Genomic DNA, 72,089 nt, shown 5'->3' with positions numbered 1-72,089 from the left:
AGGCGCGCTATTTTAAAAATTACTTTCCTAAACTCGGGTATGCATTTCATATGACCCAAATCCAAATCTCAACAACGTTAAATAAAATGTGTCGTGGATAGCGGGTGCATTTCATGTGAAGTGGTTCAAAGACATATTTTAGATGACGTTGAATCTTCCTAAAATTAATTAAAGCGGTTAATAAGTTAAAAATTGCACCATAGGTTAAACATGTATTAAAATCAGATAATAGACCAATTATGATAGTTTAAGTGACCGTGCTAGAACCACGAAATCCGGGGGTGCCTAACACCTTCCCTTGGGTTAACAGAATTCCTTATTCAGAATTTTTGGTTCACAGACTTCAAAAGGAAAGTCGATTTTTTCTCGATTTGGGATTTTAAAATAAACCGGTGACTTGGGACACCAGAAAATAAACCATTCCAAGTGGTGACTTAGAATAATAAATAAATAAATAAAATAATCATATTTCGAATAATGTCACTTAAATTGAAAAAACTCCCTTGTACTACCTTCGGGTGCATAAAAAGGAGGTGTGACATGGATTAGGAGTTGAGTCTTATTTGCTATGTGGTAATTGTTGAGTACGACTTATAGGCATGGTGACGAGTATCTATACGTTAATGTCTAGCATGATCGTGAGTCTTTATATTGTGATTATCATGACTTCGTTGTATCTTTCATGCCTTGGCGATGGTTTCTAATTGTTGTATAAAGTTTGTGGAAAGAATTGTGACCTATGAACATTGAGGAGCATTGACTCAAGTTGTATGACGAATTGTGAAAGTATAAGTGACAATTGAACTTTTAGAGCATTGGCTCGAGGTGTGAAGGTATAAGTAATAATTGAACCTCTAGAGCATTGACTCGAGTTGTGAAGTGAATTGTGAAGTAAAAGTGAAAAAAGAGAAGAGATCATTATGTTGTCATACTTGCCGGACTATTGTTGATTTATTTGTTATCTCCCTTGCCAGGATGTGGATGTTATTGATGTTGTTCCCTTGCTAGGATTTAATTGTTGACTTGTTGCTCCTTTGCCGGGATTCTTATTGCAAATTTCCTTTATTTCCTTGCCCTATTGCTTGTGATTGTTGTTTGGGTGAGGAAGAGAGTTAAAGCACGAATGGTGGTGCTGTGCGTTGTTTGTATTATTGTGAAAAAAGAGTGTAAAGCACGAAGGGTGGTGTCGTACCGCACGATGTACCATTCCGTGCCTATTATATTGATTTTATGGTGAGGAAAGAGTGTAAAGTACGAAGGGTGGTGCCGTATCGCACGATGTACCATTCCGTGTCTATTGTATTGATTCTTATGGTGAGGACGAGAGTAAAATCACGAAGGGTAGTGCCGTGCACTTGTCCTTGGTTTCCCTGATTCTTGCTGATAATTGAGTTATGTTGTCCTTTACGTTTATTTACTAATTTTCTGTTGTTATTTGATTTTATTTCGAGGTTATAGATTCCCTTACCATATTTGCCTTGTGATTATTATTTGGAAGAGGAAAAGTGTAAAGCACGAAGGGTGATGTCGTGTATTGTTTTGGTGAGAGAGTGTTAAAGCACGAAGGGTGATGTCGTGTATTGTTTTGGTGAGAGAGAGTAAAAGCACGAAGGGTGATGCCGTGCATTTGTCTTTGATTTCCTAATTTTTATTGATAACTATGTTATGATTTCTCTACTAAATTATTGGTTTCCTGTTGATACTTGTTGTACCCCGCAGTATGATTTCCCCTTCCTATTTTTAATTAAACTGTGGTGATCCTCATATTTATTTGTTGCTCTTCTGTTACTATTCGATGTTTCCCCACAGTATGTTTTCCCCCTCCCATACTTGACTGTATATGACTGTTTCTCTGTACTTCTTTTCTATTGTATATAGTTAAATTGCACTGGTTTATTTGGTAGTCTGGTCCTAGCCTCGTCACCACTTCGCCGAGGTTAGGCTAGGCACTTACCAGCACATGGGGTCGGTTGTGCTGATACTATACTCTGCACTCTTTTATGCAGACCCCAGTGTTGTAAACTTCGGACCACAGTATGATTGCTGATTCTTGCTCATCAGGTGACCCCAGGTAGTCCTGCAGGCGTCCGTAGGCCTTGGTGTCTCCTTCTATCTACTATTCCTATTTCTTTCTTGCATTTCCAGAGACAGTGTTGTATTTATTTCTTTCAGACCTTTAATTGTATTCCCTTGCCGGAATTTCTACCATTATTTGTCTACTCCCTTGCCCCTTTGTTTGTGATTGTTGTTTAGGTAAGGAAGAGTGTAAAGTGCGAAGGGTGATGCCGTGCATTGTTTGCTATTGTGAGAAAAGAGTGTAAAGTACGAAGGGTGATGCTGTGCATTATTTGCTATTGTGAGGAAAGAGTGTAAAGCACTAAGGGTGATGCCGTACCGCACGATGTACCGTTCCGTGCCGATTTTATTGATTATATGGTGAGGAAAGAGAGTAAACCACGAAGGGTGATGTCGTGCATATTTTTATTATATGATTGTTTTGGTAAGGACGAGAGTAAAAGCACGAAGAGTGATGCCGCACATTTGTTGATTTATGATTCCTTGTTGATATCCGAGTTATGTTGTTTCTTTCATTACGTGTTGTTATTTGCTTTACTTCAAGGTTATAGATTTCCCTTACCCTATTTGCCTTGTGATTGTTGTTTGGGTGAGGAAGAGCGTAAATCACGAAGGGTGATGCCGTGTATTGTTTTAGTGAGAATGAGAGTAAAAGCACGAAGGGTGATGCCGTGCAAATTGTTGACTTTTGATTCTTGTGATATTCTGGCTTTGCTGCTTCTTTTTGTTATTGAGGATTTCTATTTGAAACTGTTATCTCCCCACAATATGTTTCCCCCTCCCACATAGACTGGTTATTTCTGTATCTCTTTTCTGTTGTATATATATATGTATATGAATTGGATAGGTCTATTTGGAGTCTGGTCCTAGCCTCGTCACTACTTTGCCGAGGTTAGGCTGGACACTTGCCAGTACATGGGGTCGGTTGTGTTGTTACTACACTCTATGCTCTTTATCACAGATCCAGGTCTTGGACAACAGCAGTAGCGCGGGAGCCAGCCTTCAGTCCATTGACACCGAGGTAGCCTTGCAGGCGTCCGCATGCCCGACGTCTCCTCTAGCTTATGTTCATTCTGTTATCTCATATATTTCGAGACAAACAGTGTTATATTTCTTTCAAACGGTTGTATTTAGTACTCTTAGTAGTTCGTGAGTGATATGACACCAGTTCTTGGGTAGAGGCATATGTTGACTTTCGCATTATTATTCAGCTTATTTAATTTAGGTCTTCCGCTTATTTATTTAATTCCGCTGTTTTCATGCTATCATTGAATTTTTTTAAAAGAAATAATTGTTAATGAAGTAAGCAGTTAAGGATTGGCTTGCCTAGCTCACATTAGTAGGCGCCATCACGACTCCCGAGGGTGGGAAATCCGGGTTGTTACAAGTTGGTATCAGAGCTCTAGATTACATGGGTCTCACAGTTCACAAACAAACTTAGTATAGTCTGAGGGATCGGTATAGAGACGTCTATATTTATCCTAGAGGCTACAGAGTTAGGAAAAGTTTCACTTCTATTCTTCCCTGTCGTGCAATTTTGTTCTCTCAATGTTAAATTGAAACCTCTACTCTTGTCCTTTCGCGAATGGCGAGGTCATGTACCGTTTCTTCAGCCGAGCAGCAGCACAGACCGATGATAGATCAGCTACGTCTTCGGAGGCTTTGTGGAGGTTGGATAAGTTTTACCAAACTCTTCACTACTATATTCAACGGTGTATCTACTGAGGATCCCTAGGATTATCTAGACAGCTGTCATGAGGTTCTCAGGAACATGTGGATCGTGGAGACCAATGTGGTCGATTTTGCTACCTTTCGCTTGTCTGGATCCGCCAAGACCTGTTGGAGAGATTATTGATTGGCTACACCATTTAGGTCATCAGCTTTGACTTCAGAACAATTCACACAGCTATTTCTGGAGAAGTTTCTCCCCATCACTCAGTGAGAGGCCTATCAGAGGCAGTTTGAGTGTCTCTAGTAGGGTTCTATGACTGTTACTCAGTACGAGATCAAATTCATCAACTTGGCTCTTCATGCTCTTATCATGCTTCCCACTGAGAGAGAGAGAGCGAGGAGGTTCATTAAGGGACTCGTCCAGCCCGCTCAGTTAGCTAGAGGTGGCGGTGGCGGTATTAGAGGTGTAGGTGGAGATGCTAGAGGTGGAGGTAGAGGTATTAGAGGTGCAGGTGGCGGTATTAGAGGTGAAAGTGGAGATGCTAGAGGTGGAGGTAGATGTATTAAAGGTGTAGGTATTGTTCCAGTTTGTAGTAGAGAAGCTTCGGTTTATTTTGCGCCACATCTGGTCATGCCTAATGGTTCTTTGAGTGCCCTTATTTATGTATCTACACCGGTGGGTGATTCTATTGTGGTGGATCGTGTTCGTTGATCAAGTATAGTTGTGATTGGAGGTCTTGAGACTCGTGTAGATTTGCTTCTTTTGGACATGGTTGATTTCGTTGTCATATTGGGGATGGACTGGTTATCATCTTACCACGCTATCTTGGACTGTCATGGTAAGACTGTGATCTCAGCCTTACCGGGTTTACCTTGTTTAGTGTGGAGAGGGACTCCTGGTCATTCTACCCGTAGTGTTATCTTCTATGTGAAGGCTCGACGTATGGTCGAGAAGGTTTTTTATCCTATTTGGCTTATGTTCGTGATTCTAGTGCGGAGATTCCTTCTATTGAATTTGTGCCTGTTGTCCATGAGTTCGCTGAGGTATTTCTTTCAGACCTATCGGGTATGTCACCCGATAGGGATATTGACTTTTGCATTGATTTGGCTCCGAGAACTCAGCTCATTTCTATCCCGCTGTATCGTACGGCCCCGCCTGAGTTGAAGGAACAGTTGCAAGACTTGCTTGAGAAGGGTTTTATTAGACCCAGTGTTTCGCATTGGGGTGCACTGGTGTTGTTTGTTAAGAAGAAGGATGGGTCGATTGAGAATGTGTATTGATTACCGGCAGTTGAACAAGGTTACAATCAAGAATAAGTATCCATTGCCGAGAATTGATGATTTTTTTGATCAGATTCAGGGTGCCAAAGCATTTTCGAAGATTGACTTGAGATCTGGATACCCTCAGTTGAGGATTAGGGCATCCGATGTCCCTAAGACAGCTTTCCACACTCGGTACGGGCATTATGAGTTCTTGGTGATTTCATTCGGGTTTACAAATACCCCATCAGCTTTTATGGATTTAATGAACTGAGTGTTCATGCTTTATCTGGATTCGTTCGTGATAGTCTTCATTGATGATATTTTGATTTATTCCTGCAGCCGGGAGGAGCACGAGCATCATCTTAGAGTGGTTTTTCAGACCTTGAGGGATAGTCAGTTATAAGCTAAAATCTCAAAGTGAGTTCTGGTTGAGTTCAGTTGCATTTCTGGGTCATGTTGTATCAGCAGAGGGTATTCAGGTTGATCCGAAGAAGATTGAGGCAGTTAAGGACTGGCCTAGACCAGCATCAGCTACAGAGATTCGGAGTTTCTTGGGATTGGTAGGCTACTATCGTCGGTTTGTAGATGGATTTTCATCTATCGCAACCCCGATGACTAGGCTGACCTAGAAGGGTGCCCCGTTCATATGGTCGGATGAGTGTGAGGTGAGCTTTTAGAAGCTCAAGATAGTTTTGACTACGACACCGGTGTTGGTTTTGCCCACAGGTTTAAGGCCTTATACAGTTTATTGTGATGCATCTCATATTGGGCTTGGTGCAGTGTTGATGCAGATTGGCAAGGCCATTGCCTATGCTTCGCAGTAGTTGAAGATTCATGAGAAGAACTATCCGGTTCATAATTTGGAGTTGGCAACCATTGTTCACGCATTGAAGATTTGGAGGCATTATCTGTATGGCGTGGCATGTGAGGTGTTCATGGATCACAAGAGTCTTCAGCATTTGTTCAAGCAAAAAGAGTTGAATTTGAGGTAGAAGAGGTGGTTGGTGTTGTTGAAGGATTATGATATCACTATCTTATATCATCCGGGAAAGGCCAATGTGGTGGCCGATGCTTTGAGTAGGAAGTCAGCCAGTATGGGCAATCTTGCTTATATTCCGGTCGGTGAGAGACCACTTGCTTTGGATGTTTAGGCTTTGGCCAATCAGTTTGTGAGGTTGGATATTTCCGAGCCTAGTCATGTGTTGGCTTGCACAGTCGCTCGTTCTTCATTATTGGAGCGTATCCGAGATCGGCAATATGATGATCCCTATTTGTGTGTCCTTAGAGATACAGTGCAGCGCGGAGGTGCCAAGCATGTTACCTTAGATGATGATGGAACTTTGAGATTGCAGGGTCGAGTTTGTGTGCCTAATGTGGATGGGCTCCGAGAGTTGATTTTAGAGGAGGCCCATAGCTCCCGGTACTCTATTCATCCGGGCGCGACAAAGATGTATCAGGATTTGCGGCAACATTATTGGTGGCGTAGAATGAAGAAGGATATCGTTGCATATGTGGCTCGGTGTTTGAATTGTCAGCAGGTTAAGTACGATCATCAGAGGCCCGGTGGTTCATTTTAGAGAATTGAGCTTCCCGAGTGGAAGTGGGAGCGAATAACTATGGATTTCGTTGTTGGACTCCCATAAACTCGCAGGAAGTTCGATGCAGTGTGGGTTATTGTTGATAGGCTGACCAAGTTAGCGCATTTCATTCCTGTGGTAGTCTCATATTCTTCTGAGAGGTTAGCTAAGATCTATATCCAATAGATTGTTCGCCTTCATGGTGTGCCTGTGTCTATAATTTCGGACCGAGGTACGCAGTTTACCTCATGTTTCTGGAGGGAAGTTTAGCGAGAGTTGGGCACACAGGTTGAGTTGAGCACATCGTTTCATCCTCAGACGGACGGGCAGTCTAAGCACACTATTCAGATTTTGGAGGATATGCTCTGAGCTTGTGTTATTGACTTTGGAGGCTTGTGGGATCAGTTTCCGCCTTTAGCAGAGTTTGCCTACAACAATAGCTACCAGTCAAGTATTCAGATGGCTCCGTATGAGGCTTTGTATGGTAGGCGATGTCGGTCTCCGGTTGGATGGTTTGAGCTAGGAGAGGCTCGGTTGTTGGGTATGGATCTGGTTCAGGATGCCTTGGACAAGGTAAGGATCATTCAGGATAGGTTTCATACAGCTCAGTCCAGGAAAAAGAGTTATGCTGACCGCAAGGTTTGTGACTTGGCATTCATGGTCGGTGAGCGAGTATTGCTTCGAGTGTCACCTATGAAGGGCGTGATGAGATTTGGGAAGAAGGGCAAGCTTAGCCCTAGGTTCATTGGCCCGTTTGAGATTCTGGATCGAGTGGGAGAGGTGGCTTATAAACTTGCATTGCCGTCGAGCTTATCAGCCGTGCATCCAATGTTTCATGTGTCCATGCTTCGGAAGTATCACGGTGATCCATCCCACGTGTTAGATTTCAGTACTGTCTAGTTGGACAAGGACTTGTCTTATAAGGAGGACCCGGTAGCTATTCTAGACCGGCAGGTTTGTCAGTTGAGATCGAAGAGTTTTCCTTCTGTCCGTGTTCAGTGGAGAGATCAGCCCGCTGAGGCATCGACCTGGGAGTCCGAGTCCGATATGCGGAGCCATTATCCCCATCTTTTTTCCGACTCAAGTACTTCCTTCTTATGTCCGTTCGGGGACGAACGATTGTTTTAGAGGTAGACAATGTGATGACCCAAAAGCCTCCTTATTACCCTACCTTGATTTACGTGCGTGGTCCGGACCTATATTTGGAAAGCCTTCTATATGAAAATATGAGAAATAGAAATCTTTAGAGTTAAAAATGTGATTATGGTTGACTTTGGTCAACATTTTGAGCAAATGGACCCGGATCTGTGTTCCGACAATCCCGGGAGGTCCGCGGTAAAATATGGGACTTGGGCGTATGTCCGGAGATGAATTCCGAGGTCCCAAGCCTTAGAAATCAATTTTTGAAAGAAATTATTTTACTGAATTATCTAAGAAATGAAGAAAAGAATTAATGTTTGAAACCATTATTATCGGGCCCGTATTTTGGTTTTGGAGCTCGGTACAATATAGTATTTGAAAGATAACTGTGAAATTTGGTGAAAACGGAGTTTATTTGACGTGAGTTGGACTTCCGGTTGAAGAGTTATGAACTTTGAGAGTTCTTAATGAAAATGTTGAGTTTTGAGGTTTAATTCATGATTTTACATGTTATTTTGATGATGTGATCGCACGAGTAGGTCCATATGATATTTTTGAGTTAGTATGCACACTTGGTTTGGAGTTCCGATGGCTTGAGTGAGTTTCGGGTAGGTCCTGGGATGTCTTTGGATTAAAAACATGGATGTTGCAGGTTTAGAGAAGTGCAAACCTCTGAACCTGCAGTGCTGACCGTAGTAGTTTTTGTGTTGTCCGCACTGGTGACTGTGCGGCCGCAGTTGATTTTGTGCGGTCCTCACAGATTCATTGGTCCGATTTCGGAAGCTCATATCTTTTGATATACAAGGAACTTGAGGATGATTCAACAACGAAAGTGGCAGATCGTTGAATCTAGTTGTCAGAAAAATATTATAATAGGCATTTGGACATTTGTAGAGAAAGTTATGGCCAAAATAGTAACACCTGTCACTGCAGAACACAAATAGTGTTGTGCGGCCGTAGTTAATTTTGTGCGGTCCGCACAGGGCACCTAAAAATAGTATATTTGGACGGGATTTTCAGTTATTTTTCATTTTTCAAAACCCCCAAAACATAAGAGGCGATTTTTCAAACAACCTTTCTTCTCCAAAACGTTGGTAAGTGATTTCTAACTTATTTTCTTCACTCCTTAACATCTTTTAACATGATTTCAACTCAAAATCAATGATTTTCATGGGGGAAATTGGTTTTTTGGGTAGAACCTCGGTTTTTCAAAAATTGGGGATTTGGACTTCGATTTGAGGTTTGATTTCAAAACAAATTATATATTTGAGTTCGTGGGGGAATGAGTAATCGGGTTTTGGTTCGAACCTCGGGTTTTGACCATGTGGTCCTGTGAGCGATTTTTGACTTTTGGGTAAAACTTTGGAAAATTCATTTTCATGTATTCAAATTAATTCATTTAGTGTTTATTGATGTAATTAAGTAACTTGTGACTAGATACGAGAGAATTGGTAGTGGAATCAATGGGTAAAGCTATAATTGAATCGTGAATTGTGTTCGTGGCATCGAGGCAAGTGTTTGGTCTAACCTTAGCTAGAGGGATTATGAGTTGAGTCTTATTTGCTATGTGGTAATTGTTGAGTACGACGTATAGGCATGATTATGAGTATCTATATGTTGGTGTCTAGCATACCCGTGAGTCTTTATATTGTGATTATCATAACTTCGTTGTATCTTTCATGCCTTGGCGATGGTTTCTAATTGTTGTATAAAGTTTGTTGAAAGAATTGTGACCTATGAACATTGAGGAGCGTTGGCTCAAGTTGTATAACGAATTGTGAAAGTATAAGTGACAATTGAACTTTTAGAGCATTGGCTCGAGGTGTGAAGGTATAAGTGACAATTGAACCTCTAGAGCATTGACTCGAGTTGTGAAGTGAATTGTGAAGTAAAAGTGAGAAAGAGAATAGATCATGATGTTGTCACCCTTGCCGAGCTATTGGTGATTTATTTGTTATCTCCCTTGCTGGGATATGGATGTTGTTCCCTTGCCGACATTTAATTGTTGACTTGTCCCTTGCCGGGATTCTTATTGCAAATTTCCTTTATTTCCTTGCCCTATTGCTTGTGATTGTTGTTTGGGTGAGGAAGAGAGTTAAAACACGAAGGGTGATGCCGTGCCGCATGATGTACCATTCCGTGCCTATTATATTGATTTCATGGTGAGGAAAGAGTGTAAAGCACGAAGGGTGATGCCATGCCGCACGATATACCATTTTGTGCCTATTGTATTGATTTTTATGGTGAGGACGAGAGTAAAAACACGAAGGGTGGTGCCGTGCACTTGTCCTTGATTTCCCTGATTCTTGTTGATAATTGAGTTATGTTGTCCTTTACGTTTATTTACTGATTTTTTCTTGTTATTTGATTTTATTTCGAGGTTATAGATTCCCTTACCCTATTTGCCTTGTGATTGTTGTTTGGGTGAGGAAGAGCGTAAAGCACGAAGGGTGATGCCGTGTATTGTTTTGGTGAGAGAGTGTTAACACACGAAGGGTGATGCCGTGTATTGTTTTGGTGAGAGAGAGTAAAAGCACGAAGGGTGATGCCATGCACTTGTCTTTGATTTCTTAATTTTTATTGATAACTGTGTTATGGTTTCTCTACACTAAATTGCTGGTTTCCTATTGATACTTGTTGTACCCCGCAACATGATTTCCCCTTCCTATTTTCAATTAAACTGTGGTGATCCTCATATTTATTTGTTGCTCTTCTGTTACTATTCGATGTTTCCCTGCAGTATGTTTTTCCCCTCCCATACTTGACTGTATATGACTGTTTCTTTTTGTACTTCTTTTCTGCTGTATATAGTTAAATTGCACAGGTTTATTTGGTAGTCTGGTCCTAGCCTCATCACTACTTCGCCGAGGTTAGGCTAGGCACTTACCAGCATATGGGGTCGGTTGTGCTGATACTACACTCTGCACTCTTTTGTGCAGACCCCAATATTGTAGACTTCGGACCGCAGTGGGATTGCTGATTCTTGCTCATCAGGTGATCCGAGGTAGTCGTGCAGGCATCCGTAGGCCTTGGCGTCTCCTTCTATTTACTATTCCTGTTTCTTTCATGCATTTCGAGAGACTGTGTTGTATTTATTTCTTTCAGCCCTTTAATTATAGTATTCTTAGACCGTCTGTGAAACTGTGACACCAGTTTTGGGTAGTTGAGACTCAAACAGTTGTATTGGATTCATGTTCAGCTAGCTTATTGCTTTTTCTTCCGCTTATGTTAAAATCCACTGTTTAAATGTTATTACTTCGCAATTGTTAATGAATATAAAATGGGTAAAAAAAGGTAAATTGTTCACATAATTGGTTTGCCTAGCTCACATTAGTAGGCGTCATCACGACTTTCGAGGGTGAAAAATCCGGATCGTGACATCTTGATACTCAGATGTATATTCAGATTCAGATGTCGTAATCTTAATACATATCCTGATATTCAGATTCAGATGTCTTAATCTTACAAAAAAAATAAAAAATAAATGAGGCATAATTGAGCGAAAATAACGATAAGACCCTTAAATTAGAATTTAGCACTATGACGATACGATTTAAGTTTTGATCTACGGACCACTGACTCTATGAATAATATGGTCAACCAACTTTAAAATTTTGTTAATTGGCTAATGATACGTAAATATGTAACTACCTAATTAATAAAATTGATCAAACATTGGTACGTCCAATCTCTCTATCTAATGTTTAATGTTAGTAATCGGATAGACTATAATAAACATTCTGTTTCAGTTATATGCTGATTAAGATTAATATTATCCTTTGTCTTTTATTGAATGGAAACATATCAATTAATTCGTAACCAAAAGAGAAACAAATTTATAATCTCTAATATAACATGCTCATCAATGAATCCTTTTCAATAATAACTAATAGAACAATGAATATGCAGCACACCTAATTAATTTCCAAAATATAAACCTCTTTAAAGATTTTCTAGTAGGGAATTTGGATGGTCCCTATAATCAAGGGCAGAGCTAGAGTACGGGTTCGACCGAACTCAATAACTTTGGTTCGATCCATGTATTTATTTTAAAAAATTCATTAAATATATATAAATTGTTAATTAGAATCAAAGAACATAAAATAATTCAAATCCTGAACTTATAAGCTTGAAATTCTGGCTCCGCCACTAGCTATAATATTGTATTCAAAGAGACGAATTTTAAAGAAAATAACCAATTGAGGAGAATTGATTAAAACAAAGTAAGCCAAATTTACTCGTAGCCATTTGGACAATATTTTATTGAAGTTTGAAAAGAAATATTTTGCAGCTGAAATTGAAAAGGAAATTAAAATTATTTTTTAACATTATTTTTTTTCATTTTTTGACATATATGTACTTTGAAAAGATTAAATAATACTATTATTGTACGTGAAATAATATTCTCTTTCACTTAAAATACTTCTCAAACAGATTTTTTTAATATTAAGTTATTAACCAATATTGTAAATTAAATTTTGTGAATTATTAAACTCAAATCAATATAAATAAATATTGAATACGTATATTATTTATGGGCGCCTACTGTACCGAGTGTTCACATCAACCTTGGAACCTACGAAGCAAAAAGGCTAAAAATATAAACAAACTTTTTAGAAAATAAATAATAATTACGCCAAAGGGATATACTCCACTGTATAACAAAAGCAGAGTCAAAATATGATTATGTAAGAGTGCCTGCATAAGCTCCCACTGCAACTACTACTGCTATAAATAGCACACATAAATCGTTTCTTGGAAAACTCAAACGTGTTCAATCCTTATCCTTCTTCTTTTTTCTCCTCTTTTTTTTCAAGAATCGAATTGGGGTATTTGTTAAAACAACCAAAGATTGGATTTTTTTTCATTCTGTGTAAGAATTTTTGGGTTTTGATCTGAGAGGAAAAGATGGAGGGTGTTGATTATTTGGCTGATGAGAGGAGAAAAGCTGAGTTTGATGTGAATGAGATGAAGATTGTTTGGGCTGGTTCTCGCCATAATTTTGGATTAGCAGATCGTATCTCCAAGCTTGTTGCTAATGATCCTGTAATTCCCCTTTTCCTTTTTTTTCCCTCAATTTTTTTTATTTCTTGTTTGACCCCTTTTTTGTTGGATAATCTTTATGGATATGGCTGTCGGTGGATATGAATCACTGTTTTTATTTCTTTAGAACTGATGATTGCAGTATTTCTTTTTTTTTTGTTTGTTTGTTTATATGGGTGTTTGATGCTTTGTTTTCTTGTTTTTTGTGAATGGAGATAGTGATGATGGGGAGAATCCTTTATTGTGCTCATTCAGTGTGTTTTAAGAGAAAAAGATTTGATTTTGATAAGTTTTAAGGAGCCAGTAATGAATAGCGGAAGCAGGATTATCACCAAGGGATTCAAAAAGTAAACACCCAAAGAAGCTAATGGTATTCAATATCTAATATATATACATGAAAAAAAAGTTCAAGCTTATATATACAGTGTAATTTTCGGCCAAGGGAACCCCTTCCGCCCACCTAGCTCCGCCCGTGCCAATAATGTGTTTTATTTAACTGATATAAACTGACCAACTTCTGGATTGAACTTTGATCAAATTTTATTCACTTGATGTTAATGAGTAATCGTTTGGTGCGAGAACCGCTCTGAAGTTCTGAGGAAAAGAAAAATGTTACTGATGGAGTAGGTGCATTAGAATTTTTTGGTAGGATTAAATTTTTGGTCAAATGCTAACATGGATTTGAACTTTAGGATGATTTAGTTAGTCGGTAAAAGGTTTTTGCTTTAGAACTTGCTCACACAACCGTTTATCATAGTTTTCTCTTTTTTCTTTTAGATATTAGAATGTAGAACCCATGTCACTCCATGGTTTTGGAGATCTTGGTCGTGCGAGCTGTCTAATGCATTCTGTTTTTAGTTTTGAAAAGCTAGGATTCTGATGCTGAAAAGCTACCTTTTTCTATAAGAAAGGGGAGAAGTTTTTTCTTCTTTCATAAGGTGAAAAAGTTACTTTTTTTGTGCCAGCCAAAGAAGCTGTCTTTTGTTGCTCATTTAAATGTGATTTGTTTTAAACTTTAAAGTTTCCATTTTGATACATTTTAACGGACCACTGGTGCGTGTGATTCAGCTAGTGAACGTTTGGGTTTGAAATTTTGAAATGACTTGGTTTTGGAAGTAAAGAGCAGGAGGAATTACGTCGTTTGGCGCATGTCATTTATTGGGGTGGGGTGGGGGTGGGGGGAGGTGGGGGAGGGAGTTTTTGAAGGAAGGTGTTGTCCTGTTTGACTACGTTATCTGTTTCTGCCCTTTTTCTACTTTTCATGTCACTAATCTTTACCGAGTGTCATTGTGGGATATAGGGCTTCAGTAAGGAAGGCAGGACTATGCTTCCTAGGAAAGAGCTATTTAAGAACACGCTAAGGAAGGCGGCATATGCATGGAAACGGATCATTGAACTTCGTCTTTCTGGTATGACTTTGTTCTCGCTTTTTAATCCTTTTCATATGTGTTCTGCCAAAAAAGAGGTGTCTTATTAAGTGTTTGATGATTACCTTGAATTTTCGTTTCCTGCAGAAGAAGAAGCAGCTAAGTTAAGGCATTTTGTAGATGAGCCTGCTTTTACCGATCTTCATTGGGTAACATCTTGTTTGACTTTTGCTTTTGCCTATGCTAAATTCTTGCTATGCTACTGCTTGCATTAAGTGTATATACATGCATAATTTGCTTGACGATTATTAGAAAGAAACACTAATTTTAAAGTCGTTGCTCTAGTTTTTTCCCCTTTCTATTTTCAATTGCTTCAAGTCCTAGGATTGTGGCTCACCTGCCCCCATTTTTCTCCGTTAGGGAATGTTTATACCAGCCATAAAAGGGCAGGGCACAGATGAACAGCAGAAAAAGTGGTTGCCGTTGGCCTATAAGATGCAAATAATTGGGTGCTACGCTCAAACTGAACTTGGACATGGGTCCAATGTGCAAGGCCTTGAAACCACTGCCACATTTGATCCTCAAACAGATGAATTTGTCATTCATAGTCCTACATTGACGTCAAGCAAGGTGAGAATTGTTCAATACTTGTCTTTCTGTATTCTTTTTGCGAAACAGTTCTCCATTTTTAACATTTTGAGGAGTGATACTCAAAAGTATATGATACACTGTTATGCAAGACATGCCTCCTATATAAACATCGTTGGCGTGCTGCTAGTTTTTTTATTCAGTTCAATGTGCTATTCTGAAATGGCTGTATTAGCTTTATTTTGCTGACCGATTATAATATTCTTATTTCATTAAGAGTTAGTAAATTTTCCTGATCTCTGGCTTTTTGCCATTTCGAATAGTGGTGGCCTGGTGGATTGGGTAAAGTCTCTACCCATGCTGTTGTGTACGCTCGTCTTATAACAAATGGTAAAGACTATGGGATTAATGGTAAGTCAATGATTCTCATGTCACAAGATGGTGTAGTGCATTTTAAATTTTCAGGAAAGTTGCACTTACATTTTATTGACTAATTCATATTTAGGTTTTATTGTCCAACTACGAAGCTTGGAGGACCACAAACCTCTTCCAGGTGTTACTGTTGGAGACATTGGAATGAAATTTGGAAACGGGGCATACAATACTATGGATAATGGGGTATTAAGATTTGATCATGTGCGCATTCCAAGAGATCAAATGCTGATGAGGTTTGTTGTGTACCTTTTTCTGGTTTTCAAGTTTCAGCTTCTTGTGTTTAAGTAGTCTTAGATATTGCAATTCTGGTAGGGTTTAGCAGGAGCTAGAAAAATAAGCTTTAACTGTTAGGATAGTTTGGAATTTCTGGCCTATAATTAAGTGAAATGATAGTTACTGTTTAAAACATTACTAGGCTGAATCCCGTTAATACATGAGCAGAATAACTGCTGTTGCCGAACCAAAAACCCAAATCCCTTTTCTGTATCAATGATTTTGATATCATAGTTTTTGGCTCATTATCGTATTATAGTACGTGGTAGTTATTATATTTGCTCCTAAACTTTCAGGGTTTCACAAGTTACAAGGGAAGGAAAATATGTCCAATCTGATGTTCCCCGACAACTCCTTTATGGGACAATGGTATATGTTCGTCAAACAATTGTAGCAGATGCTTCCAGTGCTTTGTCTCGGGCTGTGTGTATTGCAACCAGATATAGTGCCGTTCGTAGACAATTTGGTTCTCAGAATGGTGGACAAGAAATTCAGGTAATCTTGGAAGCAAATCCTGTCAGTAGTAAAGTAGGATGGTCATTTGTAATGGCAGGGTTCTGATCTTTCACTCATATGCATGCCATTTTCTAGCATACTCATCTTGGTGGGGCTCTTGCAATTATAATTATTAAACTATGGGCCATATAAACTGATTGAAAGACTAGAGAGGAAATACTTATCTTTCGTATATACTCCCTCCCTATGTTGCTCGGACTCTCCGAAAATGTCGCCGGGTGCGTGTCGGATTCTCCAAAAGCAGTGTATTTTTGGAGAATCCGACACGGGTGCAGCGGTATTTTGGAGAGTCCGTGCAACATAGATTCATACCAAACAACTTTCCGTATCAATGCCACTAATGTCGGCCAGCGCAAATCCAGCATCTGTACCAAGGGCAATCTCTTGTCTCATAGTATTTTGAGTGGAGAGAATGAGTTTTGGCGTCTGCATGTTTGTTAATAAAGGGGATGGGTGGAATGACGTGCACTTTTCTCTTTCCATTATCCATGTTGAATTAGCCATTAATCCCTTACAAAAATCCCCAATACCCAACCTATGTTGGATAAATGCCCAAAGATAGAGATTTATGCTCAATTACCTCGGTGATATCTTCAAAAAATTTAACTGGTAAGGGAAGGGGGAATCTGATTATAGTATTCTGTGGTGACAAGAGGGGTTGCTCTGAAGGTAAGCAACCTCCACTTCCAACCAAGAGGTTGCGAGTTCGAGTCTCCCCAAGAGCAAGGTGGTAAGTTCTTGTAGGGAAGGATGCCGGGGGTCTATTTGGAAACAGCCTCTCTACCCCAGGGTAGGGGTAAGGTCTGCGTATACACTACCCTCCCCAGACCCCACTAAGTGGGATTATACTGGGTGGTTGTTGTTGTTGTGGTAGATATCAACAAGATCCTGTAGCAATTTAAAGCGGACTGTGATTCGTAAAGCGAGCATAAGATTTTTCTGGGAACTTTTTATGTAATGATCAATAATTAAAAGTATGCACATCTTTGGGCTGACTTGTATCATTAAACAAGTGATATTTATACCAAAACATCTCCCGGCAGAGCCAATTGCTGTACTCCAACATTTTCTGACTTTGCGGACGACAAAATTTGCAATACTAGGAATCTTATGGCTTTAAATAATTTATGTTCATTAACTTTATGAAAGAAAATAAATTTATGTTCATTAAACCTCTGTGACTCAGAAAAAGAACTTTTATGCTAACTGACTTTGATAGTATTTTTTTGGCGCATCAAGACTACAAAATCTTATTGCTACTTGTATCGTCGTATTTAGCACAAGTGTTCATAGATTTATGTTTTTCCCAGTCGAGTAGTATTGTCGGGTGACTCCACATAGTCATCGTTTATCAGCTTGAGAGTTGTGATTAATGCTCTTACTGCATGCTTTTATGCAGGTGATTGACTATAAAACTCAGCAAAGCAGGCTCTTCCCCTTGTTGGCTTCTGCATATGCCTTCAGATTTGTTGGGGAGTGGCTGAAATGGTTGTACACTGATGTGACCCAAAGACTGCAAGCAAATGATTTCTCAACATTGCCTGAGGCGCACGCATGTACGGCGGGATTGAAGTCTTTGACAACCACTGCCACTGCTGTAAGTAGTGACAACAACTTTGATTGTCCACCTACCTTGCACTTTACAATCTTTGATTGACGCCGTCATCCTTGCCTGGGGCTTTTGGGTCATTGTCCAAGTCTTTTACATAAATTATGTATAAGGGATATGTTAGTTTCTGTTAAGAGTGACATTTTATAATATACATGTGCAGAGTACATAATCAGAAAAATATATGGCTGAACACATCTTTAAGTTTTGCCTGCCATACAGTTTTTGTTCGTACTTGTGGGCATTGAAATCTAATGTTTGGCTGATTAAGATGCTGTGATGATTGAACTTATCAAAAAAAAAAGATGCTGTGATGATTGAGCTGTCCGCTATAATGTAGTCTCCTAAACAATCTTCATTTGTATTGGGATAAGAGACTAGCAAGCGTGTCTTCTTCAATTGGATTGGACTGGCTTATTTAATAGTAGTTAATGTTCTCTTGAATGTACCTTGGGAAATTTTATTTTGGACCTGATCTTTTCTTCAGATTCAAGAAAAACTGTTGCTTGTGTAAGAAAAAGAAAGAAAAGAACTTTTCTCTAATTGTTTCCTTGAATCCATTGTCATGCCATTCAACATAACATGCTGCCTCGTTGCAATTTTATTCCAGGATGGAATTGAAGAATGCCGAAAGTTATGTGGAGGTCATGGATATCTATGTAGCAGTGGGCTTCCAGAGTTATTTGCCGTTTATGTACCTGCCTGTACATACGAAGGAGATAACACTGTGCTTCTACTACAGGTAAACTAATTGTTTTATGAAGGTTGACATGCCAGTTCTAAGTTCTTGTTTCCCTTCCACTCATCCAAGGAGAAGACTAAGATTTTGGTTGTTTCCTTCTTTGTGTTTCCAATTTTTTTAAGTGCGTTCTTAAAGGGATTGTGTGGACTTGGAGATTCCTTTCACAACTGGTTCAGTGGTGGTCATTTAAGCCTGTCAATGATATTTAGTTATCAAGCATAGGAATTCGTTTTTTATATAAATTCTCTATGCTTCAGTTTGTCATTTAACACTTCGGGTTAATCTTTTGTTGTTAAAATAAGAGAACTATCAAATGAGAAGTATTAAGGAATATCTGCAAAATGTGAATTCTTACATAAAGAGTTCTCTTGAACCTCCGGATGTCCCTCTTTATCAAGATCTTTTAGAAGTTATAGATATTCTAAAATTTAGTTTATCAATGGTTGGAACTCAAAAGTGCAGACTCTGAATCAAGGTACATTTTGTCGCTTCGCGAAAAACAGAGATCATTTGGTAACTGAGAGGAGACTAGGATAACTTTTTGGGATAGAGGAAGTAGATAAGTGAGTTGTATAGAAGGTTAATTTTCCTAAATTCCTTATTTAAAAAAAAGGTCAATTTTCCTAAAATTGATGGATGAATTAAAATGTCTGTAGGTTCGGTGGTTGAGCAATTTTTTCCTGTAGGGTAAATTCGTGGGGATTAGTTGTTGCATCAATATGGTGATTCTGTTGGTGGTGTTTTTCCCTATTGCTCTCCCAAAAGCAAGTCTCATGAGATTTTACATGACACTTGTTAAATTTTTTGCTTGCGAGCGCATGATTGTGAATGTGCAAGTTTAGTAGCAAAGTGCCAAAAGGTTAGGGGTAGAAGTGCCAGGCGTGAAAATTGTTGAGTAAAGCTTGTTTTGTGTACAAAAGCTAGCTGGCTCGAAAGATCTTCGAAAAATAGTTTTACTGCTCTATATTTTTGGGAAACTCAAGACAATGTTCTCAAACATTGTATCACTGTGATCCACTTGTCATAGCTATGTCTACATTCCTGAATCCTACTTTATGAATAGGATGGCTGTGGCTTGTCTGTTCTTTCGCTTGTTGTGGCCCCCCCCAAACCCCCAAAATAAAAAAATACTTTTGGTAACTTAAATGTTGAAAGCTTAAATGAGCAAATGAAGTGAAACAGATACTTGTCTGTTTTATGAAGTCTTATACATAGTGTTCTGATTCTGATATAATAGTATGATATTTTAGATCTAGTATTCCACTATGAACCATGCTGGTGTTTCATGTAGGTTGCAAGGTTTCTTATGAAGACCGTTTCACAGCTGGGCTCTGGAAAGAAGCCAGTGGGTACCATATCTTATATGGGAAGAATTGAACATTTGATGCAATGCCGTTCTGATGTGAAACAAGGTAAAAATCCTTCATTGTTATAGTTACAGTTCATTCTGAAGTCGTGTTACAGCATCGGTTGCCTTAGAAAAGGATCTGCTTGTGATATTAGTATGTGTAATCTTTTTATATTCCTCTCTTTTACGTGCGTAATGTCAATCGTGTGAGAATGCCTGTTGTTTCGTCTTTCCAATTAGCCTCTTGTGTTTTTCTGACATACGCAAAGTAGATTGCTGATTGTGGTTGTCTTCCGTCTCCTGCAGCCAAGGACTGGCTGAAACCTAGTGTGGTAGTGGAAGCGTTTGAAGCAAGGGCTGCCAGAATGTCTGTTGCTTGTGCTCAGAATCTTAGCAAGTTTGATAATCCAGAAGAAGGTCCTCACTTTTTAGCAGTTGCATCTTTCTTATCAATTCTGTAATTTTTGATTACCAACCAGCTTAAAGTTTCTGCATGAAATTTAATTCAACGTTCGATAGGTGTATTTATTTTTCTCACAATCAAAATTCAATTTATAATTTTCTTGCTTTGTCCTCCTTTTTTAGGCTTTGCAGAACTTGCAGCTGATTTAGCTGAAGCAGCAGTTGCTCATTGTCAATTAATTGTTGTCTCCAAGTAAGCTTCTTTACTGCATTCTCTTCTTGTAAAATCGAACAACTTTATGATGCTGCAAACACAGTTTCGTTCTTGATAAGTACTATACCTATGAACTATCCAATTGGAGAGACTGCAGAATTTTCTGCTGCCTATTTGTTCTTCAGCTGTGTATATGGATAACCAGTCTGCTTTTTAGCAAAGTATTTTTCTTGCTGAAAATGGTATAATCGTTTCCTAAGTTGATAAGGATCTTCGTATTGTAAAGCATGAATTGTATCTGCTTTAAGCTTCTCGATAATGGAATTTACCATGATTTGGTTGAGAACATCGTAGATTATAGAACTTTGTTAATTAATACGTCTTTCATCTCATTAAGGTTTATTGAGAAATTGCAACAAGACATTCCCGGGAAAGGGGTTAAGCAACAGCTGGAAGTGCTTTGCGGTATCTATTCCCTCTTCCTTCTTCACAAACATCAAGGAGATTTTCTCGGGACTGGCTATATCACCTCAAAGCAGGCATCACTTGCTAATGACCAGCTCAGAGCCTTATATTCCCAGGTTCGTCTCGTTAAACTTGTTATCTGTTTTTTTTTTTTGGGCTTGGAGGGTTGAAGCTGCTTTTACTGATCCATTACTGTTTAATATCAGCTTCGTCCAAATGCTATATCGCTGGTTGATGCATTTAACTATACCGATCACTTCCTTGATTCAATTCTTGGACGTTATGATGGAAACGTGTATCCGAAACTGTATGAGGCTGCATGGAAGGATCCTCTCAACCAATCCGATATAGCCGATGGCTTCCATGAATATATTAGGCCACTACTCAAGCAGCAACTGCATACTGCTCGACTGTGAAGGAAGAGTTGCATATATTTATAGCTGTTGTATTGTGCTGTGCCAATAAACTAAAATTTGAAATATCATCTTTCTTTTGGATGATGGCCTCCTTTATGACTTACATAGCGGTGATTAAGCAGTAAATCGCTAAATCTTGTTTGAATAAGATTTATGAACTCTTGAAAGGAAACTGTAATGTATGCTCAGTATTTTTCCCTCCCAGAACTATGAAAGAAAATAGATTGAATTTTTGCCTCAAAATGAGTTCCCTGGTATTAGAACCTTGCCCTTGTAACGGGCATCCTATATGATTCTGTACGGTTACTTTCTCGCGGAAGTCGCTACACGGAAAGTTCTAGCATAATATGCTAGATTATGGAGCTTATGTGGTTATGTGGGAATTCTGTCACATTCTCAAATTTCAGCACATTATGTTGGGATCTCATATGTAAAAAATTCGAATTACAACATATTATGTTGTAATTTTTTTGAATTTTCAAGGGTATTTTTGTTCAGATTTTATCTTACATGAAAAAATAGTTAAATTTTTGTACTTTTGAAATTGCAGCTATTTTTTAATTACTAGTTGCAAATCTGACTATTTTTAATTTTTTTTTTCATTTTTACCAAGAAAGGGAAAAAAGCCTCACCCCAAACCCCCCCAAAAAATAAAAAAATTCCCCAAATCTTTTAAGAGAAACGTGTCCTTATCCATTAGTGCAAGTTTGTTTCATATATATAAGGTAAGAAATGAATAGTTTACATAAATAGATGGTACAAGACTAGTTCCAAAGTTCGACCGGTGGTTAGTCTAATAATAGCTTATAATAAGACCAATAATAAGACAACACCATCATAGTTAATTTTTCTTCGTGTTTTGCTCATGTTTCAAGCTGCAGACCCCACCACCAAAAAACAAAGAAGGAAGAGAATAAAAGTATTAAAAAAATAAAAGTTGAGTAATGCAATGAAAAGCCAAAGGCACAAACACAAAACCAATTATTAGGATTTTTGACAAATATTTTCATGAAGACTTAGGTCAACATGTCATAATGCTTGCAACAAAAAGCTGCCTCAGTGATTTTGATATCTACTATATATTGAAATGTTATCACTACTAAAAAAAACAGAAATTAATGACGGAGAAATTTTGTAGCTAAACAATAAATCTACCACTAATTCTATTTAGCGACAAATTAGCAATATAATAATAAGAAATTCTATTAGATACGAGCGATTTAACGACAAATTAGTGACGAAGTCGTAGTTAATTTCAGTTTTTTTGTACTGTATTTCACTATAAACAATTAATGACATTCTCCAAACTCGTGTATCATGTGGAAAGATTTATCGTTTTTTCCGGATATTTACCGCAAAAAGGTTGCTCTGATGGTAAGCAACCTCCACTTCCAACCAAGAGGTTCTCAATTCGAGTCACCCCAAGAGCAACGTGAGAAGTTCTTGGAGGGAAGGATGCCGAGAGTCTATTGGAAATAGTCTCTCTACCTCATGGTAGGGGTAAAGTATGCGTACACACTACCCTCCCCAGACCTCACTAGTGAGAATTATACTGTGTTGTTATTGTAATGCAAAAAGGTTTGTTGCAAATTCAAAGAATTAAAATCACAAAGAGTTAAAATCACTGTGATCATTAATACCTAATCGAAATGGAAGAAAGTAAGAAGAATAATATATAGTTTTTCCTTGACCATGGAGCATATGATCATTATTATGATCTGAACTTGTAAGAATCTCTAAAGTATGAATTCAAATAATTCTGTCTACTTTGTATTATTTTTGCTATATTTTTCAAGAATGATTAAAATGTAGTGTCACAAGATATAGATTCACTACAAAGGTGTTTAATTAATCTCCAACCTAATCGTGTTTATTCAATATTGTAGTTTACACTGGGTATGTTGTTGTTATTGTGACCCCACTCCTTAAATAAATCGGAAAAGGGCCTAAAATGCCCCTGAACTATCCGTTTTGATACAATAATGTCCTTCATCCACCTATTGGGCCAAATATGCCCTTCCGTTAATGTTTTTGGCTCACAAATGCCCTTTGAGTTAACGGAGGACACGTGTCATCCTCCTGTTGGTCCATTCTAAATATTTCTTAATTAATTAAAAAGATCCATTATTCATACCCGAAAAATAATTTTCTAAATCAATTTTTCTAAAATTTTTTTTTACTAAAAACTAAAGAAAAAAAAGGAATTTTTTTTCCAGTTTTTACAAAAAATAGATTTTTTTACTAAAATAATCAGTAGATGTAAAAAAGTAGATGTTTTTTGCTAAAATCAAAATAAAAAAAAATCCAGTTTTTTGCAAAGTTGGATTTTTTTTGGAAGCCATAACGTGAAAATATTGAACCAAAAGAACAAACATTATAGGATCGTTTTCTGCTGTTGTGGAAGCTTGGAATCTGTGTATATAAATGGTTGACATAGGACCAATGCACATCAAAAAACATGGATTTTTTTTCCAGTTTTTTAAAGAAATATTTTTCTAAAAACTGGATTTTTTTATTTATTTTTGATTTTAGCAAAAAATATCTACTTTTTTTTCCAGTTTTTTCAAAAATATTGCTTTAGAAAATTGCTTTTTAGATTTTATTTTTGTTTTTACAAAAACATTATTTTAGTAAAAATCTATTTTTTTGTAAAAACTGGAAAAAAAATTCCTTTTTTTTCTTCTGTTTTTAGTAAAAAAAAGTTTTAGAAAAATTGCTTTAGAAATTTATTTTTCGGGTATGAATAATGAGTCTTTTTAATTAATTAAGAAATATTTAGAATGAGCCAACAAGAGGATGACACATGTCCTCCGTTAACTCAAAGGGCATTTGTGAGCCAAAAACATTAACGAAATGACATATTTGGCCCAATAGGTGGATGGAGGGCATTATTGTACCAAAACGGATAGTTTAGGGGCATTTTAAGCCTTTTTCCGTAAATAAATTTTGTCGGATTTAAAATACATCTTATACATAGTTTTAAGTCGCTTTTTAATTTCGTCTTTTTGCCCTTTTGTTGAATTATTGAGCTAGAATATGTCAATCACATTTTAAATATTTTCAGTATGTTATTTATTTCTTTTGATTTCACTATTTGTATCTTTCTTTAAACATCAACATTGGCATTTGCTTGCCCCAAAATAATTCGATTGGCGTGTTTGTGCTTGCGAATACTCTTCTAGTCCTTTTCTGTCTTGATTTTACAAAAGAAAAATATATTCATTGACACCCTTGTCTCCCCCACCACACCCCCACCCCCAAAACAAAACAAATAAAAAGAAGAGAAAGGGATGCTTGCTTATGATGTAAAATTTAAAAGTAGAAGTCAATTCTTAATTACATAATTTAGATATTCAGTAACCATTTAAGCGATGAACTCACTTATATCAATAGGCAATATAAATATTTTTTCTTTCACACCTAATGAGCTATTTAAAACAAACAGGTGCAAATTATCATCCTCACAGCATAAACTAATTAATAGGGAGAAATACCAATATAAAGTCAAAACACGAGCCAATACATTAGTGGAAATTGACCCTAATTAAGACCTTAAGTCCCTAATACCAATATCTTTTTACTACGTGAAAAAGATCATTTATGCACTATGGGTCATTATTACCCCAACATTATAAAACTAGTACAAAAATAACCCTTCTCCGTTAAGACCCTCCACCATGGCCACACCATCTCACATGACATGATGAACACCATGTGACACGCCACATCACCGTCCCAATCACATTTTATCCTCTTCTTCCACCAACACCTTCCTCTTCACCCAGTCTCCCAAAAGAGATCATCCGTATACACCCAAAAAAAAAAAAAGATTTTAAAGGAAATTGTTTACTAATTCTATGGAGCAAACAGAACACATAATATATTGTTATCTGAACATATTGTACATGCGAAAAAAAAAAAAGATTCTCCAGCATACATATGCTTGTATATTCCTAGGAAAGGGAGGGAAGGCAAAGGAACCCATTAAAGCTTTAATTCTGGGAAGGAAGCTCATTCTGCACCTTAAAGTTGAAAGTTTTATTTTTGGATTATTAACGATCTTTAATTTCTTACAAAATATCAATTCAAGCAAAAAAAGTGATGGTGGGGGTGGCAGTGGTTGGGTAATGGAAGAGGTGGTGGTAGAAGAAGAAGGAGAGGGTAAAATATTGTTGGACGTCGATGTGGCATGCCATAATACGTCCATAATCTCAGCAAATTAAAATGCTAGACCACGTGAGATGGTATGGCCATGGTGAAAAATCCTAACGGAGGAGGTGTATATTTTCATCAGTTTTATAACATTGAGGGTAATAGTGAACCAAAAATATAACGGAGGATATAAATAGTTATTTTTTCATAGTAGAGGGACATTTTTGGCCCTTTCTCAAGTTATTATCTTTTCTATTTTTAATTTGAGCTATTGAATGAGCGGTTAATTGAGTTAATTGTGTTGAAAAATAGTATTTATGGAGAATAAGATTAGTTTGAGGCGTGTCAAGGACATTGGTCCTTAAGAATATTTCGCTCATATTGTGATGAATAAAATTAGGCGTATCCTGTAGGATTAAATAAGCTCTTCTAGTATACTAGGAGCAGAAACAACAAAGAAAAAAGAAAAGTTTTACTTTTTTCATCTTTTCCCTCACCACCAAATGAACACAAGAAGATATACTTATACATGGTCCAAAAATGGACTTCTGGCTGTTAAGAAATGCCAAAAATGTTACGCAACATTAAAGCAATTCAAAATCGTTTCAAACCGCAAATTCATTTTAATCATTGATCAAACTGATTTTGATAGCCATTCAAGGTTAGTAAATATATTATATTCAAAGTTATTCAAATTTAATATTATACACATTAAATATATTCAAATTGATAATATAATAAATATTCATTAATATAACAAGAATGAACCTATACAATAATTTAAATATTTTTTTTTGACTTATTAAATTATTTTTCTAACAAACCCAACATAACTCAAAAAGAATATTAAGACATTAGTGAAATAAAAAAAATATTTGCTTGGTTTTCACTAATAAGCATAATGCGTCGAATTTGGTGTCTCTTGGACTATGAATCAGACCGTGACGACCCAAAGGAGTCATCACATGTTGCTAATTGAATCCCGTGTCTCTGAGGCCTTGAAAACCTCAATTAGGATTGTCTCGATTTGCGTGCGCAGTCCGGGCGCGTAGCCGGGAAGCTTAAATATGAAATTCTGTGAAAAATGCTAAGTTTGTATATTAAAATGAATAAAAATTTGACTTCGGTCAATATTTTGGATAAACGGACCCGAACCCGTGATTTGACGGTCTCAGAGGGTCCGTAGAAAAATATGGGACTTGGGCGTATGCCCGGAATCGGATTCCGAGGTCCCAAACCCGAGAAATGAATTTTTGAGTGAAATTGTTTTCTTGAAATAATTACAGAAATTGGAAATGAAATTTGGTTAGAAGACTATGGTATCGGGCCCGTATTTTGGTTCCGGCGCCCGGTACAAGTCTTATATATATTTTGAATCACTCCTGTAAAGTTTGGTTAAAAACGGACGTCGTTTGATGTGATTCGGACCCAAATTGGGAAATTGATGTTTAAAGGGAAATTTGAGAAATTTCATTGATCTTGAGGCTTAATTCGATGTTCATGATGTTATATTGATGATTTGACCACATGAATATGTTCGTAGAGTATTTTTGAGGTAGTGTGCATACTTGGGTTAGAGCTTCGAGGGCTCGGGTGAGTTTCGAGTATTTTCCGGGATGCTGTAGGCTTAAAAGATCAGATGTTGCAGGTTCAGGAAAATATTGAAGGCCTCTGAACCCTTTAGCGCGGCCCGCGAGGAATCGCGTGCGGCCGCGATCGCCTTTGCGCGGTCCGCGGTGGGTGCTGTGTGGCCGCGGTCAGCTTTGCGCGGTCCGCCGCGGGGCAAAGATCCGCAGGTCTTCAGGAAGGGCCAGCACGGCCGCGGTCAGCTTTGCGCGGTCCGCACAGGGGGTTTCAGAAGGGTATAAATACACGTGAAATTTAGTTATTTTTACACTTTTCAAACCCCAAAACATAAGAAGCGATTTTCTAAACAACGTTTCTTCTCCGAAACGATTGGTAAGTGATTTCTGACTCCTTTTCTTCACTCCTTAACATCTTTTAACATGATTTCAACTTCAATCAATGATTTTCATGGGGGGAAATGGGTGTTTTGGGTAGGGCCTAGGTTTTACCTAGATTTTTCTAAAATTGGGGATTTGGACCTCAATTTGGGGTCCGATTTCAAAACAAATTATATATTTGGATTCATGGGGGAATGGGTAAACGGGTTTTGGTCCAAACCTCGGGTTTCGACCACGTGGGCCCGGGGTGATTTTGACTTTTTGAGTAAAACTTTGGGAAAACTCACTTTCATGCATTGGGGTTGATTCATTTAGCACTTATTGATGTAATTAAGTAACTTGTGGCCAGATTCGAGCGGATTGGTGGTGGAATCAAGGGGTAAAGCTATAATTGAGGCTTGAGTGGTGTTCAAAGCTTCGAGGTAAGTGTTTGGTCTAACCTTAGCTTGAGGGATTAAGAGTTGAGTCTTATTTGCTACGTCCTAATTGCCGAGTACGACGTATAGTCATGGTGACGAGTATCTATACGTTGGTGTCTAGCATGACCGTGAGTCTTTATATTGCAGATATTCTGATTTTGTTGTATCTTCCATGCCTTAATGATGATTTTCTATATATTGTAACAAGCCTGTAAAAGAAATTTTGATCCCTGCACTTCGAGGAGTGTTGGCTCGAGTTATAACGAATTGTGAAAGTATATGAGATGATTGAACCCCTATGGAGCGTTGACTCAGATGGTAAAGTGAGATGAGAAGTGAAAGTGAAAGAAAGAGAAAGAATTATTAAATTTGCTCCCTTGCCGGGATGTTTGTTGTTTTGTTGATTATCTCATTTGCCGAGAAGCTGAGAATATTGATATTGTTCCCTTGCCGGGATTTAGCTGCTTAATTGTATTCCCTTGCTGGGATTTCTACCATTATTTGTCTACTCCCTTGCCCCTTTGTTTGTGATTGTTGTTTGGGTGAGGAAGAGTGTAAAGCACGAAGGGTGATGCCGTGCAGTGTTTGCTATTGTGAGGAAAGAGTGTAAAACACGAATGGTGATGCCATGCATTGTTTGCTCTTGTGAGGAAAGAGTGTAAAGCACGAAGGGTGATGCCGTGCCGCACGATGTACCATTCCGTGCCGATTTTATTGATTATATGGTGAGGAAAGAGAGTAAAAGCACGAAGGGTGATGTCGTTCATATATTTATTATATGATTTGGTGAGGACGAGAGTAAAAGCACGAAAGGCAATGCCGTGCATTTGTTGATTTCTGATTCCTTGTTGATATCCGAGTTATGTTGTTTCTTTCATTACTTGTTGTTATTTTCTTTACTTCGAGGTTATAGATTTCCCTTACCCTATTTGCCTTGTGATTGTTGTTTGGGTGAAGAAGAGCGTAAAGCACGAATGGTGATGCCGTGTATTGTTTTGGTGAGAATGAGAGTAAAAGCATAATGGGTGATGCCGTGCAAATTATTGACTTTTGATTCTTGTGATATTCTGGTTTTGCTGCTTCTTTCTGTTATTGAGGTTTTCTATTTGAAACTGTTATCTCCCCACAGCATGTTTCCCTATCCCACATTGACTGGTTATTTCTATATCTCTTTTTCGCTGTATATATATGTATATGAACTACATAGGTCTATTTGGAGTCTGGTCCTAGCCTCGTCACTACTTCGCCGAGGTTAGGCTGGACACTTGCCAGCACATGGGGTCGGTTGTGCTGATACTACACTCTGTGCTCTTTTGCACAGATCTAGGTCTTGGACAACAGCAGTAGCGCGGGAGCCAGCCTTCAGTCCAGTGAGACACCGAGGTAGCCTTGCAGGCGTCCGCAGGCCCGACGTCTCCTCTAGCTTATGTTCATTCTGTTTTCTCATATATTTCAAGACAAACAATGTTATATTTCTTTCAAACGGTTGTATTTAGTACTTTTAGTAGTTCGTGAGTGATGTGACACCAGTTCTTGGGTAGAGGCATATGTTGACTTTTGCATTATTGTTCAGCTTATTTAATTTAGGTCTTCCGATTATTTATTTAATTCACCTGTTTTTATGCTGTCACTGAAAATTTTTAAAAGAAATAATTGTTAATGAAGTAAGCAGTTAAGGATTGACTTGCCTAGCTCACATTAGTAGGCGCCATCACGACTCCCGAGGATGGGAAATTCGGGTCGTGACAAGTTGGTATCAGAGCCCTAGGTTGCATAGGTCTCACAAGTCATGAACAAGCTTAGTAGAGTCTGAGGGATCGGTACGGAGATGTCTGTATTTATCCCCCAGAGGCTACAAAGTTAGGAAAATTTCACATTTGTTCTTTCCTGTCGTGCGAATCTGTTCCTCAAATGCTAATTGAATTTCTACTCTGTTCTTTCACAGATGATGAGAACACGCGCTTCCTCATCTACCGCTCAACAGCCCGAGCCCCCTACAACAGCTCCCACTAGAAGCAGAGGGCGAGGCCGAGGCCGTGCTAGAGGCTGAGGTAGGGGCAGAGCTCAGCCCCGAGTAGCAGCACCAGTGGCGGAGCCTCAGGTTGATTTGAGGAGGAAGTCTGGCCCCAGCAGTTCAAGTGGGCCCAACTCAGGTCCTAGAAGAGTTCATTGCCACCCCAGCTATTCAGGACGCTCTGGTCCGATTGGTGGGCCTTATGGACAGTGTCACCCGAGTAGGTTTGCTTCTAGTAGCACCAGCCACTTCTCAGGTTGGAGGAGGAGCTCGGACTCCTGCTACGCGCACTCCAGAGCAGGTAGCTCCCCAGGTTCAGGTTCTAGTAGTTCAACCAGATGTGGCAGTTCAGCCGGGTGTAGTGGCTCAGACCGGCAATGGAGCGGCTATGTTCGCCGATGCTTTGTGGAGGCTGGATAGGTTCACCAAGCTCTTCACTTCTACATTCAGCGGTGCATCTACTGAGGACCCCCAGGATTATCTGGATAGTTGTCACGAGGTTCTTCGGAACATGGGGATCGTTGAGACCAATTGAGTTGATTTTGCTACCTTTCGTCTGTCTGGATTCACCAAGACTTGGTGGAGGGATTATTGTTTAGCTAGACCAGCCGGTTCGCCATCTTTGACTTGGGAGTAGTTCACAACGTTGTTTTTGGAGAAGTTTCTCCCCGTGGCTCAGAGAGAGGCCTTTCGGAGGCAGTTTGAGCGCCTCCAGCAGGGTTTCATGACGGTTACCCAGTATGAGACCAGGTTCATCGATATAGCTCGCCATGCTCTTGTCATACTTCCTACCGAGAGAGAGAGAGGGTGAAGAGGTTTATTGATGGTCTTATTCAGCCGATTCGTCTTCAGATGTCCAAGGAGGCCGGGAGTGAGATCACTTTCCAGGAAGCGACCAATGTGGCCCACAGGTTTGAGATGGTTCTGTCACAGGGAGGTGGTCATGGGTCGGATAAGAGGCCCCATCATTCAGGCAGATTCAGTGGTACCTCGTCTGGAGGTAGAGATTCATATGGTAGAGGCCATCCTCCTAGGCCCTTTCAGTCAGCTTTCCAGGTCTCCCATGGTACTTCAGGTGGTCGTGGTTCTCAGATGCACTATTCTGATCAACAACCTTACAGTGCGCCACCAGCTCTCATCAGTACACCGCCGCTTCAGAGTTTCCGAGGTGGTCATTTAGTTCGACAGGGCCAGCAATTTCAGCAGCCAAGGGTGTGTTACACTTGTGGTGATCTGGGTCATAATGCCAGGTTTTGCCCTCGAGCACCGGGTAGCTCTCAGCATCAAGGTTCTTGTGCGATGGTACATGCACCAGGTGTTCCACAGCCCAGCCAGTTAGAGGTGGGGGTAGAGGTTCTAAAGGTGGAGGTAGAGGTCCTAGAGTTGGAGCTCAGGACGCCAGAGGTGGAGGCCAGCCAACAGCAGGCCGTCCCAGAGAGGTAGTTCAGGGTGGTGGAGCCCATCCCCAATGCTACGCCCTTTCAGCTAGGACCGAGGATGAGGCTTTAGATGTAGTTATTACTGGTACTATTCTGGTTTGTGATAGAGATTCTTCAGTGTTATTTGATCCGGGGTCTACGTATTCGTATGTGTCATCTTATTTTGCACCGTACCTGGTCATGCCTAGCGATTCATTGAGTATTCCTGTTTATGTGTCTACACCGGTGGGTGGTTCTATCGTGGTCGATCGAGTTCATCGTTCTTGTATTATGGTGATTGGAGGTCTTGAGACTCGTGTTGATTTGTTACTTTTAGATATGGTCGATTTCGATGTTCTATTGGGGATGGACTGGTTATCCCTGTACCACGCTATCTTGGATTTCCATGCCAAGACTGTGACCCTAGCATTACCAGATTTGCCCCGTTTAGAGTGGAGAGGGACTCCTAGTCATTCTACCCGCAGTGTCATTTCGTACGTGAAGGCTCAGCGTATGGTCGAGAAAGGGTGTTTGGCTTATTTGGCTTATGTTCGTGATTCCAGTGCTGAGGTCCCCTCTATTTGTCCTATGCCCGTGGTTCGCGAGTTCCCTGAGGTTTTCCCTCCAGACCTGCCGGGTATGGCACCCGACCAGGATACTGATTTTTGTATTGATTTGGCTCTAGGCACCCAGCCCATTTCTATTCTGCCATACTGTATGGCCCCGCCTGAGTTAAAAGAATTGAAGGAGCAGTTACAGGACTTGCTTGAGAAGGGTTTCATTAGACCTAGCGTTTCGCCTTGGGGTGCGTTGGTGTTGTTTGTTAAGAAAAAGGATGGTTCGATAAGGATGTGCATTGATTACGGCAGTTGAACAAGGTCATAATAAAGAAAAAGTATCCACTGCCGAGGATTGATGATTTGTTCGATTAGCTTCAGGGTGCCAAGGTAATTTCTAAGATTGACTTGAGATCTGGCTACCATCAGTTGAGGATTAGGGCATCCGATGTCCCTAAGACAACATTCTACACTCGGTACGGGCATTATGAGTTCTTGGTTATGTCATTCGAGTTGACAAATGCCCCAACAACTTTTATGGACTTGATGAACCGAGTGTTCAGGCCTTATTTAGATTCGTTCGTGATTGATGATATTTTGATATATTCCTGCAGTCGGGAGGAGCACGAGCAGCATCTTAGAGTGGTTCTTCAGACTCTGAAAGATAGTCAGCTATATGCGAAGTTCTCAAAGTGTGAGTTCTGGCTGAGTTCAGTTGCATTCCTGGGTCATGTCGTATCAACAGAGGGTATTCAGGTTGATTCGAAGAATATTGAGGCGGTCAAGAACTGGCCTAGACCATCATCAGCTACCGAGATTCAGAGTTTCTTGGGATTGGCAGGCTACTATCGTCGGTTCGTGGAAGGGTTTTCATCTATTGCAGCCCCGATGACCAGGTTGACTCAGAAGGGTGCCCAGTTCAGATGGTCAGACGAGTGTGAGGCAAGATTTCATAGACTTAAGACAGCTCTGACTACGACACCAGTGTTAGTTCTACCCATAGGTTCAGGGCCTTACACCGTTTATTGTGATGCATCTCACGTTGGTCTTGGTGCAGTGTTGATGCAGGAGGGAAAGGTCATTACCTATGCTTCGAGGCAGTTGAAGATTCATGAGAAGAACTATCCAGTGCATGACTTAGAGTTGGCCGCCATTGTTCACACATTAAAGTTTCAGAGGCATTATCTGTATGGAGTGGCATGTGAGGTGTTCACTGATCACAAGAGTCTTCAGTATTTGTTCAAACAAAAGGAATTGAATTTGAGGCAGAGGAGGTGGTTGGAGTTGTTGAAGGATTATGATATCACTAACTTATATCACCCGGGAAAGGCCAACGTGGTGGCCGATGCTTTGAGTAGAAAGTCAACTAGTATGAGCAGTCTTGCTTATATTCCAGTCGGTGAGAGGCCACTTGCTTTGGATGTTCAGGCTTTGGCCAATCGATTTGTGAGGTTGGATATTTCTTATCCTAGTCGAGTATTGGCTTGCACGGTCGCTCGTTCTTCATTATTGGAGCGTATCCGTGATCGACAGTTTGATGATCCCCATTTATGTGTCCTTAGAGACACGGTGCAACGTGGAGGTTCCAAGTAGGTTACCTTAGGTGATGATGGGGTTCTGAGATTGCAGGGTCGAGTTTGTGTGCCTAATGTGGATGGGCTTCGAGAGTTGATTTTAGAGGAGGCCCATAGTTCCCGGTACTCTATCCATCCAGGCGCCGCGAAGATGTATCAGGATTTGCGGCAGCATTATTGGTGGCATAGAATGAAGAAATATATTGTGGCATATGTGGCACGGTGTTTGAATTGTTATCAGGTTAAGTACAAGCATCAGAAGCCTGGTGGTTTATTTCAGAGGATTGAGCTTCCCGAGTGGAAATGGGAGCGGATCACTGCGGATTTCGTTGTTGGACTTCCGCTGACTCGGAAGAAGTTCGACGCAGTTTGGGTCATTGTTGATAGGCTGACCAAGTCAGCGCATTTCATTCCTGTGGCAGTCTCCTATTCGTCCGAGAGGTTAGCAGAGATCTATATCTGGGAGATTGTTCGTCTTCATGGTGTGCCGGTATCTATCATTTCGAACTAAGGTAGCAGTTCACCTCGTGTTTCTGGAGAGCAGTTCAGCGAGAGTTAGGCACCCAGGTTGAGTTGAGTACAACATTTCATCCTCAGACGGATGGACAGTTCGAGCGAACTATTCAAATATTGGAGGATATGCTCCGGGCTTGTGTTATTGACTTCGGAGATTCGTGGGATCAGTTTTTGCCTTTAGCAGAGTTTGCCTACAATAACAGCTACCAGTCGAGTATCCAGATGGATAATTACGAGGCTTTATATGGTAGGCGGTGTCAATCTCCGGTTGGATGGTTTGAGCCGGGAGAGGCTCGGTTGTTAGGTACGGATCTGGTTCAGGAGGCCTTGGACAAGGTCAGGATCATTCAGGATAGGCTTCGTATAGCTCAGTCCAGGCAAAAGAGCTATGCAGATCACAAGGTTCGAGACGTGGTTTTTATGGTTGGTGAGCGGGTATTGCTCCGAGTGTCGCCTATGAAAGGCGTGATAAGATTTGGGAAGAAGGGAAAGCTTAACCCTAGGTTTATTGGTCCGTTTGAGATTTTTGACCGAGTGGGAGAGGTGGCCTATGGACTTGCATTGCCGCCGAGCTTATCAGCTGTGCATCCAATTTTCATGTGTCCATGCTTTGGAGGTATCACGACGATCCATCCCACGTGTTAGATTTCAAGTTGGACAAGCACTTGTCCTATGTGAAGGAGCCGGTATCTATTCTAGACCGGCAGGTTCGTCAGTTGAGGTTGAAGAGTTTTCCTTCTATTCGTGTTCAGTGGAGAGGTCAGCCTCCTGAGGCATCGACTTGGGAGTCCGAGTCCGATATGCGGGACCGTTATCCTCACCTTTTCCCCGACTCAGGTACTTCTTTCTCTTGTCCGTTCGAGGACGAATGGTTGTTTTAGAGGTGGAGAATGTGACGGCCCAAAGGGATTATCACATGTTGCTAATTGAATCCCGTGTCTCTGAGGCCTTGAAAACCTCATTTAGGGTTGCCTCGATTTGCGTGCGTAGCCCGGGCGCGTAGCCGGAAAGCTTATATATGAAATTCTGTGAAAAATGCTAAGTTTGGATAATAAACTGAATAAAAATTTGACTTCGGTTAATATTTTGGGTAAACGGACCCGGACCCGTGATTTGACGGTCTCGGTGGGTCCGTAGGAAAATATGGTACTTGGGCGTATGCCCAGAATCGGATTCCGAGGTCCCAAGCCCGAGAAATGAATTTTTGAGTGAAATTGTTTTCTTGAAATAATTAAGGAAATTGGAAATGAAATTTGGTTAGAAGACTATGGTATCGGGCCCGTATAATGGTTCCGGCGCCCGGTACAAGTTTTATCTATATTTTGAATCACTCATGTAAAGTTTGGTTAAAAATGGACGTCGTTTGACGTGATCCGGACCCAAATTGGGAAATTGATGTTTAAAGGGAAATCTGAGAAATTTCATTGATCTCGAGGCTTAATTCGATGTTCATGATGTTATATTGATGATTTGACCACACGAATATGTTCGTAGAGTGTTTTTGAGGTAGTGTGCATACTTGAGTTAGAGCTTCGAGGGCTCGGGTGAGTTTCGAGTAGGTTCCGGGATGTTGTAGGCTTAAAAGATCAGATGTTGTAGGTTCAGGAAATATTGCAGGCCTCTGAACCCTTTAGCGTGGCCCGCGAGGAATCGCGTGCGGCCGCGGAGGGGCCAGCGCGGCCACGGTCGCCTTTGCGTGGTCCGCGGTGGGTGCTCTGTGGCCGCGGTTAGCTTTGCGCAGTCCGCGCGGGGCAAAGATCCGTAGGTCTTCAGGAAGGGCCAGCGCGGCCGCGGTCAGCTTTGCGCAGTCCGCACATGGGGTTTCAGAAGGGTATAAATACACGTGAAATTCAGTTATTTTTACACTTTTCAAAACCCCAAAACATAAGAGGCGATTTTCTAAACAACCTTTCTTCTCAAAAACGATTGGTAAGTGATTTATAACTCATTTTATTCACTCCTTAACATCTTTTAACATGATTTCAACTTCAATCAATGATTTTCAGGGGGGGGGAATTGGGTGTTTTGGGTAGGAGCAGGTTTTTCTAAAATTGGGGATTTGGACCTCAATTTGGGGTCCGATTTCAAAATAAATATATATTTAGATTAGTGGGGGAATGGGTAAACGGGTTTTGGTCCGAACCTCGGGTTTCGACCACGTGGGCCCGGGGGTGATTTTGACTTTTTGAGTAAAACTTTGGGAAAACTCATTTTCATGCATTGGGGTTGATTCATTTAGCACTTATTGATGTAATTAAGTAACTTGTGGCCAAATTCGAGCGGATTGGTGGTAGAATGAAGAGGAAAAGCTGTAATTAAGGCTTGAGTGATGTTTAAAGCTTCTAGGTAAGTGTTTGGTCTAACCTTAGCTTGAGGGATTATGAGTTGAGTCTTATTTGCTACGTGCTAATTGTCGAGTACGACATATAGGCATGGTGACGAGTATCTATACGTTGTTGTCTAGCATGACCGTGAGTCTTTATATTGAGAATATTCTAATCTTGTTGTATCTTCCATGCCTTAATGATGATTTTCTATATATTGTAACAAGCCTGTAAAAGAAATTTTGATCCCTGCACTTCGAGGAGTGTTGGCTCGAGTTATAATACGAATTGTGAAAGTATATGAGATGATTGAACCCCTATGAAGCGTTGGCTCAGATGGTAAAGTGAGATGAGAAGTGAAAGCGAAAGAAAGAGAAAGAATTATTAAATTTGCTCCCTTGCCGGGATGTTTATTGTTTTGTTGATTATCTCCCTTGCCGAGAAGCTGAGAATATTGATATTGTTCCCTTGCCTGGATTTAGCTGCTTAATTGTATTCCCTTCCCGGAATTTCTACCATTATTTGTCTACTCCCTTGCCCCTTTGCTTGTGATTGTTGTTTGGGTGAGGAAGAGTGTAAAGTACGAAGGGTGATGCCGTGCATTGTTTGCTATTGTGAGAAAAGAGTGTAAAGTATGAAGGGTGATGCTGTGTATTGTTTGCTATTGTGAGGAAAGAGTGTAAAGCACTAAGAGTGATGCCGTACTGCACGATGTACCGTTCCGTGCCGATTTTATTGATATATGGTGAGGAAAGAGAGTAAAACCACGAAGGGTGATGTCGTGCATATTTTTATTATATGATTGTTTTGGTAAGGACGAGAGTAAAAGCACGAAGAGTGATGCCGCACATTTGTTGATTTATGATTCCTTGTTGATATCCGAGTTATGTTGTTTCTTTCATTACTTGTTGTTATTTGCTTTACTTCGAGGTTATAGATTTCCCTTACCCTATTTGCCTTGTGATTGTTGTTTGGGTGAGGAAGAGCGTAAATCACGAAGGGTGATGCCGTGTATTGTTTTAGTGAGAATGAGAGTAAAAGCACGAAGGGTGATGCCGTGCAAATTGTTGACTTTTGATTCTTGTGATATTCTGGCTTTGCTGCTTCTTTTTGTTATTGAGGATTTCTATTTGAAACTGTTATCTCCCCACAATATGTTTCCCCCTCCCACATAGACTGGTTATTTCTGTATCTCTTTTCTGTTGTATATATATATGTATATGAATTGGATAGGTCTATTTGGAGTCTGGTCCTAGCCTCGTCACTACTTTGCCGAGGTTAGGCTGGACACTTGCCAGCACATGGGGTCGGTTGTGTTGTTACTACACTCTGTGCTCTTTATCACAGATCCAGGTCTTGGACAACAGCAGTAGCGCGGGAGCCAGCCTTCAGTCCATTGAGACACCGAGGTAGCCTTGCAGGCGTCCGCAGGCCCGGCGTCTCCTCTAGCTTATGTTCATTCTGTTATCTCATATATTTCGAGACAAACAGTGTTATATTTCTTTCAAACGGTTGTATTTAGTACTCTTAGTAGTTCGTGAATGATATGACACCAGTTCTTGGGTAGAGGCATATGTTGACTTTCACATTATTATTCAGCTTATTTAATTTAGGTCTTCTGCTTATTTATTTAATTCCGCTGTTTTCATGCTATCACTGAATTTTTTTAAAAGAAATAATTGTTAATGAAGTAAGCAGTTAAGGATTGGCTTGCCTAGATCACATTAGTAGGCGCCATCACGACTCCCGAGGGTGGAAAATTCGGGTCGTGACACAGACCTAGATAAAATAAGAATAAACTTACAGAACAATTGATGAAGTTTAAAACTTCTATCAACCAAGAGTTATTTTGTAAGTTTAGTTTCTTATCAATCATATAATACCCCAACACACTTTGTTGTTTGTCGCGGTTTTGCGCTAATAGGCCATGCGCGCGACTGATTTTCATGAGTGCTCTAGAAATTTCGCCACAAATTTCATAGGAGCGACCCCACTCCACACTCATATAGGTCCATCCATCAATTGTATTCTGCAGTCAATACACCACCTATAAAAAGGCTATGGATTATTGGATTAAGATTTTGATAACTTAGTCTCACATTTCTCGCAGTCTTGCACTATAAACGTACATACCATAGGAATAGACATAATTCGATAGTATATATTTGATCAACTAACGACTTGTTATAACTCATATGAACCTACTTCATGGGATCCCCAATCACATAGGTTGGGTTACCATCATTGTTGATACATCTCAAAATGGAAAAAGTCTCAACCCCTCGATGTTTTACTTATAAGTCAAAGGATTGGCCAAATCCTCTTTTGACTACACATAATATGTATACAAATTTCTCATCTCTAAGCAATTGCTTTATGACATTATATATATATCTACTCTTCTCATTGAAAGATTTATTTTCTTACAATAGTTATTGCGCCTTGACAATCACAATTCATCGACATAATTATTGTCGGCTTAACTCACTAAGAAGTTGCTTAATCAACCTAACTTTCATGCAGTTTTAATACCACAACACCTACCAAAAGGTGATCACACAATCACTATTGAGCTTTTTTCTTCTCAATCAGAGATTCAATATCATCACTGTATCTTTCTAATACAGTGAAAAATTTACACTCAAAATACTAACTCATAGTATTTCTCAAGTAAGGCATAAAATCATCTCAAATCAAATAAACTTGACTTCTATACAAGTGCCTTTTGAAACATTTTTCAACACATAAGAATTTATTTTCTTTTTGTATCTTTCACAGTCAAGTACTAAAGTGAAATTTTCTAAATATAGAAACAACTTTAATATGTACATAAATATTTCAAATCAGTAGGAATCATGGCATAATTTAACGATTTGTTCACCCAAATGACTAAGAGACCCAAAGCAACATAACTTTTCAAAGCTAGAAATACAACATATTTTTGATCTTCCAATATAAATTTTTTTCACAAAAAATCTCGATTTTGCAAGGCTTTATTATAACATTAATAAACAAATTTTCTCACCCTTTTCCTTCTTAGGATCAGGTTATATAACTCTGGATACCACGGTCCCTCACATTTTCTAAAATTTTAGGTTAAGAAGATAACTTTTTCACAACTCATAAAGAGTTCTACTTTATAAATTACAAGCTAATAAAATGGCTTCACCCCGACGATTTTTCTTCTGTTTAGCAATATTATTAGATTCAGAAGAATATGAAGGTCTTATATCATGTATTATTTCTGACTATATCACATCATCGTAATAGTTTCTTCACATTAATTATTTTTCATACAAAAGGAATCAAGATCTCATAGCACCTTAGAGTAGCTAATGTGTCACTTATAAATTATTTTAAATAACTTTATTTAGAGGACCAAATTAATATTCTCATGACTCAAATAAAAATAGTTATGCATATTATGAATAAGTGTAAGGCAAAAATATTAAGATCTCACGAGATTATGAACAGCTACCCATACTATATTATCTTCAACAAATATTTTAAGAAAGTAACATTTTAATTAAAAGATGGATAAATGTTCTTAAAGAAGTAGAGTATATCCACTTGATATAACACTTATAAGATGAGCAACATAAACAAGGTAAATGATTGTTTCTTCTTTATATTTGTCTATTATAAGACAACTTAATATCATTTTCACTAGATCAACTTAACATGAAAAATTTCACCATTTTAAAGATTAATGAAAATAAAAGTACAACGTGAACTTTTCCATCATTTAAAAAAATAAAATTCACAAAAACTTAAGAGAGTCATTTCTTTCGATTTTATATGTATCAACTGAGCAAATAAAATGCAAACAAATTGCACCATATACTATACAACCATGATTCTAGTTAATTTAAAATTATATATAATTTTTATATAGGTGAGTAGTAATCAATATAAAACTAAATCTCATATAGTTAAAAAGAACAAAAAAAATGAATATCATTTTATTAAAAATTATAGATAATTGGGAGAAAACATACCAAGTTATCAACATTGAATATCGATATACCGCGAAGTGGAATTAGAACAATGACTAGAATAGTTTGTGCATCCAGCATATGAGTATCAGCGAAAATATTGTAATTTGTATTCTCCTAATAACGTCGTGTAAATATCCTTAAGATTGTTGGAAAAATAGGATTTATGGAGAATAAGATTAGCTTGAGGAGTGTTAAGGATATTGTCCTTAAGATATTTTGTCTACACCGTAATGAATAAAATTAAGTGTATTTTCTAGGATTTAATAAGCTCTTTTAAATACTAGGAGCAGAAACAACAAAGATTGAATAAAATAAACCCCACACAAAAGAAAAAGGAGAAGAACTTTTTTACCTTTTTCATCTTTTTCACTCACCACCAAATGAACACAAAAAGATATTTATGCATAGTCCAAAAGTGGACATCTGGTTGTTAAGAAAATATTTTCTTTAGTAATGCCAAAAACGTTACATAACATTAAAAGCAATTAAGTCAAAAACGTTTCAAACATCAAATTCATTATAATCATTGATCAAATTGATTTTGATAGCCATTCAAGGCTAGTAAATATATTATATTCAAAGTTATTCAAATTTACTATTACTAGTATTAGGGTACGCGCTTTGCGCGTGTACCTATATCAATGAATATACAAATTTTTAAAATTACATACATATTATTAGATAATTTATTTTATAAAATAAAATTTAAGAATTTTTTTAAATAATAAATATTATTCCCATGAGTTAGCTTAACAAATGAAGGAATTTTATTTAGAGCCTTATTGTAATTTATCCGGATTTATGTCGAAATAAAAATTATTGTTTTTATGTGACTTAATACTGAAAATAAAATATAAAAATATTTTTTATCACAATTCTTTAAAGATTTGACAAATAATACAAATTAAAAATAAATTAAAAAAAGTTGGTGTTATATATTCTAAAAATTTGATAGTGACAAATTTAACATTTAAAGAATGACTAATATTGAACTAATATTTTACAAGAAAAAATTTAGTATAAATATATAGCGAGACGTTTTCATTTGTTGGATTGAATGCAAGAAAGAAACAAATAACAACTTATTTATAACTGGTTGTCTTCTACAATTTTATCTTATTGCTAATTTGTACTTTTACCTATTTGAATCTTAATTTTATACTATAATTGACTTTGCTATATTTATGATTTCTTTCACCATCGATACTCTTCTTATAAAAATAAATTAAGTGTTTTGTCAATTTAACAAATAAATTTTCTTATGATAAATTTGTAAAATAAATTAAATTGGATTTGCTAATTAGTTAATTCAATAATTAATTATTTGTTCTAAACATTAAAAGAAATAACTTAGTTTTTATTAATTTAAATTCTAAAAATTATCTTATTCTAATTTTTAAATATTTGACAATAATTATATTTTTTTTCCAATAAGAATTCGATTTTCAAATAGTAAGAAAAATCATATGTTTTGAATCTTTATTTGAGAATTCATAATTGCTAACTCACGTTTTGCATAGTAAAGAATCTCATAGGAATAATTCAATACAACTCTAATAGTAATGGTCTTTAAATAAGGAAATCTATATAAGGTAAAAGTGTTATTCGATTTTAAAGTCCCTTCCTACCTAGTTTAATTACGAAAAATATAATAATAAAATTTTAGGTGATCTTAATGTGAGCACGTGATTTTTGCTTCACACGACAATCGCTCCAAAAAGAAAAAAAATATATAATTGGCCCCGCTGTACAATTTCGGATTTCTGTGCGGCACCTTGTGGATTTATTTGTGATTTTGGCCCATTCTTATTTATTTACTTTATTAAAATAAAATGCAAAAAATATATATGTGCCCTGCGTAATTCAAACCGTAATTCGGTCGTTAAATAGAAAATCGTGAATAGGCATTTTCGTCCGTGATTTTATTTTGTTTGACTTTACCGGTTTTGAAATATTTTAGTATGTGTGCAAATAATTGTATTTGAGTGTGTATTTAATTTTAATTTGATTTTTTTGGCTTAGCTTTGTTTTAAAATAAATAAAAAAAAAAAAGAAAAAAAAATAATAAAAAAAAATATAAAAGAAAGACCCCTTCCGGACTTGGGCCAATTTTAACAAAATTGGCCCAAACAAACAGCCCAAGACCCAGGCCTGCCCAGCCCAGGTCACCTGATGCCCAGGACGTCCAAACGACGTCGTTTGAGTCGTGCCCGATCTGGGCCGTTGATCTCAGAGTGATCAACGGCCAAGATCAATCCCCATAACCCATCAACAAACCCGACCCATTTACACCCGGACCAAACCCAAACCCTCAACATTTGAAACGACACCGTTTCACTTAAGACCATCAGATCCAAACCGTAGATCTAGATTGATCTAACGGTTGCGATAGACCCACCCACTAACTATATAAGCCCAAATCCTTACCCTACCCCCCCTATCCAATACCCCAGCTTCGTCGTCTTCACCCAAACCCATCCCCTTCAAACCCTAGCCGCCCCTGCACACCTTCACCAGAAACCCGGCGGCCTGAACGCCGGTGACCTTCCCCTTAACACCCTAGAAACCCCTTGCCATCCTGAACATGGATCTGCTAACCATGTAGTTCGAATCATCCCCTAGGTCCTCGAATCTTCGTTTGAAGATTCGAGTCAAAACTCGATCCACACGGTTCAACCCCAGCTTCACACCAGATACTCCCCAGACCCCCCTCGTGACCAAACCATACTTGGTTTGGTCCGAATCTGATCAGGGAAGCCTGAATCCCAGATCTAAGTTTGAAGGTTTCGTGTCCTTCATCACTGGTTCATACCGGTTCAACCGAAGAGATTAAGGTCTAATGGACTTCAATCAAAGTGTTTCTCATCTGAGAAACACTTCGATTAAAGTCCATTCAGCCTTAAGAAAAGTTTGTCCAAATCCGAGTTCAAACTGTTAAACTTTTCAAGTTTTAAGGTAAGTCTGCCTTCTTTTCCTTTGTTTGTTTTTAGTCCGTGTGATTTGTTCTAAAAGACTGTTCATATTTGTTTTAATTTTATCAACCTTTGTTTATCCACTTTGTTTGAACCTCTGTGTTTGTCTGAATCCCTCTCCTCCTATTCTGATAAGGCATGCGTATTGGTTGTATTCCAAATTTGTACTAACTAACTGATTCCTCGAAGTACAATTCTGTTTTAATCAGTATAAGTCGAGTCATGTGCCCCATACTTCTGAATGTCTGATTTTTGGCTACGATTGTGTATGTTAATGCTAATATAGTCGAGTCGACATGAGTCGTCAATTAGTTTCAACTGTCTGAGCATAGTAAATCGATTTGCTTCTGTTGAACATTTGTTGGAATCAATTAAGAACCAATTTTGTTTACTTATAGCTGTTGATTTGGATCAGTAATGTAAAAGGGACGTTTGGTTTAAATGCTTAATTGGAGGGCATGTGCACTCTTGCACAGCACTTGCACTGGTGCACCTCATGTGCATTGGTGCACCTCATGTGCTTTGTGCACAGCCTGTGGCCTGCATAAAGGTCCTTGTTTAATTTTAAAAATAGTCTGACAACATCCTGCTGCCCATGCTTGCTTTTAGTTAATAAAATGGGAAAGTTTAAGCCTGCCAGGGGAAGGATGGGGTTTAATACTTAATTAGCTAAAGTGGGACTGAAAATGGAAGGCACATGGGAGGAGTATGGTGATATCCTAAACAGGCTGTTAAAAGGGGGTAATGTGAGGGCTTATAAAGGGGGAGGACATCTAAAAAAGGAGGGAGGGGATGATAGGAGGATTGGGAGGGTTGAAAAAAGAAAAATACTGTGAGGAGTTTGAAAAGGAGAGCTGAAATACATACAAAATAGATACACATAGATAGAGGGAGATTAAGGGATAGAAGGGATACAACCAACAATCAGAAATTTTCTTCCTCCTATTGTTATTGGGTTTTCAGTTGTTTCAATTTGTTCAAACCAATTCTGATCCTCTGAAATCCCAGTTGTGTCTATTAGTTGAGTGCTTTCATTGGTTTACTACTGTTTTGATCTATCTGGAATTCTGATTCTACTCCACTGGGTGTTGTTATTTGGCTATTGTTTTCTATTGGCCATAGTTGCACCACTGCACTCGAGCTTGTTTCTTGCTGTATTGCTTTGTCTGCTGCTATTCTGCCCTGCTGCTACTGATAGTGCTGTGATTGCTGCTGCATTTTGTTGTCATCATACTCTGCTGACTTCCCCCTTTCCTTCAATTGTCAAATATTTCCAGGTACACAACCTCTGAAACTTTGTATGGTTGAAAGTTTGAAGTTGAAGCAGAAATAAAGAAAAGAACAGTTGTTCATGTTATAACATTGGTGTTAAAAATAGGTCGAATGTTATTTGGGATTGTATATTTTACTGCAAACTGCAAACACTTTGTATAAACTAGCATACATTCTGTTTGAGATGGACTGTCAGATAGCATTGTTCAATAGTAATGACAGTATGACATAGACAACATGTTTTGATTTAGTATATATTCAGTTCAGTATAACACTTGTTTGGTTTAGTTATGACTGTATAACATAGAGTCATGATAGGCACTTGTATGTATTTTGCCTAGACCACTGAATCAACAAAATTGTGGTACTGGGTCCGGGATAAATGTATCCCAAACAAACTCCCATGCAGTCACATTAAGAGTCTGGCTATGAATGCCAGTTCTCCTGTCAGTTTATTCGCTCCAATGCAGGTTCGATACTGAGTTTCGGTATAGATTGTTTGTCTCGAAATAATGTGATGATTGTTGAGAAAAACTAATAACCATTTTTGAGTTCACTTAGTAGTAATTCCCCTGATAAAACAGTCGATTTCGTTTATCAATTTCAAATAGGTTAAAGTGTTAAAAAATAGAACTTGGAGGTCATTAAACATAACTCAATATAAGTTGTTAGTTTGTTTGCAATCTCATTTAGCGAATTAATAAGTTATCCACTCGATGAAGACAAAGCATGCGGTAACCCTCACCTTATGAACAATCAATCAGGTAATCAAACAAGTTTAGTTTCGGCAATCATAATAAGGATTCAGTCCGTATTTGTCCAAACCCGCAAAATTCGGCATCATCCTTCTCTTTAAAGATAAATGTAGTAGAAATGTAGTCATTGTAGGGTACCCTTCTTAAATAATGAGACGAGCCTCGCCGAATAAAAAATGCAAACTGCGGGGCCCTCAATAATTGATCACGATAAATACTTAGAATTTGGGAGGGACTGTTTAGAGAATTCCACTACCTTCCCCAAAGATAATAACGCGTTTAGATTCTTTAGGCGCGACTTTAAGTTAAATTATATTCTTAAATTCGGGTGCACATTGATGTGACCCAAATCCAAATCTCAGCGAAGTCAAAATGTGTTGACGATCACGGGTGCATTGATTGTGACGTGGTTCGAGACGCATCTTCACGACGTTGCAATTCTATAAAAATAAATGATAATGATAAAAGCGGTTTAAACTTAATGGAAGCACGCAAGTCATAACATGTATTTAAATCAGATATTTAGCCATTATAACAATTTAAGCGACCGTGCTAGAACCACGGGATTCGAGGGTGCCTAACACCTTCCCTCGGGTCAACAGAATTCCTTACTTAGAATTTCTGGTTCGCAGACTTCATTTGGAAAAGTCGAATATTTTCCTCGATTTGGGATTCAAGATAAACCGGTGACTTGGGACACCAAAAGCCAAACTTTTCCCAAGTGGCGACTCTGAATTAAATAAATAATCCCATTTCGAATATTGTCACTTAAATTGGAAAAACTCCACCCGCGCACCCAACTCCTCGGGGCGGGGGCGCGCAAAAAGGAGGTGTGACACTTAAAATTCTTAAATTAGGAAATAATTAAATAACTATTTCGTCTAATATAAAAAAAAATTAAAGGGTAAAATAAGGGAATAACATTTCGCTAAGTGCTTTTATGCTTTTAATATAGTATAGATAAATAGATATAGATTTTATTGCTCTAATGATGAGATGCACAGTTGCCCCAATATTTTGGGACGGTTCTAGTTAAATCTATCAAAAAGTTAACGTACCATTCCAATAAATGGAGAAAGAAACAAAAATTCAAAATAACAATTTGTTAAAAAATTTATTTTGCCTGTTGTTCGCTTTTGGTTACCAAATTAGCCGATAACTCTAATGGAAATAGACTAAAAAGATGTAAAAATTATGTATAATTTGGATTTGACCAAAGATTTAATTTTATAATATTTAACTATTCAAGTTCAAGCAAAATTTAAATTATTTATAACAAAACAAAGGTTAAAAACTTGAAAAATAAATATGCGTGATGGGGATTTGGAAATATATAGAATTTTATTATAATTAACTATCTAAGTTTGAGACCAAGAATAATTAAATTATTTCTATCAAAATAGAAAGGGCAAAGCCTTGGAAAAATATTTTCCTACGGTTCCTAGCATGGTTAAAAAACAAACTTGAAACCTAGAAGGATTTAAGAAGAGTCCTCGTATTTAGGATTTTGTATATATTTAAAATAAGAAAGTATGTGATAAACAAATTTTTAGTTAATTTTAAAGTCCAAAATATTAGGGAAATAGTTAAATGACTATTTTGTCTAGTATAAACTTTATCTTTAGAGAGTAAAAAAGGCGAACGACATTTCGCTAAGGGCCTTCGTGCTTTTAATATAGTATAGATACACATTAAATATATTCAAATTGATAGTATAATAAAGATCCATTAATAAAATATAATAAGAATGAACCTAGACAACAATTTAAATATTTCTTTTTGAGTTACCAAATTATTTTCTAACAAATTGTTCTTTTAGAAAAAAAAGTTTGGCTTGTTTTTTTATTTTTTATTTAGTAATTCAACTCTAGGGGCTTTGGGAAAGGGGCGTCGAAGGTGGAGAAGGAATTTCATTAAGGAGATTAAATAAATGCTATCTTATATTTAGGGAATTCAACATTTATGATAGAAACTAAGGGTCCACGAAACTATATAGAGAATCGGGTTCTCTATTAGGTTCCACAGGACATACGCACACAACAGTAAGTAAATAACATAATGGACTTTTACGTGAAAAACTCCAAGCTCACGGGATTAAAAACCACGACCTACACTTATAGTATTTTAACTTCACTACTGAGCAAACTTCAGATTGCAAACTATTGTAACATAGGAATTAAACTCTTAATCCCTCACTAACTTGTAATGACTCTATTACAAGCCCCTTTGTAATAACTCTATTACAAAGCTTATAACTCGACTACCTCTAGCCAAGACACAAACACAAGGTTTATGGTTTTACAAACGGTTTCCCACATACTGCTTCTTAACTAAGCTAAGTAGGAATTACAAGTAAATCACTTTAACAAAGATGCAACACAACTAAGGACATGTAATGACTCAATACAGGAAACTGGTCATTTGTTATGTTGTTCTTTGTTCTTGAAGCCTTGAGAGCCACTTGCAAGATTGCGATACGCTTGAGTGGAGGCTTGATCGATACTGGAATGTGCAAGTGACTTGTTTTTGCTTTGCTTCATGTTAACATTACCCAAGTGATGTCACTTGGATGATGCAAGCACATTTGGTACAAAGGTATTCCCCATAAAGTGATTGTTGCACTGTTTGCCTTGTTGCTTGCGTGCAGAGGAACAGTTGCAGCAGCTTTACAACCGTGGGGAGTTGACTTAGTATAGTCAGCAAAGGAACTGATGTCCATATGTTTCCTCTGTCGTTTCTTTGACTCTGAATTGTTGAGACATCACCCCGACTTTAGACTTGTTGTTCTTCAACACTTGAGGTTGTAAAACAGGTTCCTCATCTAGTTCTTAAAGTTTGCTAGATCATCAAAACATAGCAGGTCATATAACCTATCAATTTCTCCCCTTTTTCATGATGACAAACTTGTAATTGAGGTTCTCCCTGAGAACCAGAGTGTCATGCAAATATTTCTTGTATTCCCCCTGAACTTGTTCCCTCTTTTGTTCCCCCTCAATTTAATTCACCCTTTTAGCATCATAAAAAGAATAATCACAAGTAATAAGCAAAAAGAAGTCTAGCCGGGTTAATTCATGCCACATATGTACACACAAACATGACTAAAAACAGAGCGTTAGAGCAAAGTATGCATATCAAAAGGACGGAATATTCATTAATTTTGGAAATAAACAGGGTGTCATGACCCAAACCAATGGGCACTCGGTCCTTACTCAACTGAGTACCAATATAACGTATCTTTTATATCATTCTATCCTAGGTAAATAAACCAGAAAGGTTGTCATGAGATAACTAGAATAAAGCATGAGGGAATACTCGACATATGATGACCCAACTTGATATACCGACTTATACATATGACGTACGGGCCTATAAGGCCAAAATGATCACTCGTACACTGAACATAGGCCGACAAGGCCATACAATCTTTCATATGCATGACATATGCCTACAAGCCTCTAAGAGTAGATAAGTACCATAAAGGTCGGGACAGGGCCTTGCCATACCAATCAATACAAGTCCAAATCATACTGACCAAATAAGAAACTCCGGAGCAAATGGAGCACAACAACACCTTACGCTGAGCTGATAGCCTACTTGGAGGACTCTCAACCTGTGTATCGGGACCTGTAGGCATGAAACGCAGCGTCCCCAAGCAAAAGGGAAGTAAGTACAAATAATGTACCAAGTATGTAAGGAATGAAAATCAGTAAATAATAGACATGAGGGAAACATGGAGTAAAAGACTCAACATATAAGTCTGAATAACTATGTGAATCATTTAATATTTATAATGTCATGCATATACGTATAAATGACATACCATGCATAGGTATATGCATACATAACATCATCAAGCCTCTGAAGGTATCCCATCATATCATCTCGGCCACTGTGACAAATCATCAACGTATACCAGCTGATCAGCTAGTGGTGCGTATATAACACCATAATCTTTTCTCATACCACACATGCACACACACACACACATGCACACACACACATACACACACACACACAGACACACACACACACACATGCACACACACATACACATGCACACACACACATACACACACACACACAGACATACACACACACACATATATATATATATATATATGACACCATCTGGTCATGGGTCAATGTGCATGTATAACTGAACGCAATGCATAAAAAGTGAGTTAATAAGATTTCTCGGTATGTCATTAGATCATTACGCCTTTGATTAATATCATAAAATAAACTTTATCAACTTACGTATTTTGTGATACCCAAGAACAAACGATAGAATAATAAGACATATGGGGCATCAAGAACATAGGCACCTCTAGTATTTCTATGAATAGAGTCATTTCTGAAAGTTGTGCATTTGCTCATTTCGTTTGTATCGTATGGATCATGCCAAAAGGAAAGAAGGAATAACCTTAACATACCTGAACCGATTATCTTGACAATCCCTCTAGCACACATCTTCGCAAAAAACACGTAACAACGGATCGAAGTAGGGAAAAATCTGTATGATATTCTTGAGAAAGATTGTACCGTGCTCTCTTAAAATTGCATCTCACGCTGCTATTACACAATATAAATTCGTACGAATTTACTTAAGAAGACCCATTACTTATAGATTTAGATATATGCATCTCTTTTTTAATTAGAGAGATCTTTTATCCTAGTGGGTGTGAGCCCCACTTAGGAGATGACTTGGCCACCAAAATTTCTCTAATTGTGCCACCTTGTTACATGAGTTAAGACTCATTATTTGGGATTTAATCCATATTTACTTGCTGCCATGTTGGGGGCTTATTAAGCGTATCCAAATATGCTAATTAATTAGTTAATCTCCCACTAAAGAAAATTCATAAATATGGTACTTTTTATGGCACTAGTCCATAAATATGGGGTATTATAGCTTGGACCGTATTTTATCTCAAACTGTCAAACTTTGATGAAACTCATTTTCTTCGATTTTCTTACCCTCTCACTTTCACGAATTTATTTATCACTTGTTTGAAATAGCATAATACTTATAGCCTCAAAAATAATCTATTCCAAAGCTTATGTCGATTAACTTACGATGAAACTTTAACGTACAAAAATAAGGGATGAACATCTCATTTCTGAGCTTATATCAATTTACTTATGGTGTACTTTCGCGTAAGAAAACATGAGGTGTAACATCATCCCCACCTTTGGAACGTTCGTCCTCGAATATTGACTAATGTACTTATTATTTTCATAACCTATGTCTTCAGAATACTTTAGTACTCTACTTGTCATTTAGGCAACTATTCTGTGAATAAACCCAAAGGCCAGGGCTTTCCCTACTTAAGGCCTCTTTCTTACACCACCACTTGTGGTCGGAATCTTTCCAATCTCGTAACTGTTACTACCTTCTATCATGCAGCCTGTACGACTCTGACCTTGTAAGTGCGCCTATGCGACTCTTCTCCCCTTTTCCCTCCAATTTTTAGTTAATCTCTAGGCCTCACTTTGTAAACATATAGAAAGCTTGACAAGATGTCCCTATGGGCATCTATAGGTATTCTGAAGTTCTTCGCTCGACACTTTGTTGAACTTACAAATATTAATATATCTTATTTTATAGACCTGATTATCCATCCGTATGACTTTACTGCATCTAGGTAGGTCATACCTACTCTAGGTTACTCTCATTGCTTATCCTATATGTATAAATCTAAGTTCGTTAATGCTTCATCGTTACCGTTTATCTTAAGAATGGCAGCCTGATCTCATCTCATACTGTTGAACTTTTATCCATCTATTGTTGATTCACATTAATGTTGATCTATAATCCACTACTGATAACTTGACCTCTTATGTAACACTGCTGCTAGGGCTCACGTCTCATTAGGAAATATCTGAAATGATTAGACTGATCCACCTGGGGGCGATACCATGCTTCCATAACCATATTTCATAGCATCCCAACATGATTTATCTTATGGGTGGGGGTATTCTAATCACGTGCCGTCCATGAAATCCTTTTCTTTTCTTCAAATCATTACTCAATCGAAGGCCCAAACGTCAACCTTTATCTATCACAATTACACCCTCATTCTACTACCAAGGCAGCATTTCATCTCTTCTAAATGCTATTAGTCTTAGACTTCTTTGAGTTCATTCAGGCTATACTGAGCTTTCTATAACTTAGAGAAACCATTAGCTCTCTTGTTTTATGGGCTTAATCCTAAGGACTTATCCATTCTCGTCACCTTCTCACTCGCCCTTTCTTATCCTTACTCCTGTCTTTCTAAAATCTTGTCGCTTTATCATACTCTAGCTTGCGACCTACACATATCTATTTATATTACTCGCAACCTTCCTTCAACTTGCTTGCACCATAGATTTCCTTGTGTTATTCTGGAACATCAAGCAAGACATTACATCGTCTCTAACTCTTTTTTACTCTCTTAAATAGACCTCTCAGTACCTAGAATCCATAGGCTAGAAGATATGCCACTGAAGACACCGCTATCATTCTTGGATACTTAATCCCAACATTTCTAGCCTTCTATTTGAAGTATGGACTATTCACAACCCTCTGCATTTGAGTATCTCGTACGTTGTTCACATTTACCTTACTTACCTTAAAATATTGCATCACATCTTCTATCTCTTTCATGACCTTACTTCCACATAGGTATAATTCATATCCACAACTTGAAGCTCTACTATAATACTTCCACCTCTGGTTCATACACAATCCGGTATGAGCTTCATACTGACTTCTTATGAGGCTGGTACTCTTCTAATTGGCTTTATCGTAGAGCCATTATAGAATATGGCTTATGTACTATCTCTCTTGTACCTATGATATTTAAGAGTGATCCTGCAATGTTCTCAATCACGAGGTCTATGATTTTCTGGGTCTAATAATCAGACTCCTAATTTACTTAGTTGATGTAACTCTTTAGTTTCCTCTTCCCTCTGATCAACCTTTATGTGGGCTTAAGTTATCTTTCGATTTGCGGCTTATGGTATTAGTTATTACTTTAGCCTTTCATGGACGCTATGGAATATCTATGATATAATCTTCTAACAATTCAATCCTTTGTCTATGACCTGGACTCAATTCTTTCTTTTAACTTATATCAGAGTATTCTACGGCTGTATGATTATCAACATATATGCTGCATGGATAATACTACGAAATCTTAAGTGTGTTCATAACGTAACTAACTCTGGATCATTGATTGAATAATTCCTTTCATTCCTTCTTAGCTTTATTTAAACGTAAGCTATTACTTTTCTTGGTCTTTCTGCCCCTTGTTGCATGCATACTTAGCTTATCTTAGTTCCCACGCATGACAGAGTTTTTATGAAACTCATATGATCTCAACCATTACTTTTGGTTTCACTTACCACTCATTAGCCATGATAGGTGCCACTTTCTTATTAAGTGCATACAATGTTGTAGTGAAACTACTATTACAAGACTATTTAAGCTTCAAGTTACTATGCTTAGGTTGAAGCCTTTCTTCCTTATTTCCTTAGTTAGTATTTCGTTGTAGTACTTAGGGAAGACTCTCTGACTCTTGTAAAGCTGCGAGCTTATTACATTGTATACCCGATGGAATTTTTGATGTTCGTACTCACATATAATTATCCTTAGTTACTTACCTCCACACTCATGTGCTCGTACGGTTGCTTCTGAACTGAAGATTTGACTGTCTTCCCAGTGGAACTCTCTTTTATTTCTATAACACTCATACAGTACCTTTAAGTACCCCAACTCCTATCTGAATATATCTTAAGTATTACAATGTCATAACAACAAGGATGAATTCACTATTTTGGGTTTTACTATATTTATCTTTCATGATCTGCTGATTTGTCTGTAATCTCTTGCCTAGCCATAATTAGGCAACTGTTCTGTGAATAAATCCAAAGGCCAAGGCTTTACCCCCTTTAGGCCTCTTTCTTACACCGCAACTTGTGGTCGGAATCTTTCCAATCTCGTAACTGTTGCTACTTTCTATCATGGAGCTTGTACGATTCTAACCTTATAAGTGCGCCTATGCGACTCTTCTCCCCTTTTCCCTCTAGTTTTTAGCCAATCTCTAGGCCTCACTTTGTAAACATATACATATCTTGACAAGATGTCCCTCTAGCATCTATAGGTATACTGAAGTTCTTCGCTCGGTACTTTGTTGAGCTTATGAGTATTGATATATCTTATTTCATAAACCCGATTATCTATCCGTATAACTTTACTGCATCTGGGTAGGTCATACTATACCATAACTCTTACTTTGATTTATCATTGCTGAGATCTGCTACGAAACTCTAGGTTACTCTCGCTGCTTATCCTATATGTATAAATCTAAGTCCTTTAATTCTTCCTCGTTACTAATAATCTTAAGAATGACAGCCTGATTTCATCTCATACTGTTGAACTTTTATCCATCTATTGTTTATTGACATTAATGTTGATCTATAATCTCCAACTGATAACTTGACCTCTTATGTAACACTGCCGCTAGGGCTCACGTCTCATCGGGGAACAACTAAAATGATTAGATTGATCCACCTAGGGGCGATACCATGCTTCTTTAACCATATTTTATAGCATCCCAATATGATTTATCTTATGGGTGGGGATATTCTAATCCTGTGTCGTCCATGAAATCTTTTTTTTTCTTCAAATCATTACTCAATCGAAGGCCCAAACATCATTCTTTATCTATCACAATTACACCCTCATTCTACTACCAATGTAGCATTCCATCTCTTCTAAATGCTATTAGTCTTAGACTCTTTTGAGTTCATTCATGCTATAATGAGCTTTCTATAACTTAGAGAAACCATTATCTCTCTTGTTTTTATGGGCTTAATCATGAGGGCTTATCCATTCTCGTCACCTTCTCACTCGCTCTTTTTTATCCTTACTCCTATATTCCTACAATCTTTTCGCTCTACCATACTTTAGCTTGCGACCCGTACATATCCATTTATACTACTCGTAGCTTTCCTTCAACTTCCTTGCACCATAGATATCCCTGTATTATTCTGGAACATCAAGTGAGACATCACATCATCTCTAACTCTTCTTTTACTCTCTTAACTAGACCTCTCAGTACCTAGAAACCATAGTCTAGAAGATATGCCACTAACGACGCTGCTATCATTCCTGGATCTTGAATCCCAGCGCTTCTAGCCTTCTATCTGAAGTGTGAACTATTCACAACCTTCTGCATTTGAGTATCTTGTATGTTGTTCACCTTTACCTTACTTACCTAAAAATCTCGCATCACTTCTTCTATCTCTTTCTTTACCTCTCTTCCATATAGGTATAATTCACATTCACAACTTGAAGCTCTACTATAATACTTGCACCTCTGGTGCATACACAATCCGGTGGGAGCTTCATACTGACTTCTTATAAGGCTGGTACTCTTCTAACTGGCTTTCTTGTAGAGTTGTTATAGAATATGGCTACTATACTATCTCTCTTGTACCTCTGATATTTAAGAGTGATCCTGCAATGTTCTCAATCACGAGGTCTATAATTTTCTAGGTCTAATAATCAGACTCCTAATTTACTTAGTTGATGTAACTCTTTAGTTTCCTCTTCCCTATGATCAACCTTTATGTAGGCTTAAGCTATCCGATCTGCGGCTTATGATATTAGTTATTACTTTAGCCTTTCATGGATGCTGTGGAATATCTATGATACAATCTTCTAACAATTCAATCCTTTGTCTATGACCTGGACTCAATTCTTTCTTTTAACTTATACCGGAGTCTTCTACGACTGTATTATTGTCAACATATATGCTGCATGGATAATATTACGAAATATTAAGTGCATTCATAACGTAACTAACTCTGTATCATTGATCGAATAATACCTTTCGTTCCTTCTCATCTTTTTTTAAACGTAAGCTATTACTTTTCCCGGCCTTTCTGCCCCTTGTTACGTGCATACTTAGATTATATTAGTTCCCATGCATGCCGAAGTTTTTGTGGAACTCATATGATCTCGACCGTTACTTTTGGTTTCACTTCCCGCTCATTAGCCACGATAGGTGCCACTTTCTTATGGAGCATATACAATATTGTAGTGAGACTGTTATTACAAGACCATTTCTTCTTCAAGTTACTATGCTTAGGTTGAAGCCTTTCTTCCTTATTTCCTTAGTTAGTCTTTCGTTGTAGTATGTAGAGAAGACCCTCTGACTCTTGTCAATCTGCAAGCTTATTACATCGTATACCCGATAGAATTTTTGATGTTCGTACTCACCTAAATTATCCTTAGTTACTTACCTCTACACTCATGTGCTTGTACGATTGCTTCTGAACTGAAGTTTTGACTGTCTTCCTAGTGGAACTCTCTTTTATTTCTATAACACTCACACGGTACTTTTAACTACCCCAACTCCTATCTGAATATATCTCAAGTATTACAATGTCATAACTGCGGGGCTGAATTCACTATATTGGGGTTTACTATATTTATCTTGCATGATCTGCTGATTTGTCTGTAACCTCTTGTCTAGCCATAGCTAGGCTCTTCCTGAATCAACTACTAACTACTCGTTGGCCCATTCTCATATCAATATTCCGCGTAATCTTTTTGGGTTATTTCTTTTGTCTTAACTTACCTCTCGCATTGGCTCCTTATTTATCAATAACATCCAGGACAAGAACTCTTACTTCCTTTCCTTGACGTCCTGCTTGCATGATGTTCTGGAATTGTAGCATATTGGTATGATTTGGATAAGTGCAATCTCATTACTTTCTCATTTTTATCGCATTCTTCCTTTACTATTCCATAATTATTAGAATCACTTAATTCTGACTTAATACCACATCACTCCATATTCCCCCCTTTAGGGGAGTACTAAGATTTAGCGCTATGATGATCTACCTATAGATAAATTACCTCTTCATATTTGGAATCTTTTCACATCATCGATGACCCTTACTCTGATTTGCCTTGCGGTAATCCTTCTGTACCAAGGATAACAAAATTTCTTACTCACGAGGGAGACACCTAGTGTAACTAGCACACACAGTCCCTTAAGCTTAACTTTGCTCACATTGCTTGCTTTAGGGAAGCGTCTTCCTGAATGACCATTCTCCGACTTTCTCATGAATATTCTTCTGTCGTCCATTCTATTATCGTCGGAACGCAATTTCTGAATTTCTCATGATGCCGATTATTATCAAGTTACCCAATCCCTAATTCATGTTTAGTTTATCTTGTTCACTAGCCCATACTGATTTCTATTACTTTGGGGTCTAACTTTTCCTTCTGGTAATCACATTAGAGTCACAAACTTATTTCTCGAAATGAGGATATGACTTTATAACCTATACTCTTTTGTTGTCTCAAGGCATGTCACCTCTCGTCTTTTCCTTCACTTGACTATAGACTCTGTAATACTGTCATTTTTTGATCTACCGTTGTCATCCATGTATCACATTTTACTCATAATGCTTTATTATCTCTCTTCTTATTTCCCTGCTAATATTTTTGTCTATCACTTTATTCTGAAAACTTCAACAAGACATTCTTCTACTTTTAGCTCCCCTTGCTCCATCCACTGGCTCTTCGGGTTGCCTAACATTCTCTCTCTGGTAGTGATAGGAGCCACACTAAGGTAATATTTATCCCTTCCAGGCTTCCAATGCCTATCTTTGTAAAAACAAAAATTAACATTCTAGTATTCTTATCTAGCTATACTATTCTAGAGTGCACCAGCTGGGTGTATCACAAGGAGATGTATTAGCACATTTGTAATATCCTTTGGAAGTGTCAGCTAACGCTAACAATCCATCCACCATTTTGGGTTACTCTAATCCCAGCTGGATCCTGATATCCCATCCTTCTCTTAAACTATATATGTTAGCTCTCATAGGGCATAACTGAGATGGGTGTGGCCAATTGTACATACCTCTGTTACTGTTGAAGGTAACTTAGAATCCTTATATGTCACGCCCCGAAATTGTAAATACTAATAATCTTCATTAAAGGTGCCTCGTACCTTTCTTCACCTTGCTTCTTTTACTTGTTGAAACTTGTATCTACATTTTGAATCTCTCATTACTTTTCACCATATGAGTGGATAGATATTCTTACCTTAAGGTTCCTTATCAAGAAGCTTACACGTCTTAGTACACACATGTTCTGCTGAAGAGCTCACATTTATCCATCATAAGAATGATGCAAAATCGAGTTCCTCTAACTCAACTCTTCCACAACCACATGTAATCTCTTACCAACTGCCTTTTGGATGTGGGTATCATTGTATTACGAATAAAAGAGAGTTTAGGAGTTTGAATTCTTACAACTGAGTTCTACCACACGATCTAGAGTAAAAAAAAAGAGTGATAGTCCTAAATGCCCTGTAGCCTCCTGCTTATAAGTGTGGTGCACAATACACCCATAAACAAGACTCTACTAGACACGACTTGTAGACTCCCTAAGACAGAACTGCTCTGATACCACTTTTGTCACGACCCAAACCAATAGGCCGCGATGGGCACCCGGTGCATTACTCAATCGAGTACCAATATAACGTATATTTCGTATCATTCTATCATAGGTAAATGAACTAGAAAGGCTGTCATGAGATAATTAGAATAAAGCATGAGGGAATACACATAGGATGACCCAACATAATATACCGACTTATACATATGACGTACGGGTCTATAAGGCCAAAATGATCACTCGTACACCGAATATAGGCCGACAAGGTCATACAATCTTTCATATATATGACATATGTCTACAAGCCTCTAAGAGTAGATAAGTACCATAAAGATCGGGACAGGACCCCGCCATACCAATCAATACATGTCCAAATCATACTAACCAAATATCGGGACCTGCGGGCATAAAACGCAGCGTCCCCAGGCAAAATAGACGTCAATACAAATAATGTACTGAGTATGTAAGGAATGAAAATCAATAAATAATAGACATGAGAGAAACATGGAGTAAAAGACTCAACATGTAAGTTTGAATAGCTCTATGAATCATTTAATATTTATAATGTCACGCATATGCGTATAAATGTCATACCATGCATAAATATATGCATATATAACATCATCAAGCTTCTGAGGGCATCCCATCATATCATCTCGGCCACTATGGGCAAATCATCAAGGTATACCAGCTGATCAGGTAGTGGTGCATATATAACGCCATAACCTTTCCTCATACCCCATATACATATATATACATATATTTACACGTATATAATGCCATTTGGTCATGGGTCAATGTGCATGTATAACTGAATGCAATGAATAAGAAGAGAGTTAATCAGATTTATCGATATGTCACAAGATCATTATGCCTTTGATTAATATCATGAAATAAATTTTATTAACTTACATAATTTTTGAGACCCATGAACAGATGATAGAATAATAAGAGATATCGGGCATCAAGAACATACGCACCTCTAGTATTTCTATGAATAGAGTCATTTATGAAAGTTACGCATTTGGTCATTTTGTTTGTATCGTATGGATCATGCCAAAAGGAATGAATGGATAGCCTTAACATACCTGAACCGATTCTATTGACAATCCCTCTAACACACGTCTTTGCGAAAAATACGTAATGACAGATCGAAGTAGGGACAAATCCGTATGATATTCTTGAGAAAGATTGTATTGTGCTCTCTTAGAATTGCATCTCACACTGCTATTACACAATATAACTTCGTATGAATTTGCTGAAGAAGATCTATTACTTGTAGATTTAGATATATGCATCTCTCTTTGAATTAGAGAGGTTTTTTATCCTAGTGGATGTGGGCCCCACTTAGGAGATGACTTGGCCACCAAAATTTCTCTAATTGTGCCACCTTATTACATGAGTTAAAACTCATTATTTGTGCTTTGATCCACATTTACTTGCTTCCATGTTGGGGGCTTATTAAGCCTATCCAAATATGCTAATTAATTAGTTAATCTCCTACTAAAAAATTCATAATTACCCAATTATCCACATAATTAAGAATTATATCAAATTACTTAAAATACTACTCACTTTTAACACATTTTATACATCTTACTATCATGGTCATGTGGTACCTTGTATGGCACTAGTCCCTAAATACGGGGTATTATAGCTTGGACTGTATTTTATCTCAAAATGTCAAACTTCGACAAAACTCATTTTCTTCGATTTTCTTACCCTCTTATCTTCACGAATTTACTTATCACTTGATTAAAATAGCATAATACTTATAACCTCAAAAACAATCTCATTCCCGAGCTTATGTCGATTAACATACGACAATACCTTAATATACAAAAATGCGGGATGTAACATCTCATTTCTGAGTTTATATCAATTTACTTATGACATACTTTTACGTACGAAAATATGGGGTGTAACATAGGGAGCAGTACCAGTTGTTACATAATCATCCACAAATTAAAACAGCAAAAAGAGTACGATTCACTAAACATAGCGAACAGAAAGGATCAAAACAGAGCACAAACAACTTGAACTTGACACTAGGAAGGGAATGAATTTTAAGGAGCACTAGAAAAGGGGAGGCATAGATGAAGAGGGAAGGGTTCTAAGTAGGATGTTCATTCGAGCATTTGCTGACACCTGCTCGTTGAGCAGCCTCTCCTTCAGGTCCTCGACCTGTTTCCTCATATCAGCATTTTTCTTCGTCAGTCGGGCAACCTCTGTACCTTGTGAACTGCTGGAACCATGAGCTGACCTTCGAGAATGGCATTCCATGTCTTCAGTTTCCTTATATCTTCAGTGGCAGTGTTCTAAGTGTCAATTAGTTGAGAGATAGTGGAAGTGTTACCAGCCCCTCCCCTTTTATCGATGCACTCACACTCTTCTAACGTGGTCTTGGAGAAGGTTTGCTTACGAGTACCCATTGTAGCCTTTCTCAAGGGGACCTTGAAGAGTTTAAATACTTTGGTGAGTAGGAACTTGTATGGTAACCCATGATTACCATCCTTAAAATCAACCACTTTCTTTATATGTCTATCATGAGATTAGGTAGGTTAATAGTGGAGTGGGCATCTAGTTCTTCAAGAAACAAGTTTGCTCGTGGCATCATGCAGCGTCTTTCTACGCGTGGGAGCAGAACCTTGTTGACCATTTCAAAAAACAATTGGTACACTATAAGGAGGGCCTTTTTGTGTACCCGTTCCTCATAATGTACTGCACTATCCTTGAAAATGACATTTCTAAAGTTTGAAGAACAAGTCCCTTAAATGGAGGATATTTTGCCAGTAGGCACTCCCAAGATGGTTCACAACACACTCTCATCCATCACAAAGTCAACACCATTCATCTTCATGCAGATGTTGTCATCCTCTACTGTGAAAAAGTCAGCATAAAAATTGCGCACTTCTGCCTTATACACCTTAGGATTCTCTACCATGAACAAATGTGTCCACTATTGAGATTCACAAATCTCCACCAGTTAACGCATACTAGGCATGTCTAGAATATCAGGGGCAAATGTTCTACCCCATAACACATTTTGATTTCTCAAGTTTTTTCTTCCTGCATCCTTGGCCACACGCAGCTTGGCCCTTTTGGAGGAACTAGGTCCCTCACCAACTTTTCTTTACATTGATCTTCTCACACTTTTTCCTTTGTCTGTAGATTTCTCAAACACCTTCTCAGACATAGATTTCTCAATCACCTTTTCATCAGACTCCTCATCCACTTTCTTTCTAGACTCCTCTGCTACTTTCTCATCAGACTTTTCAGCTTCAACATTGCTAAATTCCATCACACTCTCAAATGGATCCTTCCCGGATCATGGAACTATAGGTTTCTTGAAGGACTTATGAACTAAGAAACTAGGTTCCTTATTCACTTCATCATCAATGTCCACAACAAGTGCTGGAGGCACTACCCTCTCATTTACAAACTTTTCATCCTTCACCAATCTCTTCTTCTTCTTTTTTCTTTGTTCTGCCTTAGAACTGATTCAAGAGCTTCCCTCTTTGCAGCCTAGTAGTAGGTCTCTTAGGAGTGGACTCTTTGGGAGTTGCCTTTCTACTCCTAACACTAATGAAGCTTTTAAGAGCCACATTGTTATAGTCTTCTTCACTATCCTCATTCTTCTCCTCAGAAAGAAATCTCATTTCAGTAACAACAATGGTTAATGGCTCAACATCAAAATAAGGAGAGGGAGCGAGATCAATACTTACCTGGGGTTCTTTTGGAGAACAGGGGGTTTCATCCCAAGTAGAAGCAGAGGGCTCCTCTTGAGAGGAAGGATCAGGTCCCTCATGTGGTTCCCCAGTAGTACTTTCAAGTGCTAGATTTTTGACAGGCACCAGTTCCCTAACCTCCACCTGTAGACTATCACCTTCCCCCTGAGACCCATGGGTTTCCGACATATCTTCAAAACCACCCACCAAACTTCCCTTAGAAGCTATTGACAGCATACTCTCTATGGCTTCTTGTTCTTGTAACCCCAAAGTAAACTCAGAAGGCACATGAAGAGTATTACCTGTAGAATCATTGATGTTTAAGTCGATGCCTGGTGTAGTCATTGCTGATTCATCATTATTACGAACCACATCCTGTTGAGCCTCAAGATTCTCTTCCACTTTTAGACTGGAAACTTCTTGATTTTCTTCTCCTTTTACTGTTTCTCCCTCAGACTCTTTTTCCATTAAGGCAGAAGGAGAGGTCGTAGCTACAAACCTCTTGGGGTTCGAAGTCTTGCGACTCCGATGAGAACCATAACTTGATTGGGTTGGAGAAGAGGCAATGAGTGGTTAGGAATCTTGCTTAGGATTTGGACTGGGTGTCATAGGGGACTTCAACTCTATCACTGGTTCTTCAATAGATGAAGCAACAGTGGGGACGATACTTGGGACATTTGTGGCTTCGAGATTTTCAGACTTGGTGGAGTGTAGTGAAAAGTTAAGGAAGAAGAGAGTGTTTGGTTGTTAAGAGAAAAGGGAAGTTTTGGCTTTTGATATGAACATATATGAGAATGACATCGTTTGGATTAATTTAAAGGAGGTGAGGGACCGGTTAGGTGTTACACCCCATGTTTTCGTACGTGAGAGTACGTCGTAAGTCAATTAATGTAAACTTAGAAATAAGATTACATTTGGAAGCATATAAAGTAAGTTAATCATATTACCTTGGAATTTACAAATATTTAAGATCATGAATAATGATTACCGAGAGGGTTGGAACGCTTAGAAGCTAAACCAATTGAAGAAAATATGTTTCGTCGAAAGTTGAATGGTTTGGAATGTTATAACATGTACTTTGGGGTGAGACTAAGGTTCTTAACATGATAGGGAGGTTATGCTATGAGTTATTTTAGTCGTATGATAGTCATTTTCTACGTTTTGAAGGAAAGAAAATTGTGAAACAAAAGCTGGCAAAGGTCGTCACAAGTGACATTCATAAATGTGTGAAAATTAGGTCGAATGTAGATGTTATTTTCTCCCAATTTACTTTGAATTATAGGGTGATCTTACCACATTGAAGATATACGAGTCTAGTTTCTAATGCATTAAACCGTTCGTTAATATGATGTTGGAGTATAGAGATATTTGTATTTTTGCAAGACTGCGCCAAGCAGTCTCTCTATGGGACCCACAATGGTGGTTGAGATATATTGATATATATAAGACGCCTCAACCCATTTTAACTCATTCTTTTTTAGTATCTTCAGACCCTAGAAACCTAAAAATACCCTCTCAAGGTTCTCTCATTATTCAAGACCCAAACAAAGGGCAAACAACACAAATCAAGTGTCGAGAATCCCGTCGCGCTAGTAAGTTTCTTGTTTTTCTTGTTATTGCTAATTTTTGGGTGGTTCCAGCTCATGTGGGAGGCTGTTTTAAGTGGTTTAAGTTCTATAAAATACTCTCCCAATGTTTTCATATCAACCCTAGGTTATTTCAAGTCTTGCAAATGGATTACACCATATTTGAATATCAAAAGTTAGTTCTAGTGAAGAACAACACCTCTTTGAGGTTGTGTTGTCTTTGAGGATAGTTATGTGATGTGTTTGGCTGAAATTACAAGTTGTTTCTACTGGATAAGGTGATTATAATAGCCTACTAATTATGCTTAAGCTTTCTTGTATGTTGGTTAAGTTGTTAGGATGATAAATTACAAGATAATACTTGGACTAGGTTAAGTCACTTCTATGGTGTTGTATTGCCATTAAGGGTTGTTGTAAGCTAAATATAACTTGGATTTATACTTGAAGCTACTGTAGGAGGTATTTATATTTTATTCTTGCATGTGCTTAAGGTTATCTTGATGTTGATTAAGTTAAATGGATGGACTAGATATGAACTAGTGAATAAAGTTGCTAATTGAAGATAGTTGGAGTTGTGGATTATTTCCTTTGTTATAAATATATGGTATAAGCATGTAATCATTGATTAATGACTTCATTATCATGTTAATGATACTGTTAATTTGAAGTAAGAAGCCTATAAGGGGTAATATGCGGTATACGGATTCCAATCAGAGCTTGCCGCTCGTCGTGAAGTAGTTGTGACTTGTTGTTGCTATATGGTGTCTTGTTATTTATATTTATATGTTGTTGGATTTCTTTGGTTTTTGTTGTTGGTATATGGTATTGGATGAGGTCCTTTTTATAGAGGATATGCTACCCAAATTTACATAAACGAGCTACTAGTTTAAGTTGCGGATTTAGCCTTTACTGAGCATTGATGTTGAATCTCCTTATGCTATGGTAGATTGAGTTGAGTTGTTTAAAGAATTTCTTGGAAGGCACTTCCTTATTTCTTTTGGCATGATCTAATGTGAAATGAACGTAAACAATACGCTATTTCATAACGAATCTACTCCTAGCAACTATGGTTATCCATGTTGTTCTTTCCTTATAAAGTTATTCTAAGCATGTACGTATGATGCTTGAATTCTATTGAGGTTCATATTGATGGTATGATGTCCATAATGTTAATAGAAGGTGCAACGACCATATGTCACTCCGAAAGGTTTAGAACGTGATTCCATGAGTCCAACATGCATTATATATGTATATACTTTACTCTACCAAGCTGTGCTATAGTCAGTCAGGTATGGAACCTATTGTGAAACCATTGATCAGTTGGGTTTTACCGAGCTCCACGTGGCCGGGTACGATTCTACCGAGCATTATGATAGCCAGGTACGTTTTTATCTAGTCCTCTTCGAGGCCAGGTACGATATGATGACGATGATGCCCACAGAGGCGTATATTTTTAAAAGTTTATGTATATATATGTATCATGCATTTCATGTCAGTATACCTCAAAGACACTCAAATGATATAGGTTGTATCTTTTATATCTCTTTTTACATTACTATTCTTATTTATTCTTTCCTGCCTTACATACTTGGCACTTTATTCGTACTGATGTCCCTTTTACCTGGGGACGTTGTGTTTCATGCCCGCAGATCCCAATAGATAGGTTGACAGTCCTCCTAGTAGGTTATCAGCTCAGCGGAAGGTGTTGGTGCACTCTACTTGCTCCGGAGTTGCCTATTTGGTCAGTATGATATGGACATGTATTGATTGGTATGGCGGGGCCCAATCCCGACCTTTATGATTTTTATGTACTCTTAGAGGCTTGTAGATAGATGTTATGTATTTGAAAGATTGTATGGCCTTGTCGGTCTATGTTCAGTGTACGAGTGATCATTTTGGTCTTATAGGCCCGTATGTCACATGTATAAGTTTCTATATCATGTTGAGTCATCCTATATCAAGTATTCCCTTATGTTTTATTCTGGTTATCTCATGACGATCCTTTTGGCCCATTTACCCTTGATAATACTATAAGAAAGATATGTTATGTTGGTACTCAGTTGAGTAAGGTACCGGGTACCCGTCATGGCCCTTCGATTTGGGTCGTGACATTAAGAACGGGTATTGATTTTCTGGCCAGGCGGGTCATTTCGTAACGCATAAGACACTTGGTTCCAAAAAGAAAAAGGAGAAATAGATATTTTAATGACGTGCCACCCCTTTTAGCCATTTAAAATAATTGTGCATGAGATTACAAAGGGACTACTAACCTGTGTCAAAGGAACTAGGTTCCCTCACAGATTTTGTAAATGTGAGCCTCATCCTTTTGCCAAAGTACAATACCATTAGCTTCTTGTTTGCCCTGTAATCACCATGCATGTCTACCTGTAATGGTATAGAAATGAGTTAGACCTTGCCAGAAAACACTTTTTAGTTATTTTACCTGTTCATTTCTTTCATAGCCAATCATTGAGGGACCAAGTCCTCAGTTTGATTTGATTAACCTAGTGCCAAATGATTCTGTTCAAAGTGCTCCCTGCTCAGTGCTTTGGTGAAGATATCTGTAATTTGATCTTCTGTACTGCAGAACTTCATGCATATAAGCCCTTTTTCAAACATTATATCTAAGGAAATGATGTCGCACAACAATGTGCTTTGTTCTCTTATGCAGAATGAGATTCTTTGCCATATTGAGAGCATTAGTGTTATCACACAATAATGGCACACAATCAGAAAACATACCAAAATCTTCTAGCTGCTACTTGATCCACAACAGTTGAGCACAACAAAAGGCAGCTGCCACATACTCAACTTATGCATTTGAAAGAGCTACTGAGTTTTGTTTTCTTGTACCCTATGAAATTAGACAGTATCCCACAAAGTGTTCCATGCCAGAAGTGTTTTTCCTATCCACCAGATAATCAGCATAATCAGCGTTAGCATACCCGATCAAGTTGAAATTATCTCCTGAGGGATAGTAAAGAACCAGGTCATGCGTTTATTTAAGATAGCTCAAAATTCTCTTGGCAGCCTTCAGATAAGATTCCTTTAGATTAGATTGAAACATGACACACAGTCCCATACTGAAAACGATATCTGGTATGCTTGCTGTGAGATATAAAAGTAACCTAATGATACCTCTGTACATGGTATCATTTTTAGGGATTTTAGGCTCATCCATGTCTAGACGAGTGGCAGTGGAAAGAGGGGTATCAATGAACTTTGAACTTTCCATCTCAAATCTCTTTAAAAGCTCTTTGATGTACTTTTGTTGACTTATCATTGTGCCCCTTTGAGTTTGCTTAACTTGCAGACCTAAGAAGAAATTTAATTCCCCCTTCATGCTCATCTCGAACTCACTTCCCATGAGTTGTGCAAACTCTTCACACTGGGAATAATTTGTTGCACCAAAGATGATATCGTCAACATAGACTTGCACAATGAGCAGGTTCCTCCCCTGTTTCTTCAGAAATAAGGTGTTGTCAATTTTTCCTCTGGTAAAGCTATTTTCTAGGAGAAATTTGGACAACCTTTCATACCATACGTGAGGAGCCTGCTTCAGCCCATATAAAGCCTTGTCAAGTTTAAAATCATGCTCAGGATCCTCATGACATTCGAAGCCAGGCGGTTGCTTAACAAAGACTTCTTCTTTTAGAAAACCATTTAGAAATGCACTTTTGACATATATTTGAAACAGTTTGAATTCCATATGAGATGCAAAGGCAATGAGAATTCGGATGGCCTCCATTCGATAAACTGGAGCAAAGGCCTCATCATAGTAAATCCTTTCTTCTTGATTGTATCCTTGAACTACCAGTCTTGCCTTGTTCCTTGTTATATTTTCAACGCTGTTTCTTGAACCAGGTGCCATACGCTGTTCCTTTCAAATTGATGAAGTTCATCTTTCATAGCAGTAATCCAGTCAGTATCTTTCAATGCTTCCTTGATATTTATTGGTTCAATTTTAGAGAGAAAGGCTGAGAATGCAAGTGAGTTTCTTGACTTTGATCTAGTTTGAATCCCTGAGTCAAGAGGAGTGATCATATTTTGAAGCGGATGTGAACTCTTATGCTTCAAGTTAGACACCTAAATCTCATTATGAGAGGATCTAAGTTCTTATGGATATGATTCATTGTTAACATAAGTCCTGCTTCTAAGTTCAACATCTGGAGTTCCTTGCACATCATCAACAACTCTGTTCTCTGCTTTAGTTATTGTGATTGAGGGACCAGACTCCTTTATGTCAGTTGGAGATTCAGCTGCACCATTGTCATTTGATTCATTGACCCGACTCATCATTTCAGCCTTTCTATTTACCATATAAATGACTTCACTAGGAACATTTGATAGCTCTCTATCTTGATTAGCCTTATCATGTGTTGCTCTTCCAAATAGGTGGCGTGAGGCATCAAAGATCACATACATGCTTTCCTCAACACATTGAGTTCTTTTGTTGTGCACCTCGTAAGTTATTCTATGTGATGAATATCCAAGAAATATTCTTTCAGCACTTTTGGCATCAAATTTTCCCAGAGCTTCCTTACCATTATTGAGGACAAAACATTTGCAACCAAATGTCTTTAAGTGTGTTAGCTTGGGTTTTCTCCCGTTCAGCAGTTCATACGGGGTTTTGTTCAGGAGGGACCAGATCATGCACCTGTTAACCAAGTAGCATGCAGTGTTAACTGTCTCTGCCCAGAAACCTTTTGCAACATCACTGCCAATCAACATTGTCCTATCCATGTCTTCAAGATTCCTATTTTTCCCCTCTACAACATCATTTTGTTAGGGTGTTCTTGGAGTTGAAATATTATGACTTATACTATTTTCAGCACAGAACTCGTCAAACGTTGCATTGTCAAATTTTATGCCATGATCAGATCTTATACTCACAACATTATGGCTCATATTTACTTGGATCATCTTCACAAAAGAAGCAAACACACGAAAAGTCTCATATTTGGTTCTGAGGAACAGGGTCTATGTGAATCTTGAGTAGTCATCCACTATGACGAAAATGTACTTCTTGCCTCCTCTACTTGGCACTCTCATAGGTCCACATAGATCCATATGGAAGAGATCAAGTGTCCTTGAGGTGCTTACTTCCTTTTTGGGTTTAAAGGAGGACCTGATCTGCTTTCCCTTTACACATACATCATACACCTTGTGATATTTGAAGCTTGACTTAGGCAGTTCATGAACCATGTCCTTCTTGACCAATTTGTTCAGCAATGTAAAACTTGCATGGCCCAACCTTCTGTGCCACAATTCAGCATCATCATCCATTGTACTTAAACATGTGAGATCCCCATTTTGTAGGGACTCAAAATCACCGACATAGATGTTTTGTTATCTTTTTGCCATCATGATCACTTCACCAGTCACGAGGTTTGTGATTATGCAGAGTTTTGATACAAATTCCACCTTGTTGACTTTGTCGCAGATCTAAGAAACACTCAGTAAGCTGTACTTCAAGTCATTCACATAATACACATTTTCGATTGAGTGAGAGGCAGACTTCCCAATTCTTCATACTCTCAAAATGTATTCCTTTTTGCCATTGCCAAAAGACACACTCCCTCCTTGCAGGGCTTTGAGTGAAAGGAAATCATTAGTGCTTCCAGTCGTAAGCTTCGAGCAGCCACTATCCATATACCATCTTTGCTTGCTTCCTTTCACTGCTCCCTGCATAAGAGAATCAAGGATTAGACTTAGGAACCCAAACGAGTTTGGGTCCCTTGTAATGAGGAAAAGGGTGAATCAAAGTTTTTTTTATTCAAGCAAGCATCACACATTTTTATATGAGGGACCAGGTTCTTTAGTAGTAGTTACTTTTTCAGCGAAAACTTTATTTTTCTGTTGGGACTGAAATCTGGCTTTACATATTTCTTTAAAATGCCCAGTGTTATCACAGTGAGTACAGAGCCAGTTATCAGGGGCAGTAACGTTCTTGCTATGCGGTTTGTAAGGAGTCTTTTTCCTTTGAAACCCGATTCCCTAATTGTTTCCCACATTGTTTTTATACAGAGTAGCGGTTACATCAGAGGATCATGTCCACTTAAGAGATTTTTATAAGTCATTCTTAACGTTGCCTAGATCTTCTTGAAGTTATCTGTTTCTCTCAAGTTCAGCACACAGACTAGATTTCACTCATTTTAGCTCATTTTCAAGCCTAAGGTGTGCCTCACTTGCAACGTTTTTTCCCTTTTGAGTGATCTCATGCCTATTTTCCCTTCTTAGTTCCTCAATTGTTTCCTTTAAGTCCACAACTACTACTAATAAGTCATCTCTCGCATGCTTTATGTTTACAATCGTCTCAGTTAAGACATCTTTTTCCTTTTTTAAACTCTCAATGGTCTCTTTTAGATCAACCACAACAACCACCAGATCATCTCTCTCATGTTCTATTTCTCCTAGTTCCATAGTTAGCACATTTTTATCAGTAATAAGATTATGATATGTATCAATTAGAACATTAGCCAAGGATATAAGATTCTTTTGAGAATAGGACTTCAAATTTATTTGAACGTCTAGAAATTTTACCTCATCATCATCATCATCTTCCTCATCCTCATCTGATTTTTCCATTAGGGCGAAAATAGAGTCATACTCAATTGCTTCACTTTCTACTGCCATCATAGAGCCATCTCTTTGCCCATCATCTTCTCCAGATTCGCTGGAAGAGTCTCCCCATGCAGTAAGAACATGTTTCATAACATTATTAGTGGCATCTTTTCTCTTGAATCTTTTGTCTGGAATCGGGTTCCTCTTGGTTGTTTTGTCTGTGTTGTGTTTGTACTGATCTTGCTTGAGAAGAGGGCAATCCTTAATGAAATGTCCTGGCTTACCATATTTGTGACATAAGTCATGGCCTCTTGGCTTGCTGGAGCTGCTCCTCTTTGGAATCCCTCCATTTCTGCTAACCATTTTCTGAAATCTTTTTATCAGGTAGGTCATATCACCATCCTCACCACTTGAGTCATTTTTGTCTGTCTTGAGGACCAGGTTCTTCTCCTTTTTGGGATCTCTTATCTCGTGGTCCTTCTTATTCTTCATTTAATATCTTCAAATTGCCAATGAGTTCATCAATGGTCAGCTTCTGCAGATCCTTCGCCTCCGTGATAGCATTTACTTTGCTGTCCTAAGAACCAGGTAATACACTGAGTATTTTCCTGATAAGTTTGTTCCTTGGAATAATCTCTCCTAGAGAATGAAGCTCACTGATGATAGAGGTGAAGCGAGTGTGCATGTCCTGAATGGGCTCATCATCCTTCATCCTGAACAGTTCATAATCAGTGATTAGCATATCAATCTTCGATTGGTTGACTTGAGTTGTCCTTTCGTGTGCTGTTTGTAGAGCTTCCCAGATTTTTTTGGCAGATTGACAGGTAGAAATCCTGTTGTATTCATCTGGTCCAATGCCATAGACGATTATATTTTTTGCTCGAAAGTTCTTCTCTATAGCCTTGCGGTCAACATTGTTGTAATTCTTTCTTATTTTGGGAATTTTCAGTGCTGGTTCACCAATGGTCTTCATAGGAACGAAAGGACCATAGATAACATCACAGAGCTCTAAATCTTCAGCCATAATGAAATCGTGCATCCTTGTCTTTCACCATCCGTAGTATTGTCCATTGAACCTTGGTGGTGTGTAGGTAGACTGACCTTCTTTAAGGTTTGGTGGAGCAGTCATGAGGATCCTTTCTAGGTATTAGCTTGATAGAAAGAACCTAGTGTGATATCAATTGATAGAAACTAAGAGTCCACCAAACTATATAGAGAACCAGGTTCTCTATTATTTTCCACAGAACACATGCATATAACAGTAAGCAAACAACACAATGGAATTTTACGTGGAAAACTCCAAGCTCACGGGATTAAAAACCACGACCTATACTTGTAGGATTTCAACTTCACTACTGAGCAAACTTCATATTACAAACTATTTTAACCTAGGAATTAAACTCTTAACCCCTCAATGACTTGTAATGACTATATTACAAGCCCCTTTATAATAACTCTATTACAAAACTTATAATTCGACTAACTCTAGCCAAGACACAAACACAAGGTTTATGGTTTTACAAACGGTTTCCTACACACTGCTTCTTAACTAAGCTAAGTAGGAATTACAAGTAAATCACTTTAACAAAGGTGCAACACAACTAAGGACATGTAATGACTCATTGAAGGAAACTGGTCCTTCATTATGTTGTTCTTTGTTCTTGAAGCCTTGAGAGTCACTTACAAGATTGCGATACACTTGAGAGGAAGCTTGATGGAATTATGGAATGTGCAAGTAACTTATTTTTGCCTTGCTTCATGTTACTATTACCCAAGTGATGTCACTTGGATGATGCAATCACATTTGGTACAATGACATTCCCCATAAAGTGACTGCTGCACTGTTTGCCTTGTTACATGCGTGCAGAGGAATAGTTGCAGTAGCTTTACAGCTGTGGGGAGTTGACGTAGTACAGTCAGCAAAGGAACTGATGTCCATTATGTCCCCCTCTGTCATTTCTTTGACTCTGAATTATTGAGACATCAGCCCGACTTGAGATTTGTTGTTCTTCAGCACTTGAGGGTGTAAAACAGATTCTCCATTTGGTTCTTAAAGTTTGTTAGATCATTAAAACATAGCAGGTCACATAACCTATCAATCTAACTATCTACAAATTAAAAAAATTATAATTTTTCGGTAAAGAATATTCCGGTGAACTCCTCTAAAAAATATAAGAACAAATCCAAAATAGGGCTTTGATCTCAGACCATGACCGTGCATTATTGGATGCTTTGGGCAATCCAAAACCACACAAGAGTGCATACTCATCATACGCAAAAATGACCGGACTGAACCTGAAATTTTCAGCGACAAACAGACATGAACCATGTAGTGCAAAGACACTGTAGAGGCATGAACCATTGTGGATGGTTATACAAAATGAAGCTAATCAAAAACTTGAGGCCAACTTACGCGTTGCCATCGCCGAAAAAGCAAAAGAGGATGACTTGATTGAATCTTGTCCGGAAGAGGCAGCTACAACTAGGGATTTCGCTACTAACAAAACTGAAAAAAAGAAGGTGACTCAAGAAATAACAATCAGGCAACTCCCAATAAGAGCTGCAAAGAAAAAAGGGGTTGCCCCCCAAAATCTACGAAGTCCAATAGATACGACAACAAATGAAGAACTTTGAAGATTATTTGAAGACAGTTAAAGAGGAATTTAAG

General features: G+C 38.1%; 2 protein-coding genes across 2 annotated transcripts; one reads left to right on the top strand and one right to left on the bottom strand.

Moving 5' to 3' along the window:
• The first annotated feature begins 12,635 nt into the window (after positions 1–12,635).
• Positions 12,636–21,145, top strand: LOC107812035 (peroxisomal acyl-coenzyme A oxidase 1-like). Its single transcript, NM_001325883.1, is given in 14 exon segments — positions 12,636–12,773; positions 14,071–14,179; positions 14,285–14,346; positions 14,558–14,767; positions 15,049–15,136; positions 15,231–15,393; positions 15,730–15,928; positions 17,349–17,546; positions 18,169–18,300; positions 19,592–19,712; positions 19,955–20,065; positions 20,234–20,303; positions 20,662–20,845; positions 20,936–21,145. Coding segments are annotated over 14 exon segments (1,995 nt in total).
• Positions 21,146–69,998: 48,853 nt separating this feature from the next.
• On the bottom strand, positions 69,999–70,445 carry LOC142162172 (uncharacterized). The gene has a single exon (XM_075218497.1). It carries the CDS (start codon positions 70,443–70,445, stop codon positions 69,999–70,001), a length of 447 nt encoding a protein of 148 aa, XP_075074598.1.
• Positions 70,446–72,089: the final 1,644 nt, after the last annotated feature.

Source organism: Nicotiana tabacum, chromosome 1 (genome assembly GCF_000715075.1).
Source record: "Nicotiana tabacum cultivar K326 chromosome 1, ASM71507v2, whole genome shotgun sequence".
In the NCBI taxonomy this organism is placed as follows: domain Eukaryota; kingdom Viridiplantae; phylum Streptophyta; class Magnoliopsida; order Solanales; family Solanaceae; genus Nicotiana; species Nicotiana tabacum.
The sequence above is the reverse complement of the archived record's forward strand: the minus strand, read 5'-3'. Positions and strand labels throughout refer to the sequence as shown.

What these genes read in the sequence shown, in the direction of transcription:
- LOC142162172 (XM_075218497.1), bottom strand. Translation starts at nt 70,445, where the DNA reads ATGGCTGAAGATTTAGAGCTCTGTGATGTTATCTATGGTCCTTTCGTT.